This window comes from Benincasa hispida, chromosome 3, assembly GCF_027475165.1.
Source record: "Benincasa hispida cultivar pf3 chromosome 3, pf3_genome.v1.1, whole genome shotgun sequence".
In the NCBI taxonomy this organism is placed as follows: Eukaryota; Viridiplantae; Streptophyta; class Magnoliopsida; order Cucurbitales; family Cucurbitaceae; genus Benincasa; species Benincasa hispida.
The window spans coordinates 17,173,999-17,246,087 of record NC_143480.1 but is presented as its reverse complement, the minus strand read 5'-3'; the positions used below and the strand labels follow the sequence as shown (position 1 = coordinate 17,246,087).

General features: G+C 35.7%; 5 protein-coding genes across 6 annotated transcripts; 2 read left to right on the top strand and 3 right to left on the bottom strand.

Moving 5' to 3' along the window:
• Positions 1 to 233: 233 nt before the first annotated feature.
• LOC150037069 (uncharacterized) lies at positions 234 to 542 on the top strand. Its single transcript, XM_090311868.1, has one exon. It carries the CDS (start codon positions 234 to 236, stop codon positions 540 to 542), a length of 309 nt encoding a protein of 102 aa, XP_090167994.1.
• A 32,206-nt stretch (positions 543 to 32,748) lies between these two features.
• LOC150037068 (uncharacterized) lies at positions 32,749 to 33,504 on the bottom strand. Its single transcript, XM_090311867.1, has 2 exons — positions 33,254 to 33,504; positions 32,749 to 33,160 (listed from the first exon to the last, which is right to left on the bottom strand). Exons 1-2 carry the CDS (start codon positions 33,502 to 33,504, stop codon positions 32,749 to 32,751), a joined length of 663 nt encoding a protein of 220 aa, XP_090167993.1.
• A 4,800-nt stretch (positions 33,505 to 38,304) lies between these two features.
• LOC120072619 (pyridoxal-phosphate-dependent serine hydroxymethyltransferase, putative (DUF632)) lies at positions 38,305 to 41,788 on the top strand. 2 transcript variants are annotated; one of them, XM_090311551.1, is made up of 4 exons: positions 38,305 to 39,268; positions 39,402 to 39,607; positions 39,874 to 40,097; positions 40,535 to 41,788. In XM_090311551.1, exons 1-4 carry the CDS (start codon positions 38,578 to 38,580, stop codon positions 41,313 to 41,315), a joined length of 1,902 nt encoding a protein of 633 aa, XP_090167677.1. In that variant the 5' UTR covers positions 38,305 to 38,577; the 3' UTR covers positions 41,316 to 41,788. The 2 variants fall into 2 exon arrangements, with proteins under 2 accessions (XP_090167677.1, XP_090167676.1); XM_090311550.1 differs by having other exon boundaries at positions 38,310 to 39,268; positions 39,399 to 39,607.
• A 346-nt stretch (positions 41,789 to 42,134) lies between these two features.
• On the bottom strand, positions 42,135 to 47,208 carry ATRAD17 (RADIATION SENSITIVE 17). Its single transcript, XM_039024871.2, has 12 exons — positions 46,776 to 47,208; positions 46,299 to 46,356; positions 45,995 to 46,080; positions 45,882 to 45,929; positions 45,659 to 45,715; positions 44,885 to 44,987; positions 44,049 to 44,362; positions 43,596 to 43,944; positions 43,342 to 43,464; positions 43,042 to 43,240; positions 42,893 to 42,953; positions 42,135 to 42,510 (listed from the first exon to the last, which is right to left on the bottom strand). Exons 1-12 carry the CDS (start codon positions 46,974 to 46,976, stop codon positions 42,286 to 42,288), a joined length of 1,824 nt encoding a protein of 607 aa, XP_038880799.1. The 5' UTR covers positions 46,977 to 47,208; the 3' UTR covers positions 42,135 to 42,285.
• Positions 47,209 to 49,384: 2,176 nt separating this feature from the next.
• LOC120074440 (heavy metal-associated isoprenylated plant protein 27) lies at positions 49,385 to 50,565 on the bottom strand. The gene is made up of 2 exons (XM_039027559.2): positions 50,427 to 50,565; positions 49,385 to 49,880 (listed from the first exon to the last, which is right to left on the bottom strand). The coding sequence occupies exons 1-2, from the start codon at positions 50,517 to 50,519 to the stop codon at positions 49,494 to 49,496; spliced, it is 480 nt and encodes a 159-aa protein (XP_038883487.1). The 5' UTR covers positions 50,520 to 50,565; the 3' UTR covers positions 49,385 to 49,493.
• Between the last annotated feature and the right edge of the window lie 21,524 nt (positions 50,566 to 72,089).

The window sequence follows — 72,089 nt, the reverse complement described above, 5'->3', positions numbered from 1 at the left end:
TCATCAGCAGGGATTCTTATATTCTCACAGCCACTGATTACTTTTCAAGATAGCCTGAGGCCATCGCTTTAAGGGAGGCTAAGAAAGAGAATGTGGTGGACTTTATTCACACTCACATCATTTATCAGTATGGTATCCCCCACCGAATCGTGACAGATAATTGGAGACAGTTCTCCAATAGCTTGATGGACAGATTGTGTGAGAAATTCAAATTCAAGTAGTACAAGTCGTCCATGTATAACACCACCGCGAATGGGTTGGCAGAGGCATTCAACAAGACATTGTGCAACTTGCTGAAGAAAATGGTCTCTAAGTCGAAAAGAGATTGGCAAGAAAAGATTGGTGAAGCATTGTGGGCTTATTTCCCCACTCATCGTACCCCTACAGAAGTCACTCCATACTCTCTCGTTTACGGGGTAGAGGTTGTCCTTCCCTTAGAGAGAGAAATTCCATTGCTAAGAATGGCGGTACAACAAGGGTTGACTATAGAAGACAATGCTAAGCTACGTCTTCGAGAATTGGAAGCACTGAACGAGAAATGACTAGAAGCTCAACAAGCATGGGAGTGCTACCAAGCGCGAATGTCTAAAGCTTTCAGTAAGCACGTAAAGCCTCGATCTTTTCAAGTTGGAGATCTAGTGCTCGTTGTAAAAAGACCTATTATCACGACAAGACATATAGGAAATAAGTTCACACCCAAATGGGATGGGCCTTACATTGTCAAAGAAGTCTATACAAATGAAGTATACAAGATTGTTGATCAAACGGACTAAGAATCCGCCTAATCAATGGCAAGTTTCTCAAGAAATTTTACGCTTACCAAATGTAAAAAAAAAAAAAAATCAATTGAACTACGTTATGACTTGATCCCTGTCGTTATAAAAGGTACGTAGGTAGCTTAAAGCAATTTAAGTTCAGTCACGTGAAAAAAAAATGAGTTCAAGCACATAAAGAAATAGGAATTTAAAAGAAACTTCAAGCACTGAAAGTTGTCACAAGATAATAATAAAAAAAAAAAAAAAGAGAGAGAGAGAGAAATGTCTTCCATATATGAAAGTTTCAACACTACGTACGATAAATAAATCTAGCAATCAAATAAGCCTAGAGATTAAAAAAAAAAAACAGAGAGAGAGAAATGTCTTCCATATATGGGTAGCTAAGCAGGGTGTACAAGCTCGAGAATCACGCTCTAGTAGTGCATTTCTTTTAGCAAGGGCACTACTTTCGTCATACAATATCTTCTCCAAGTGAAACTTGGCCTCTTCCTGACGTTGGTTCTTATTTTCCTGGGTCAATTAAGAAGAAAATGATGATTGGAACTGATTGTACCACTCCACGTTTCGATAATAGTCATCTATGAGTTTTCTAAGTGGAGGAAGATTTACTCCACAAATGTCAGAAATTGCCACAAATATCTGGTGAGTTTTCTTTTCTAGACAAAGGACTTTCTCGAAGGGGGTAATATTATTTTCTTCTGTATAGTTTCCAACATAGCCAAGACAGCATGACGTCGAACATTAGAAACTACGTTGACAGCGTAAAATTCGGACACCCTAGAAATAACCATAGAAGTTGATTTGTTTGCATGTTTGGGGAGTTCCTAGGCCACAAAAGGATGATCCAGAGTCACCGTTGTGCCAACCAGGATCCCAGAGTCGTTCGTACACGCAAAAGTGGGCTTGTGTCCATTTGGGCTCGCCAGGGTTTTTGAAGCTTCCCCAAGTTGCAAGACTCTCTCCGCTAAAGGAATGTTGTGGAAACCAGCTTCCCTAACTTGAGAAGCAAGAGCTTCGATGCACCCTATGCCTGTTTCCTTCTCAACATGGTGAATATGTTCAGGAGTGAAAGGTTTTTCAGGTAGCGTCTCTAAAGTACTGGTACCCTCAATGACTATATCAATAGCAAATGGGCTCATTAAGGATTCTTCACTTTGTTGCCTTGTCAGCTCTTGGAGTGAAGCATTCAGAGGCAACTAAAAAAGACGCACAACATGAATTATATGGTAAAAAATAATAATAATAAATAAATAAATAAATAGAAAGAAAAAAATTGTACCAGTAGGTTAGGAGCATCGGGGACTCCAAGAATGTTTTAGTCCTCTGCTAAAAGATCATGGCCCGATGCTTTTGGCTTCTTGGAGGGCCTTTTCCAATGACGATGACTAGTGCTATTATGACTCTCCTCTTCCGTTGAGTGTGGAGCATTCTTTCGTGGGATTGAGGTCGTCTCTTCAACCAAACGAAGTTGTTTGCCTCCCTCGATGGTCTCTTTGCTTTTGGGCAGTTTGGGTTGTGTCGGAGGAGGAATGGCACTGGATACCAAATGATGCTTGTTCTCCTCAAAGTAGCTCCCATGTTTCTCCCATCACCAGGTCATGAAACGCGGGGTGGCATGATTATGCGGGTTTAGCGTGCGGGCAGGCAAGAATGCTTGGGAGGAGGTCCTACTCCTCGTACAAATCCTCTAGTGATACAGTACATTCTGGGAGTGGCGATAGGAGGGACTCCTCCTATGTTTTTAAGAAAGTCTTGGTAAATGCCAAATTTTCTACCATACCGGTAAGGGCTATACAATTCAATAATTAAGGTGCCCGCATATTAGGATGATACGTAGCGAGATTGCATTCTGGAAAAATGTGGAGACCCACTAAAGGAGAGGTACTCATTATCAATCACTTTCTCGTGTTTATTCTTGCCCCGAATATTCACATGCCACTGAATGTTTACCCCCTTGTGGATCAAATCTCGAGTTTCATATTCCCCAAAGTAGATCACTCTGCCTTCACCGAAAAAGTTAGACATCTTAGGACCCCGAACATCTACAAGAACATGATAGTGGGTGTTAAAATAATTGGCAGCCCAACCATGGACATAATGCATAGGGAAGCAGAAATCCGTGCGCCCGATTGGGTTCGAAGCTTTGGTTATCACTCCTAAGCCGTGATATTTTTGCTAGGATGGGAACGACAAGGCTGAAGATATTACTGTCAGCCAATAAGCTAGCAATTTTGAAGACGTCTGGATGAAGATAGGCTCATTTCTGGGGAAACACGAAAAGACAAAGCCAACAAGACAAAAAGACTGCTAGGTACATCTTATCCTGCAGATTGTCTTTTACCCCGAGTTCCTAAAAAAATATGCTTTCTTTAGCTGACCATGCTCGGAATGTGATCTCTGCACGACTCGGATTTTAAGTAGATTGGGAACAAGAAGCTTTCTTTTTCTTTTTGTTTGGAGACCGTCGTACTTTTGAGTACCAAGGAACCAAAACGAAATCCATGCGTTGATGGTCACCAGAGAATCGCTTTTGACGTGGGTCCCACAGTCATTTTTTGAAGACTTCGTATGATCCTTTTGATGACGAAAATTAGTGAACGCAATATGCGATGCATGTCTTAGGCTATGCGTTAATTCTCATGCGTCGGTGGTCATGCGTTAGAATGAAAGTATGTGTTACTTTTATATGCGATGACCATGTGTTCTTGTCACAAGTTTTCTTGCACTCACGCCAAGTATAACGCGAATGCAAGTTTCTCGGGTGATCCGAGGTCGAACTCAAGGACTTGTAACTAAACATATGCGGTAATGTGTTTGTGGCGGATAAATAAAAGAATGATGAGGGGTTTTAAGCTACAAACTACTCCTACTCCTGACTAACAGACAAAGCTTTGGAAGTATGAATGAGAGGAAGAGACACGACAACTATTGGCGCGTGGTAAATGCATGGAAAAATAGATAAAACGTGAGGATGTCTTCATCGCAACCCTAAGCTTAACCGCAAGGGCAACTTCAGCCAACGCAAACTATGCGATCATGCTACACACACTTGAGCCTATTTCTAGAACACATGCGATGTATATGGAAAGTGTTGAGAGGCCTTATTCCTCAGTCTCTATTCCTGCTTATGTGCTCCCACACATAAACAAGATGACCGCATACCACAGTATCTTACTTCTTGGATGCATGCAATATCCTCTCCGTAGGGTGCATACGCTGTGTAATAGCAAACGGAGCTTATTCCTAACTTTCCCATTCTTGCTTATGCGTTCCAATCCGCTCTCTCGAGTCTTAGATTTGGTTTTTAGACTACTCTCTCAAGTATGCCTAAATGATGAGTGATGCGCTCATAAAACAAGGTAACCGTATAAACTTGGCTGACGTAAAATTATTCCTATCTCTAGTGAATACTTACTTACATTGCTTAATGCGACCAACCACTTACGCTCCCGGGCAGTTAGTTGTTGCTGAATTTACTCATAGACAAGCGTTGCATTCGCCTATAAACAAGCATTGCTACAGCTTCACACTAAGCAAATAAGGTTTTCTCACAACACTCACACAACGCACACCTCCCGGTGGTTTGCTACATGCTTCATATTCCTATGCCGCATGATTAAGTATGTGATACTCTAACAATCTCACTAAATGATGCAATGAAGATTAAGGATGCTAAGTAAATGAATATGGTGATGGAATCGAAGGAAACGTAGAAATGTATTGATCACAAAATGTATTAATTCCTTAAGCCAAAATGTAATACAATACAATATAGGAAAAGAAGAGAAATGGAGAAGGCTAGTTGGAAGCAATGTCTTACTTCTAGCAGATGTGTGTCAAGGCTGCCGGTGGTACCATGGAAAGGTGGTGGAGCTGACTCTCTCGAGTTCTAACTCCGGCGAAGGCTCTAGTTGTCACTCGGAATGGATGAAAGAGATGAAGAACTCTCAAGCTTTCTTCTAACGCGTTCGTCTGGATCACAAAGATCCACCTGAAGGTAGAAACTTGGTTGAAATGAAGTTATGCTCAGATTAATGGACCTGCTCTGATTCTGACATTCGCGGCGCGTTGGTCCTTTTCTGAATCTCTGCTGCTAACGGCGTGGTAGGTGAACTGTCAAGATCATCTTTTGATTTTCCCGAAATATGCATTGATGCTCCATTCCACCAACCTTGCATTTATCTCTCTATTATGGTTATCATCGTGTAGCCACAATCTTGCAATGACCGCATTCGTTTGATTATCGCAACTTCTATACGATGACTGCAATTGCTTGACGATCGCAACACCCATGCGTTGAACGTATACGTTCGCATTTGCGATGGAGAAGTTCTCCACATATGGTTGTCTATGCGATAACTCGACTTCCGCGTCTGCGTCCACTTTTTGTGTTAACAACAAAGATAGACAATTTAACGCATAATAGTGGGTTAGTCGAGATTCTTAATGTTGAACGACGCAAACTCATTTTCTCATGAATTCCTAACATAATTGCTGCATATTCTGCTTAACAGCTTTCAAAATTCTAAATAAAAGGCCTAAGATGACGTGCATTTCTGCCCGTCATCACCTTTATTTGTGAATAAACTGTTATGTAGTATGCACGAAAAAAATGTTCGCAGGTCTTTGGCAGATATCTTCCTTTCTTTCCTGAGTCAGTTAATTCCTTGAAGCTGGGGATAACTTCCTCATAGAACCTTCCATTAATAGGAAGACCCTCGAAGGACCATAAATCCCATAAAGATATTGACAATTCACCCGTCATGGTGTGAAAGGTGTTCGTGGATGGGCACCAAGCTTCGCAAAGGGCCTGCACAACATCGCTATTTCGGTCATACATGTACAAAGAGGTCATCACTACATTGAACAAATAAATGTCATTAAGGGTTCGTTCGTTTCAACCAATGAAAAATCTAGCCATTCCCAGTAGCAATTAGTAAAGTTAAACTCTTCAGGGACCTTTGTTATGACATTCCAACGAACTTCATTTTCAATCAAATGATGCCCAAGAGTTAATAATCTATCATAGTTAGGAGCCTCGCCGTGGATGGTAGACTTTAAAGTCCACACTTTCTTATCCGAAGTCAAAGATACTTCCATCGATAGTTCAGTAACCATCGCATCGTCATTCAAACCAGGCCAAATCTCTGCAAAAGAACCATCCGATGACTCCTCCATAGGAAGGCTAAGTCCATCCTCGTTAGGATGGTCTCTACTCGCAAAGATCACGAGATACCTCTTCCAAAAAAAAACGCACTCGGTAAAGTAGACCATGACACTGCAAAAAAAAGTGGTCGAGTCTCAGCCGCATAAATTTCAAAATAATAATAATAATAATAATAACTAAATGAATGAATAAGTAAATAAATAAATAAAGAGGGGAGCCAATAAGAGGTGGAGATTAGAGCCGTTAGAGCACTGAGTTGGAAACCGACGGAATGCTCAAGTCAAAGAATGAGGTTGGGACTGATGGAATCTTCAGGTCGCGTACTAAGATCGAAGCCAATAAAGGGCGGGGATCAAAGCCTTTAAAGCACTGAGTTGGAAACCGACGGAATACTCAAGTCAAAGACTGAGGCTGGGACCGATGGAAACCTCAGGCCGCGTATTGAGATCGAAGCCAATAAGAGGCGGAGATCAGAGTTGTTAGAGCACTAAGTTGGAAACCGGCGGAATGCTCAAGTCAAAGACTGGGGCTAGGACCTACGGAATCCTCAGGCCGTGTACTAAAATCGAAGCCAATAAGGGGTGGAGATCAAAGCCGTTAGAGCATTGAGTTAGAAACCGACAGAATGTTCACGTCAAAGACTGAGGCTGGAAACGATGAAACCCTCAGGCCGTATACTAAGATCGAAGCCAATAAGGGGTAGAGATCAGAGCCGTTAGAGCATTGAGTTGGAAACCGACGGAATGCTCAAGTCAAAGATTAAGGCTGGGATCAACGAAATCCTCAGGCCGCATACTAAGATCGAAGCCAATAAGAGGCGGAGATCAGAGCCGTTTAAGCATTGAGTTGGAAACTGACGGAATGCTTAAGTCAAAGGCTGAGGCTGAGACCAACGGAACCCTCAGGCCGCGTACTAAGATTGAAGTCAACAAAGTGTCGAAGTCCTCAAGGACTTCGGGCGGAGTGTTTAGGTCACAGACTGAGATCGAGCTTGTAGAAAGAATGTTGAAATTGACCCCTCACGACACCTGCTGTTTTGTTCATAATTGCACAAAAAAAAAACCAACTCTTGCAAAAATAAAAAAGTAAGCGAGAGTATACAAAAAAAAAGGTGTTGCTCCCTCGAATTGCAAGATAAAGATGATTTAGGTTCCTGATAAACAAAAATAAGGGTGAGTTAGTAAAAAGATATTAGAATTTTAAATAATAAGGAAAAAAAGAGAGAGAAAAAAATGAAAAAAATAAATAAAATAAAATAAAAAGAAGAAAAATAATAATAGAGAGAAAAAAACAAAATCTTCTGGAAGAAAAGAAGAAAAAAAGAAAGGAAAAAAAAGGAAGGAAACAATTTCGGTTAAAAAAAACGAAGAAAAAGAAAACAAAAATTTCCTGAAAAAAGAAAGAAAAAAAAGGAAAATAGAAACTGTAAAAAGAAAAAGAAAAAGAAAAAAATTAATTAATTGACTAAAAAAGGGAAAAAAAAAGGAAACAAGAAAAAAGAGGGGGCAGACGGAAGAGGAAACCTCCCCCCTAACGATCAGCGAGGAAGGCCAATCGGCAGTAACGATTGGCCGGCGAGGAACTCGAGGCATGGCGACACGAGCGATGGACGACGACGGCACGAGCGGCAGCGCAAGCAAACGACCGGACGACGTCAAAAGGTTAAGCACACGGTGAAGAAGGGGGTGGGCTCGCGGCTAGCGGCTCGGGACCATGTCTCGGCTCGTCTAAACATAAGCAGTGTCTCGGCTCGACGACTCGAGAGGAAAAAAAAAAAAAGAAAAGGGAGGGATTTTTTTTTTCCTTTACCCTTAATTGATTAGGATGGGATTGCAGAAGACTTTGAGTCCTATTTATAGAGACTCCACTAAATCCAGAATCAAATCAAGAAATCCAAGATTTGGTTAAATCTAGATTTTATTTGGTTTAAAATTTCATTTCAAGCCCTTTATTTTATTTTTGATTACTTTCTCCCTCCTATTCTAAAATTGTTGGCCATGTACCGACTCTCTTTCATTTTTTTAAGTTTTATCCCCAAATCTAACTAAATTGGGGATAGAACTTGAATTTTCATTTTAGGTTCAAAATTTTTATGTTTTTATCTCAAAATCAAATTAAATTGGAGATGGAACTTGAATTTTCATTCAAAATTTTTTAGTTTTAGCTCCAAATCAAATTAATTTGGGATGAAACCTAAATTTTTAAAATATTAATTTCTACATTTTATCTCTTCAAATCAAATTAAGTTTGAGATAAGAGTTGAGGCTTTTCTCAAATTAAAAGTTTGGAAGTCCTCTATCACAAATTTTAGTTAAACTTGTTCACTAAATTCACAGTTTAATTAAATTAGTAGCATCAAAGTCAAGACCAAATTATTTGTGTCTCGATGCCGACTTTATCTTTTTCGAGATTCATCCACCCAAATCTGTGCACAAATCTTGAAAAGGGGGCATTTGTTGGTGGAGAAATTTCGAACCAATCGCCACGTCATTTACTAAATTAATGACGAAATTCCGAAATCATCAAATTTGTGATCAATTAAGAGTTGACAAGTATTCCAAATTGAAGTTCTAGACAAATTCTGTGTTCTCGTCACAAGCGTTGGATTGAGTAAAATCCAGTTACGCCTAAATATGGGTTTGATTTGGGTCTAAAATGCCAAAATAGGGTCCATGGGCCAACTGGGCCCAAGCCCATCAGAGAACCCTATAAATAAAGAGCTCTTCTCATTCCAAGAGGTCAGCAATTCTACGTTCAGAGAGCCCAGAGAATTCATCAACAAGCAGAAGACTCTTGAGACTCTTTAAGCTCCTTGAAGGCACAAGACTCTTGAAGACACAAAGTCTCTTCCAAGACTTCTACTTTAAGAACGTTCGGTGCTTTTCTTCTTCAAGTCAAGCACATTCATTCAATCAAGAGAGAATCAAAGGGTCAAGTACTAGAGATCGAACCACATCGCATCAAATCAACATCAACACCAACATCAACTCAAGTTCAACTCCACAAAATACGTTTCTCTGGAAACCTCGTGTGAACACACGGATATCGAGAAAATATAATATAATAATATATTTATATAATATAATATAAAATAACTAAAATTATAAAATTAGATAATATGGAAATCAATGAAATTTTGAAGTGGATTTCTCACCAAGTGCATTATATTGTGATCCACCAAATGCCACTATTTGTAGGCAAAATGGAAAATAGGATGTGGACTTACATGGATACCAATCATGAATTATTATAAGGTATATGGATAATATGAAAAATGACATATGGCTTTTAAGAAATTAAGCATTGGGCATCTATTTTTATGATATTTATAATATTCCCCATTAGATGCCCATATGAATATGAAATATTTCTCATTAAAACCTTATTAGGAAAAACTCAATGGAAAAAAACCCTAGTGAAGGAAAAAGAGTACATATTTCATATAATACATACTCCTAAAAGAATACAATATATTTACTCCCCTCACTAAAACATCACTTAAGATCTCTGAGTCGTCGCATTCTAATGTTGTGCACCAATTTTTCAAAAGTTGCAACTGGTAATGCCTTTGTAAATAAGTCTGCCAAGTTATATTTTGAACAAATTTGTTGTATAATGATGTTATCATTTTCTTCAAGATCATGAGTGTAGAAAAGCTTCGGTGAAATATGTTTTGCTCTATCTCTTTTAATATATCCTCTTTTGATTTGGGCTATGCAAGCTGTGTTGTTTTCGTATAATATTGTTCGAAGATTTTTATTAGAAGACAGGTCACACATTTCACGAATGTGCTAAGTCATTGACCTTAGCCATACACATTCTTGACTAGTCTCGTGAATTGCAACAATTTTAGCATGATTTGAGGAAGTGGCCGTTATGGTTTATTTCACCGATCGCCATGATATAGCAGTTCCTCCACATGTGAATAGATAACCTGTTTGAGATTTAGTTTTGTGTGGATCAGATAAATATCCAGAATATGCATAACCAACTAGATCAAATTTTGATTTATTTGAATAAAACAAACCATATCGATTGTTCCTTGGAGATAACAGAATATATGCTTAATCCCATTCCAATGTCTTTTTGTTGGAAAAGAACTATACCTTGCTAATAAATTTATTGAAAATACAATATCTAGTCTTGTATTATTAGTAAGATATATAAGTGCACCAATTGTACTAAGATATGGTACATCCGGACCAAGAAGTTTTTCATTATCTTCTTGAGGTCGAAATATATCTTTCTTTATATCCAATGAACGGACTTCCATTGGAATATTTAATGGATGTGCTTTGTCCATATAAATCTTTTCAAAAATTTTCCTGTATAAGTTGACTGATTGATAAATATTCTATCTGCTAAATGCTCAATTTGCAAACCAAGGCAAAATTTTGTTTTTCCAAGATCTTTCATCTCAAATTCTTTCTTAAGATATTCTATTGCCTTTGAAAGCTCTTCAAGAGTTCCAATTATATTCGAGTCATCAACATACACAATTATAATAGCAAATCCTGATTGTGATTTCTTTATAAAAATATACAAATATATTGGATTATTTTGTTATCCTTCTTTCAATAAATATCAACTCAGGCGATTGTACCACATCCATTCTGATTGTTTCAATCCATATAGTGATCTTTGTAATTTTATTGAATACCATTCCCAGGAATTTGATGTATATATTTCAGGTACCTTAAATCCTTTTAGGATTATCATATAAATATCGTTATCAAGACATCCATATAAAAATGTCGTGACTACATCCATAAGATGCATATCCACACTTTTATACACAACAAAGCTAATTAAATATTTTAGTGTAATTGCATCCACCGCCGAAGAATATGTCTCCTCATAATCAATATCAGGTCTTTATGAAAAACCTTTTGCAACTAGTCTTGCTTTGTATCTTGTGACCTCATTATTTCTATTTCTTTTTCTCACAAAAACCCATTTGTATTCCACGGGTTTCACACCTTCTAGTGTTCGAACTACTGGTCCAAAAACCTGCCATTTTGAAAGCGAGTTAAATTCTGTCTCTATTGCTTCTTTCCACTGAAGCCAATCTTTTCTATGTCGATATTCTTCAATGGATTTTGGTTCAGGATCCTCATTTCCAGATATAATATCAAGAGCAACATTATGTTAAAAAATGTTGTCAATAACTACATTAGTTTTGTAACATCCCAAGTTTTAGGAAATTTTAAGTTAATTATCGCAAATTATTAAGTTCTAGTTTTTCTCTAATCTTTGAAATTAGGGATCAAACTGTTATAATTGAAGAAGTTTTATTGGTTAATGTGGATTCTTTTGTGTAGAGATTTAAATTAATTGGAAGGGATAATTAAACTATTTGGATAAAAAAAATTGATTTTTGAGGAATATGGAGTTTTTTTTTAAGGAATTGAAATTTAAGAGGAAAAAAAGGAAAATTATGGTTTTAAAATTTTACCCTCTTTAATTTTGGAACTTGGATCCAAAATTTAAGTAAAGAATTTGAAAAAGATAATTGGTTTATTTGGAAGTAATTAAATCAAGTACTTATAAAGGATTCAAGTTAATTTGGAAAGTTAGAATTTAATTTTGGGATATAGAATTTTTGGAAAGAAGTGATTTAAAGTTGGTGAATTTATTTTTAGATTTATTTGGAAAGTTATATTCATCCAAGCTAGGAGAAAGATTAAGCCACTTAAGTGTAGTTTGAGATAAGTAATCTTACTACTGAAACCACCTTTGTGCCAGGTGATAACTTTACGACTTATTTTGAGGATTTTAAGACTAGTTACAAGGATAATTTTGACTGTTCTGAGATTTAATGGATTGTTTAGAAAAGATATATGAACATGTGATAATATGTCTGAAGCATGTTAATTTATGAGCATGGATGACCCTAAATTATGAGTTAAGTGACACTACTATTGGAATGTCTTAAAGCTATGTGAAAGTTGGAGCATTTGTTGATGTACATATTTATGTGGTATATTATGAAAGTGTGTAGGCTATATGATGTATTATGAAATTTCGAATGTTTGATTGTTTACATAAGTTAGTGCATGAAAGTGATGTACTAGAATTGATCCATTAAAACTAGATTAAACACGTACGTTGAGGTTAATTAACATGACCTTGAGGAGGAGATTTTAGAGGACTCATGATTATGTGAATGATATATGTAATATGAAGTTAGATGCAACCTCTTTTCCTTTCTAGATTATTTGACTGCATGAAAATGATGCATGTCCAAGGGCGTTAGTATATGAAAGAGATGTACTAGGGTTGGTGTGTATGAAAGTGATACATACCTAGAGGATATTGGTGTGTACATAAGAGGTGCACGCTCAGTGGGTTATGTGTAGACGAAAGATTTGTATACATAACCATGTGTACGAAAGAGGTATGCATCCCTACATTCATAGAAAGGATCTGGGGCGTACGAAAGAGGTACACACGCAGTGGGTTGTGTGTACGAAAGAGGTACACACTCAGTAGGTTATGTATATACGAAAGAGGTGTATACATAACCATGTATACGAAAGAGGTACACACTCAGTTGGTTATGCATATACGAAATAGGTGTACATAACCATGTGTACAAAAAAGGTACAGATTAAGTGGGCTATGTGTATACGAAAGAGGTGTACATAACCATGTGTACGTAAGAGGTACACATTTAGTGGGTTATGTGTATACGAAAGAGGTGTATGCATAACCATGTATACGAAAGAGGTACACATCCCTACAATCATAGAGAGGACCTGGGGTGTACATAAGAGGTGCACTCTAGGGGAAAGAAAAAAAAAAGGGAGTGAGCCATGTAAGGGAAATCTTCAGGTCCCACTAGTAGAGAGTTTCAGTTCATGTTGCATTTATTGAAAATAAATGCTTAGTCTGACCCTGGTAGTGGGGTTACTTACTGAGTATTTTATACTCACCCTTTCTCATGTTTATGTTTCAAGTAAGAGTAGGGACGCGTCGGCGAATGACAAGCGGAATCCGTGATCGAGCCACTGGGACCAGTTTTATGCTTCCGCTCATGATATTTAGATTTCTTTCATGTTTTTCTACTTTCAGCCTTCATGTTTGAAACTTATTGATTAGTATTCGTTTCCAAACTTTTACAGTTTTCTAGGCTCATTAAATTTCTAATTATGATTTATGGGTACCTTATTATTTGACTTTTATTTAGTTTTAATGAAAATATTTTATTTGACTTTATTTATTTAGAATTTATTTCGCTATGGAAAATGTATCATTTTAAATTCTATGCATTCATGTGTATAGTAATGGCTTAGCTCGAGTCCTAGGGCGTCGGGTCGTTACAAGTTTGATTCCATCTTTTTCTTGTCAGACATAGTTTATTGAAATCTCATTATTATCTTTAGGTATTTCACTTTCCTCACTAGTCATGTCAAGGATTTCTTCATGGATATTTACATCCTTAACCAATTCTATTTTACTATTAATTATTTTTCATTTTCAAGGATTTTTATCTTTGGAACCCACTAGTCTACCACGCTTCTGGCATGTTCCAGACTTATTAGCGACAACTTATTGTGTTGGGATATTAATTTTTTATGGAATATTTGCAGGTGGTATATGTGACTTAGTTACTTTCTTTGCATCTTTAAATGCATCTAGTAATTGATTTTCTATATTTTGCAAATGAATTGTTTTCTGAACTTCAAATTCATATTGATCTGTATGGGGATCTAAATGAGACAATAACGATGCATTCCATATAATTTCTTTTTTCAATCTTAATTCCTCCCCCTAATATTGAAAATTTTGTCTCATTAAAATGATAATCAGCAGATAATATATCACCCGTCAGGGGTTCAAGATATTTAATAATTGATGGGGAATCATATTTAACATATATTCCTAACCTCCTTTGAATACTCATCTTAGTGTGTTGTGGTGGAGCAATTTGAACATATACTGCACACTCGAAAATTCTCAGATAGAAAATATTTGGCTCTGACCATAAGCTAATTGTAATGGCGAGTACTTATGATAAGTTACTGGCCTAATGCGTACAAGTGACGTTGCATGCAAAATAGCATGTCCCCATACAGATGAAGGAAGCTTAGCTATCATAAGTAATGGTCTTGCAATTAATTACAAATAATTTTGATAAACCATTTTGTATATGACCGTGAGCTACAGGATGTTCAACACTTATCCCAATTGACATACATTATCAAAAGCTTGGGATGTAAATTCACCAGTATTATCAAAATGAATGGTCTTAATTGTATAATCAAGAAATTGTGCTCTTAACTTAGTTATTTGAACAAGTAATCTTGCAAATGCAAGATTTCGACTTGATAATAAGCACACGTGTGACCATCTACTTGATGCATCTATTAATACCATAAAATATCTAAATGGTCCACTTGGTGGGTTAATAGGTTCACATATATCACCATGAATTCGTTCTAAAAATGCTGGTGATTCAGTCTTCACTTTAACTGGTGATGGTCTAATTATCAATTTCTTTGAGAACAAGCATCATATGATAATTCATTAGATTGAAGGATCTTCTAGCTCTTCAATGGATGTCCATTTGAATTCTCAATAATTCTCTTCATCATTATAGATCTTGGATGACTCAATCGGTCATGCCAAATTGTAAATATGTCTGGATTCATGAACTTTAGGTTCATTGTTGCATATGTTTCAATTACTCATATATGAGTATAATATAATCCATAAGATAAAGTAGACAACTCTTCCAATATACGTTTTTCATTTGAGACAGTGGATATGATATATAGGTATTCCACATTATTCTTATTATCAGTCTCAATGTGATAACCATTGCAACGTATATCTTTAAAATTTAGAAGATTTCTCTTTGATTAACTAGAGAACAATGCATTGTCAATTATAAATTTCGTTCCTTTAGACAAAATAATATTTGCTTTTCTAAAACCTTCGATCAAGTTTGCAGAACTTGATATTGTATTTGCTTTTGCTTTCAACATTGTCAATTTGAAAAAATGTTTTTTATTTGTAAGTCTTATGTGTGTAGTTGCACTGTCTGTTAGACATAGATATTCTTTGCTCATTTTTTAAACACCCAACATATGAAAATGATCCATGTTTTTCATTAAAAGAAAATAATTACAATAAGAAAAATAACACTTAAAATATACAAAAGTTTAATAAAAAAAAAAAACATGAAGATAAATAAAAGAAAACAACAACATTAAATCTAGATATTCTTAAAGTCAAAAGAAACACTTGATATTCCACCAACTGTGCTAATCTTCTCTTTAGGAGATTCAAAGAAGTCCGTCGCATCCAAATTTGTCATGTGGAATGGGTCAAATATGTCATTATCCTGTGTTGAAATGCCTTGAATTTGTTTGCTGGCGCTTCGAACAACCTAGTACGGGGGTCTCGCTATTTAGATTTTGTATTCAGCATATTTATTTATTTGCAGTTATTTACGATTTTGACCCTAGGGTTTAGAGCACTGCGATATATAAACTCTCTAACCTAGATGCGTCGTTTTTAGATGTAATTCTGAAAACATTCTCTCGAAATAATATTGTTCTCCCTCTGGCCGTGGACGTAGCTAACACACTGTTAGTGAACCACGTATATCTGTGTGTCGATTTTTCCCTACTCTACGTACCTTTTTGTATTTTTTAATTGTCGATTTCGCAACAAACTGGTATCAAAGCCTTGTTAGGGTTTTTTCGAAATTTCGCATTTGTTTGACAAATTGAAGATGTCTAGCATGAACGTAAAGATCGAAAAATTTACCGGGAGGAACAATTTTGGTTTATGGCAGATCAAGATGCGATCCCTGCTAAAGCAGTAGAGGCTGTGGGCGCTGCTGGCGGGTAAGTCAAAGAAGGTTGCCGTGGATGACGAAGAGTGGCAGACTCTTGAGGAGAAGGCTCATTCAATGATCATACTATGTTTGGCTGATGACGTCATCATCGAGGTCGCGATGAAGAAACTGTCGCTAGTCTTTGATTGAAGTTGGAGAGTCTTTACATGACGAAATCTTTAACCAAGAAGTTGTTTATGAAGAAACGTTTGTATCGTCTACGTATGCAGGAAGGTACGTCCCTACGAGACCATCTCGATCAATTAAATAAAATTTTATTAGATCTGCGTAATGTAGAGGTTAAGGTTGATGATGAGGATGTTGCCCTAATTATGTTGACATCTTTGCCGCCGTCTTATGAGACTTTCGTTGACTCGTATATTGAAGGGAAAGAAACTCTGACCTTAGAAGATACAAATTCCATGTTGCTTATGAGAGTGGACTGTCAGAATGCAGGAAGAAAGTCAGGCATCTGGGTTAGCTGCTACAGGAAGCAAGAGACATAGGAATTCTGGTAAGCAGAAGTCGAATCAGAATAAAAGGTCTTCAAAGTCAAAGGGTTCTAGATCAGATGATATTTGTAACTACTGTAAAGAAAAGGGGCATTGGAAAACCGAATGTTCTAAGATAAAAAGGAATCAGGAAAAGAAGGAAAAAAGTGACAAAAGGGAAGCATCCACCTCTGTTGCACAAGTTGAGATTGATTTTGAAGAAGTCGAGATCGATTCTGAAGGAGATCTAGCTTTAGTTGTGAATGAACAGTCACATTCTGATGATGTGTGGGTTCTTGATTCTGGGGCATCTTATCATATGTGCTCAAATAGAGAGTGGTTCTCAACTATCAGCAAATAGATGGAGGGAATGTTCGCATGGCTAACGGTGATGTGTGCAAGATGGTTGGAATCAGCTCAGTCAAGATACGAACACATAATGGTGCCTTCTACACTTTAAAAGAGGTTAGGCATGTTCAACTAATGAAGAAGAGTTTGATATCCTTTAGTGTACTAGATAGCAAGGATTACAGTTTTGAAGGTAAAGGTAGAGCAATGTATGTCTATAAGGGTTCTGAGGTAGTTCTGAAAGGCATAAAGCATGGAACACTATATTTTCTATTAAGTTCCACAATAACAGGTTATGCTGTTGTTGCATCGTCAGTCGTTCACAAGGATGATATGACTAAGTTATGGCATATAAGACTTGGTCATATGAGTGAAAAAGTGATGCAAATTCTGTCAAAAAGAGATCTTCTTTGTGGGCATAAGGTGCAGAATCTTGAATTTTGTGAACATTGTGTATTTGGGAAGCTTCATCGTAGTAAGTTTCCAAGAGGTGTTCATCGTACAAATGGGACACTTGATTATATTCATTTAGACTGTTGGAGACCTTCCAAAGTTGAATCTATTGGAGGAAGTAGGTACTTTTTGTCTATAATTGATGATTACTCAAGAATGACTTGGGTTTTATGATGAAACATAAAAGTGAAGCCTTCAAGAATTTCAAGCAGTGGAAGATATTGATTGAAAATCAAATTGGGAAGAAGATCAAAAGGGTGCAAACTGATAATGGTTTGGAATTCTGTGGATCTGAATTTAATGAGTTCTGTAAAGCTGAGGGGATTGCTCGCCATCATACTGTTAGGAATACTCCACAGCAAAATGGGGTTGCAGAATGTATGAATCAGACGTTGTTGGAGAGAGCAAGATGCATGCTCTATAATACAGGGTTGGCTAGAAAGTTTTGGGAAGAAGCAGTGAATACATCATGTTATCTGATTAATCGTGGACCTCACACAGCTATTGATTGTAAAACACCTTACGAGGTGTGGTCTGGTAAGCCTGCAGATTATTCTTTATTAAAAGTTTTTGGTTGTACTGTCTACTATCATGTTAATGAGGGTAAATTAGAACCAAGAGCTAAAAAGGGTATATTTGTGGGTTTTAGGGATGGAGTTAAAGGATATAGAATCTGGTCACCTTCTGAGAATAGAGTCATACTTAGTAGAACTATGATATTTGATGAAAATTCCATGCTTAACTCAACTGTAAAGCCTTTGGTGACGTCTACTGATGTGGGAGAAAATAGTCATGTTGATAAACAGGTAGAGATGCAATTCACTTCAGCTGTGAATGAATTACAACATCAAGGTGGAGGAAGAGATTTATATGACCCAACTTGAACAACTAGATGTGAAGACAGCTTTCTTACATGGAGAGTTGGAGGAAGAGATTTATATGACCCAACCAGATAGGTTCCAGTGTCCAGGTAAAGAAGATTATGTTTGCAAGTTGAAGAAATCTTTGTATGGGTTAAAGCAGTCTCCAAGGCAGTGGTACAAACGATTTGACAGCTATATGATTGGACTTGGCTATAACAGAAGTCCATATGATTGTTGTGTATATCACAACAAAGTTGATGATGGTTCGATGATTTATCTACTTTTATATGTAGATGATATGCTCATAGCTGCAAAGTCTAAGTCTAATATTCTGAAATTAAAGAATCTTCTCAGTGCTGAGTTTGATATGAAGGATTTGGGTGCTGCTCAGAAAATTATGGGTATGGAGATTTATAGGGACAGAGGTAAGAATAAGCTCTTCTTGTCACAGAAAGGATATATTCAGAAAATATTGTCCAAGTTTGGTATGTCATCAGCTAATCCTATAGATACTCCTAGTGCTATAAATGCTCGTTTGTCATCTGAGTTTTCACCATAGTCTGAAGCTGAGAAGGAGTACATGTCTCGAGTTCCTTATGCTAGTGCAATGGGAAGTTTGATGTATGCTACGGTCTGTACTAGGCCTGATCTTGCCCATGCTATTAGTGTTGTCAGCAGGTTCATGGGTCAACTTGGGAAGGAGCATTGGCAAGCCGTTAAGAGGATTTTTTGTTACCTTAGAGGTACATCTGATGTTGGTCTTGTTTCTGGGAATTGCACAGAGTGTGTTGGAGATGCTATTCTGATTCTGACTATGTTGGAGATGTTGACAGTAGGAGGTCTATGACTGGCTATGTGTTCACTCTAGGTGGTTCTCTTGTTAGGTGGAAGTCAACCTTATAGCCTACAGTTACTTTGTCTACTACTGAAGCAGAGAACATGGCCTTGACAGAAGTTGCTAAAGAGGAAATATGGCTGAGGGGGTTATTGGTGATCTTGGTTTGCATCATGACCAAGCTATTGTATATTGTGATAGTTTAAGTGCAATATGTCTAGCCAAGGATCAAGTTCATCATGAGAGAACTAAGCACATAGATGTAAGATATCACTTCTTAAGAGGTGAGCAGAGAGTTAAAGTGATGAAAATTGGTACTGCTGATAACCCTGTTGATATGTTCACCAAACCGATTCCACAAGGCAAGTTCCAACATTGTTTGGACTTGCTGAATGTTTTAAATTGTTAGTGGTCCCCTTTGTGGGACACTTTGAGGCATGAAAGAGAAGTCTGGGTACGTTTGGCGATATTGATTTATGTTGCATTTGGTACATCTGTTATCTGGGAGAGAATTCAAGTCAAGGGGGAGATTTGTTGAAATGCCTTGAATCTGTTTGTTGTCGCTTCGAACAAACTAGTACGGGGGTCTCACAGATTTTGTATTCAGCATATTTATTTATTTGCAGTTATTTACGATTTTGACCCTAGGTTTTAGATATATAAACTCTCTAACCTAGAGGCATCGTTTTTAGATGTAATTCTGAAAACATTCTCTCGAAATAATATTGTTCTCCTTCCATCCGTGGACATAGCTAACACACTGTTAGTGAACCACGTATATCTGTATGTTGATTTTTCCCTACTCTACGTTTCTTTTTGTGTTTTTTGATTGTCGATTTCGCAACATCCAGGTATGCAACCACATTTTTCTCTTTTTCCTTCAGGGAGGCTTGATAGAGGTCAACTAAGTGTTTTGACGTACAACAGGCACGTGAACAATGCTCAGTCATTCTGTATTGAAAGTATTTATTTTTAACACTTTTTGAACTTTTATCTTGTGGAGCTTCTCCTTTGTGATCATTATTTTGTGTGGTTCTTTTGAAATCTAAATAATTAGAACGACGATCATGAAAATAATAATTATTTCCTCATCTATCCCGATCATGACCTCAACCACGATTATTAACATTCACAACATTTACTTCATGGCCCAATTTTCGTGCATGAACTTTCCGCCGGGCGAAACACCCGAAACGGACCCAGGGGTTTAGAACCATGAAGAAAAACCATGCCCCATATGATTTTAGGAGCAAAGCTCATTGGTGCCCTAAACGGCTCCCGGGCCCACTCAGGCAGCCCCTAGGGCCCAATTTTTTCGTGGTTCTTCATCAATAACTTGTTGTTTTGTTTGGCCACAAGAAAACATGAAATTAGTTCAGAATATTGTTTAAAATCTTTCTCTTGATATTGCTGTTGTAGGAGCATATGGTTGGCAACGGGGCAGGACGGGGCCGGGGATGTACTCTCACTCCCCGTCCCCGCGGAGATTTTTAATCTTCATCCCCACCCCATTCCCCATTTTGATGAGTCAGGGTCGGAGTCGAGGAATCCCCGTTCGGGGATTGGGTCCCAGCAGGGAAAAGTTCCCTGCCTATTAGTTTTTCTTTTTAATTTTTTTTATTAAAAATCAATAATTTTTTGTATTTCTATTGAAATAATATACTTTTTAGGTAACAAGTTAGTATTATTATTTTTTTATTTAATTTAATAATATATTATTAAAAAAAAGAAAAATTGTAGCTTAACAATATTATGAAATAAAATTTTTAAAAAATAAATAATAAATAAAAACAGTAGCTTAACAATATTATGAAATAAAATTTAAAAAAAAATAAATAATAAATAAAAACAGTAGCTTAAATTTAAAGCTATTGTTATATATATTCGGGGCGAGGTCAGGGTCGGGGACCCGTTTTGGGTAGAGATGTCTACAGGGCGAGGCGGGGCCGGGGATGCCATTCCCCATCCCCATCCCCGCTCCCCGTTTCATTCCTCATCCTTGTGAAATTCCCCACAGAGATCGGAGCGAGATTCTCCGCGGGGAATTCGTGGGGATCGGGTTCCCCGCAGGGAATTTTTTCCCGTTACTTTTTTTTAGTTTTATAAAAAGTCAATTAATTTAAATCACTAATATGAACAAATTGTAATTAAATAATTAATTTTATCACTAAATTGATTATTATGGTTACTTTTACATAACAATTTGAATTTAAAGATAAATTACTTAAATTTTGGCCTAAAAAAGCTAATTAAATTTTTTTTAGTATAAATAAATAAATAAAAATCAAATTATTCACATATATAATCTAAATTTAAATATTCAATTTAAACATATTCATTATCTTTCGCAATAAACAATCAAAATTTAAATGTAATATTTATATAATAATAATAATAACATAACATTAGATAACTATACTAAACAAATATATAGAAGCTAATCGAAGCGAGGACAGGGAACGGGGTGGGGACGGGGAATGCATTCCCCGTCCCCGTTCCCATTTAGCTCACGGAGAATTTTTCCCCCTTTCTCCGCCTCATGGAGGAATCCCCGTCCCCATGGAAAAATTAGACATCTCTAGTTTTGGGTACCCAGTTTGACCTCATCCCCGATCAAATCGGAGATTTTTCGTCCCGATCGGGATGGGTACTCGCGGGGACCCGACCCTGCGAGGATTTTTGCCAACCCTACAGGAGCATATTTGAGATATGAAATGTAAAAAATGTCTTATCTGACATATCAGCATCAATAATTTTCTCTCTGCATAACAACTTCAAATTGATTTTAAATAAAGTGGAGTTGTAATCACTTACTGATTTGAAATCTTATAGTCTCAAGTGCACCTACTCATAACGAGCTTTAGGAAGAATGACTGTTTTTTTATGATCATACCTCTCTTTCAAATTTTTCCACAAGATACATGGATCTTTTACTCTAAGATACTCCATTTTCAATCCCTCGTGGAGATGATGACAAAGGAAAATTATAGCTTTTGCTGTATCCTGACTAGATGTCGTATTGTCGTATTTCTTTCATTAATAGTCTCCCCAAAATTCATAGCATCCAGGTGGATTTCAGTATCAAATGCCCATTGTTCACCGAGGTTTCCTGAGAAACGTGTTTCGTGAAGTTGAACTTGAGCTGGTGTTGATGTTGAAGTTGATTTAATACGATGTGGTTCGATCTCTAATACTTGATCCTCTGATTCTCTCTCAGTTGGGTGAATGTGCTTGACTTAAAGAAGAAAAGCACCGAACGTTCTTGAAGTAGAAGTCTTGGAAGAGTCTTTGTGTCTTCAAGGGTCTTCTCTCTCCTAGGAGTGCAGCTTCATGAGTCTTGGGAGTCTTCTATTTGTCGATGAATTCTTTGGGCTCTCTAAATGTGAAAAATCCCCCCTGAAATGAGAAGAGTGCCTCTATTTATAGGACTCTCTGATGGGCTTCATGGGCTGATTAGCCCATGGGTTTAAGCTTGGTTGGTCATGGGCATGGCCTATGCCCATGGGCCCAATTAATTGGATTTAGGCCTGATTTGACATTTGGGTCAAACTCAACCTATTTTTGGACTTGATTGGACTTTGACCCAAATAATAATATCAAATTGAGTTAAATTAATCTTATATGATTCAACGGTCATGATAAAACCACGTAGCATCACTAAAATTTGACTTCAACTTCAATTTGGGACATATGTCAATTTTTAATTGGACCCAAATTTAATTATTTAAAATTTCATCATTAATTTAGTAAATGACGTGGCAACTTGTGATTGGTCCAAAATTTCTCATTCAACAAATGCCCCTTTCGAGATTTATGCACATATATGGGTGGATGAATCTTGAAAAAAATATAAAGTTGGAATCAAAATCCAAATATATCTGTTCTTGAATTTGATCTCAATTGATGTGTTCGTCAAACTATGAGTTTAGTACATAAGTTTAACTTGAGTTTGGGATCAAATTTGAGATATGCCAAATTTACAAACAAATTTTTGAGTTTTGTCCCAATTTAATTTGATTTGGATTTAAGATGAAATTTGGGATACGCCTAAATTTCAATAAAAGATCAATTGAGATTTTTTTCCTTATCCACAATTTATTTTAATGGAAGATAAAAACTAAACGTTGAATAACTTGAATTTGGAATAAAATTTGGAATATGGCTAAATTTTAACTTGGGATGACTTTTAGATCTTTCCCCTAACTTGATTTGGAAGTAGAGATAAGAACCTAAATTTAGATGAATTTGATCTAAAATTTGGAAGATGCCCAAATTTTAATTTGAAATTTTATTTGGCTTGAGGATAACATTCGGTGATTTGGTGATCTAGATTTGGGATAAAATTTGGAATATGTCTAAATTTTAATTTGACTTAATAATTTAGCTTCAGGATAAAAGTATGATTTGGTGATTTAGGTGGGATAAAATTTGGAATATGCCCAAATTTTAATTTGAGATTTTATCCTTAATAATTTGGCTTGAGGATAAAAGTCTCATAATTTAGATTTGGGATAAATTTTGGAATATGCCCAAATTTTAATTTGAGATTTTATTTACAATTTAATCTCAATGTTGAACAATTTTTATTTTGAATAAAATTTGGAATATGGTTCTATTTTAATTTATGATTTTATCCACAATTTAAATTTGACTTTGAATAAAATTTGGAATATGTCCAAATCTTAGTTGAAGATAAATTTGAGGACAACATCTAATAAGATTAAATTAAATAGAAAATTTGTTTAATTTAATTTGAAATTATAATAGAATCAAATTAGGAAATCTGATAAAAAAATCTAATATTTTAAATCAAATCTTTTATTTGATTTGAATTTCCTAATTTGTTATGGAACCTAGGGAATCTCTATAAATAGGATCCCAAATCCCTCCATTATCTTCATCCTCTCCTCTTCTTCTTTCTCTCTTTTTCCTTTTTTTCTTCTAGCGTTTTCTTCACAGGCAATCAAAGGTAGGAAAGAAAACTTTGCTCCTATCTTCTTTTTTTTTTCTTTTTTCTTTTTATCTTTCTTTTCTTTTCTTTTCTTTTCTTTTCTTTTCTTTTTTCCCTTTTTTTAAAGAGAATTTCTTTCTTTTCTTTTATTTATTTTTTTTTTTAAACTTGCCCCCTTACTCTTTTTTTTTCTTGCACAGGTTTACTAATTTGTTCTCCTACTCTTTTGTAGGAGTTAAAGCGCAACTCAAGAGAATACAACAATTTTTTTTTTTTTGCTAACCCACCCGTCAATAATCTCGAATGGTGGGTTTCTCCTCTCATAAGCTTGGTTTTGTAACAACAATTCTTTTTTTTTTCTTTTTTTTTTGTTGCAGAAATATCCGGTTGCGTGAATTTTTGGCACACATAAGGATGATCTTGGTATGGTCTATCTACTACATGCCTGTTCGTGCTTCCTGATCGTCATGGTGGACTCGCAAAGGCTTATGACCCCCTCATTCGATCACCGACTATCTTGCAGTGTCGTTTGTGCATCCTGATCGTCATGGGAGGGGCCCTGCAAGACTTATAACTCTCCCATGCTTTCACCCTAGGAAGGATCCTGATAAGGTTCATCTTGTAGCACTGTTCGCATATCCTGATTGTCATGGGAGGGGCCCTGCAAGGTTTACAACTCTCCCATGCTTTCATCCTAGGGTAGATCCATGCTTTCACCCTAGGGAAGATCCCAATAAGGTTTACCTTGTAGCATCGTTCTCATATCCTGATCGTCATGGGAGGGGCCCTGCAAGGCTTACAACTTTCTCATGCTTTCACCCTAGGGAGGATCCCGATAAGGTCTACCTTGTAGCACCGTTCGCATATCCTGATCGTCATGGAAGGGGCCCTGCAAGGCTTATAACTCTCTCATGCTTTCACCCTAGGGAGGATCCCCATAAGGTCTACCTTGTAGTACCGTTCACATATCCTGATCGTCATGTGAGGGGCCCTAACAAGGCTTACAACTCTCCCATGCTTTCACCCTAGAGAGGATCCCGATAAGGTCTACCTTGTACCACCATTCGCATATCCTGATAGTCATGGGAGGGGCCCTGCAAGGCTTATAACTCTCCCATGCCCTCACCCTAAGGAGGATCCAGATAAGGTCTACATTGTAGCATCGTTCGCATATCCTGATCGTCGTGGGAGGGGCCCTGCAAGGCTTACAACTCTTTCATGCTTTCACCCTAGGGGAGGATCCCGATAAGATCTACCTTGCAGCACCGTCCTGATTGTCATAGGAGGGGCCCTGCAAGGCTTACAACTCTCTCATGCTTTCACCCTAGGGAGGATCCCGATAAGGTATACCTTGTAGCACCGTTCACATATTCTGATCGTCATGGGAGGGGCCGTGCAAGGCTTACAACTCTCTCGTGCTTTCACCCTAGGGAGGATCCCGATAAGGTCTACCTTGTAGCACCGTTCGCATATCCTAATTGCATGGGAGGGGCCCTGCAAGGCTTACAACTCTCCCATGCTTTCACCCTAGGGAGGATCCCGATAAGGTCTACCTTGTAGCACCGTTCGCATATTCTGATCGTCATGGGAGGGACCCTGCAAGGCTTACAACTCTCCCATGCTTTCACCCTAGGGAAGATCTCGATAAGGTCTACCTTGTAGCATCGTCCTGGTCGTCATGGGAAGGGCCCTACAAGGCTTACAACTCTCCCATGCTTTTACCCTAGGGAGGATCCCGATAAGGTCTACCCTGTAGCACCGTTCGCATATCCTGATCGTCATGGGAAGGACCCTGCAAGGCTTACAAACTCTTTCATGCTTTCACCCTAGGGAGGATCCCGATAAGGTCTACCTTGTAGCACCGTTCGCATATCCTCATCGTCATGGGAGGGGCCCTGCAAGGCCTACAACTCCCTCATGCTTTCACCCTAGGGAGGATCCTGATAAGGTCTACTTGTAGCACCATTCGCATATCCTGATCGTCATGGGAGGGACCCTGCAAGGCTTACAACTCTCCCATGCTTTTACCCTAGGGAGGATCCCGATAAGGTCTACCTTGTAGCACTGTTTGCATATCCTGATCGTCATGGGAGGGGCCCTACAAGGCTTACAACTCTCTCATGCTTTCACCCTAGGGAGGATCCCAATAAGGTCTACCTTGTAGCATCGTACGCATATCCTGATCATCATGAGAGGGGCCCTGCAAGGCTTACAACTCTCTCATGCTTTCACCTTAGGGAGATCCCGATAAGGTCTATCTCGTAGCACTGTTAGCATATCCTGGTCATCATGGGAGCATCCCAATCGCCCTAGGAATAATCTAATTTTTTTTCTTTGTTTTTTTTTAACCCTATGGTTGAAGCTCATTCCCCTATGACCTTTTTTTTTTTTTTTTTTTGCAAAAACAATGGTTTACTTCGCTGAGCACGTCTCATATGATGAGAGGAACCTCATGATTCTAAAAAATTGGAGTCAGCCTATGAAGGAAAGACTCAACATTCCTGTGGAAAAATCGTTAGCCGGTCCTTTCACTGATCGCTAGCCAAGTTTAAATGACAACATAATCCTTTCCAAATTATTGACGGAAGTACCCATGATCCGAGGAGAGCGTGCATGGATCCTGCGATCTTCTATCCATGAGGAAACCTCTAACCCATATCGAGTTCTAACTCTCGAACGTTGCATAATTGAGGGTCAGGTCCGTTGGAGCGTTGTGACAAAAGTCCCTGGAGAATTCGTCTTCGTTGATTGTTATTGGGAGTGGCTTGAGATTATAGTAGGTCGAAACGACCGATTCCTTCGTGACATTAATTTGCTTGATGCAATGATGGCCTCCATGTACACATATAATCGCAATGGTGACATAGTTCGAGCTTTCTGTGAAGCCTGGTGCCCTTCAACCAACACTCTTCATACTGCGGCGGGCGAAGTGTCAATTTCCTTATGAGACCTTTGTTTTTTCGGGGACCTTCTGATCAAAGGAAGCTTTTACGAAGAAGTGATTCCCTCCCTCAAAGAGTTAACTGGTCACCGTGACAAAGAGAAGTACTTGACGAAAATGTGCGAACACCTTTTTCAGGCATATTTTTTGATAGTGTGCTCGCAAAGAGAAAATCACATGACTCCCATGAAACATGATTCCTCAGTGTCTATCAGCTCATGGATCTCTTTTTAGTTTCTAGGGGCTCGCAAATATAACAAACCCGTTATACGGAAGCAAAAGAAAGCCTCTCGGTCCCGGTCCAAGCAAAATCCTGACGGTACGCAGATCGCATTTCGAGATTGGTCGAGCATGGAGAACATGCTATTCGTGGAGCTAGAGGTAGGAGACGAGTTGAAGGACAAGACCTATTTGGCCGCCTTTCTATCTTGTTGGTTATGTCCTTTTGTATTTCCCCAGAAGGGAGGTTATCTTTGCCTCGGGGTCTTTAGAATGGCTTGCCTGATGGCTCACGGAACTGTTTATAGTCTCACTATTCTAGTCCTGGCCAACATCTATCATGGCCTAGGGTTGATAGCAGAGCTTTGAACCCCATCGGGCATATGGACTTTCACTTCCCCATGCATTATGCCCATGGTTAGCTGGCCCATTACTTCAACACACATTACCCCATTCCTGCAGATGTTCGAGGCCCCAAGATGGCCCATTTTTCTAGGAAGGTGGCTCAATTTACTTCGACAAGTACGAGGCACGGGAATTGATCCATAGCGGCGCAAGTATTCAGTGGCATGCAAGCATTCACAACAGGAGTAGGCATGAACGCCTAACTGATAGTAGAGACCTACCTCTCCCGAAGTCCAGTTATTTTTCCAGCATGAGATCAGGTTACTTATCCTCCAAGTGTGGGGATGTCCGAATTATAGAGTCGTATAGTCCATTTCGCTTCGGTCGACAATTTGGCTTCCATCAGGACATTCCGAATGATATAGGGGGAATACCTCCCACCCTTATGCCGAAAAACATTTTATATTACTGGAGAGTGTGTATGAGATGCAAGCCCTCATCTCAGGTATTCCTGTCGGCCAATACATTGGATCCGCACACCTATGCTACCCTGCGATTCAAGGATTGGTGGTTAACGAAGCATGGGAACTACTTCGAAGAGAATCGTCATCTGTTAGTGACCAGTGTTATCCCTCCCCCAACGCCACCAAGACTACCCAAAGGTAAAGGAACCAACCATGGAGGGAAGCAGCTTCGCCTGACTGAAGGGGCAGCAGCGATCGCACAAAAAAATGCTTCCAAACTGATTGAGGAGAACAGTCGAAGTAGTACCGACGACCACTATTGGAAGAGATGCTAGAAAAAACACAGGGCATCAAATGCCAATTTTTTTTTAGCGGGCTCAGAATGATCTGGTGGCTCTTAACGCTCTCAACTCCCTGGTACGCTGTTTATTATTATTATTATGATTATTTTGCACGGTTTACATTCAGTCTCCCTCCCCCCCCCCCTTTTTTTGTAGTCGCCTCTGAACCTCTCTTTCCAAGGACTTGAAGTATCACGAAGTAAAGAATCTTTAATGGGCCCTTTTGTCGTTGACTCAGTCATTGAGGGAGTTGGTACCTCTGAAGCGCTGCCAGTGGATCCCATGCCCAAGTCATGTCAACCGCGTGCTATCCCCGGAGACGTCCCTCGTGCCAATGAGGCAGTGGTTTTTGGGAACATTGAAACGTCAGATTTAGTAGCCAAGGAAGCTAGTTGCCCCTTGGCGCCTGTGGCAGGAAGGGTTCTCCAACCTGGAGAAGCGTCGAGGGTCTTGGCAAGTCCAAGCGATAGTGAGCTCCCGAGGCGAGCAAATAGGGCACCACCTCCGACTGTTCTCGAGATTTTCGAATTATGTGCTGCCACTGTGGTTTTTGACGTCCGACGCCACACAGCCTCAGCCATGTGGGAGACTATGCACAAGAAGATCATGTGTACTCCTTTCGAGAAGGTTCTTAGTCTGGAGCCATTTCCGATATTTGTGGTGTCAACCTCCCTCCTCTTAGAAAACTTGTAGATGAGTACTTCCGAAATGTGGAGAAATATAATCAGTTCCAGTTATCCTATTCCTCTCAGTTGACTTAGACAGGTAAGAAGCAACGTTTGGAGGAGGCCAAGTCTGATCTGGAGAAGATACTGTACGATGAGAGTTATGCTTTAGCTAAACGAAAGGCGCTCCTTGAACGCGACTCTCAGGCCTTACAAGAAGAAGAGAAACTGTTAGCCAAGTTGGAGGTCATCAGGGCTAAAGGGCTGAAATATCGCAGCTGATTTTCGAGAGTGAAGGCCTTTTGACTCGGCATAAGCTTGAGGCCTCAGAGATGCAAGGGGTGATAAACGAGCTCGAGACCACCCCAATCCTTTCTGACAAGGACGTCAAAGCTTTGGATGCCCTACGTCATATGTTAAAAGCTATGCAACAGGAGCTGGGGAGCTACAACTGGGTACCCTGACTTGACGTTGTTTTTCCTATTGGACTAGGCGTTCCTCAATAGGCAGTGGCCTTGGAGTTTTTTCTTAAAAAACTATTGGAGTCGACTATTGTAACACCGAAGTCTCTTATATGAAAGTGTTTTTTTTTATTTCCTCCTTTAAATTTCTGCTTCTCCTATTTGCTTATCTCTCATTAGACTCATGTACATGCATATATATATATATATATATCACGTGACTGAACTTAAATTATTTTAAGCTACCCACGTACCCTTTATAATGATAGGGATCAAGTCATAACGTAGTTTGTACAAAGGTTTTTTTGTTTTTTTTTTTTATGCGCGACTGAACTTAAATTTCTTTAAGTTGCCTACGTACCCTTTATAATGACAGGGATCAAGTCGTAACGTAGTTTGTACAATTTATTTATTTATTTATTTTACATTTGTTAAGTGTAAAAACTTCTTGAGAAACTTGCCGTTCATTAGGCCAATTCTTAGACCATCTTGATAAACTATCTTGTATGCTCTGTTTGTGTAGACTTCTTTGACGACGTAGGGCCCATCCCATTTAGGTGTAAACTTATTCCCTGTATGTCATGTCATGATAATTGGCCTCCTTACGGCGAGCACTAGATCACCAATTTGAAAGGACCGAGGCTTTACATGCTTATCGAAGGCTTTAAACATTCCCACCTGGTAACATTCCAATGCTTGTTAAGCTTCCAATCGTTTTTCATCCAGTGATTCCAACTCTTGGAGCCGTAGTTTAGCTTTGTCCTCTGTAGTCAGCCCTTCTTGTACCGCCATTCTTAGCGATGGAATTTCTCTTTCCAAAGGAAGGACAGCTTCTACCCCATAAACGAGAGAGTACGGGGTGACTCCAGTAGAGGTACGGTGAGTGGTGCGATCAGCCCACAACGCTTCACCGATCTTTTCCTACCAATCTCTCTTCGACTTGGAAACAATTTTCTTCAGCAGGTTGCACAATGTCTTGTCAAATGCCTCAGCCAACCTATTTGCGGTGGCGTTATACATGGATGACTTGTACTGCTTGAGTTTGAATTTTTCACACAATCTGTCCATCAAACTATTGGAGAATTGTCTCTCGTTATCTGTCATGATCCGATGGGGAATACCGTACTGATAAATGATATGAGTACGGATAAAATCCACCACGTTTTCTTCTTAGCTTCCCTTAGTACGACAGCCTCAGCCCATCTTGAAAAGTAGTCAGTGGCTGCGAGAATGTAGGAGTGCCCTGCCGATGACTTAGGTGTTATAGGGCCGACCAGATCAAGCCCCCACGCTTCGAAAGGCCATGGGGCTGTGGTCGGATGTAGAGGCTCGGGCGGTTGATAAATGAAATTGTCAACATAAAATTTATCTTATGTCACACAACGCATGGATGATTATAATGCAAGTTTATGATCCCTGGCAACGACGCCATAAACTTGTCAACATAAAATTTATGCGATGATATGTGATACTACTTCTAGATATGCGTTATTAACGAATGTTCTTGTAGTATGTTGTGCATTGTCACAAGTTTCCTTGTATTGAAACCAAGGATAATTTCACCGCAAGTTTCTTGGTATGATCCGAGGTCGAACACAGGGACTGTTTGAGGTTATTGCGTTATGTTTGTGATATATGCGACCAGGGATTTTTCAAATTAATAAAGGTTGTTTGTACAAGTATTTAAACATGCGATAAAGTAAAGTAAAGCTGTAAAAATGTGATAATAAAATAAATTGTGATAAAGTAAATTGCAATAAAGTAAATCTAAGCTAAGATGATACAAGATACATGTTTCATGATACAAGATACTGAGGTCAAGGCTGGCTATGACGATTATGCAAAGATCGTGTAATGCGGTGACAAGTCTTATGTGCGAATCAGAAAGAGAAAAGATAATTAATACAAACAGCGCAAGTTCCTTAATTGCGTTAAAGATATAAGTACTGTTCCGCTTTTCCCTTGGCGTATACCTCTCGATGATCGATCGCGTTCCCACATCTCTATGGTGAATCAGGGACGAACATAATGAACGCAAGGTTGCTTCCATCTCTGGAAGTACTACTTGCTTTAGTTAACGCATTCTTTTAACATTCTCTCGACAGATCAGAATGACATCTTCACTTCTGCTTTCACAGGTGAAGATGTCATCTAGCATGCCTTAGTTAAACGCATTTTTCTCTTTAACACAGATTAAGTTACTCGTTTAATCCATATTAATTACCAAGATATTAAGAAAACTTCATGGAGAAAACGATTAATGGAGGAATGGAAATAGACAGAAAAGTTGAAATGAAAGTGATCCATTCAATAAAACTATTTAACGTCTGATATATGATTTGTAAATGAAGAGATTAAGAGAATGAAATACAATTAATGAATAGAGTTAGAAACAAATACAAATAAACACCAACGTCTTGGCACCGATCTGGATGGAGATTTGCTTGCCGGCATGGATGGATCGTGCGGAAGGATGAGCTTCCCTCTCAGGCTTACTCAACCGGTAACAGGGATCTAAGCACAGAGCTTCACAGTGAGGATCTGGCAGAATTGCACTGAGACTCACCTCTCGGCCTTGTCTCTTCTCTTCCCAGATTTCTTCCGATCAGTACTTAACTCAGCCTTTCTCTCAATCTAACATCAATTAGCCCTCGTATCAATTATCCCCCTATCAAGTATATCTTCTCTGAATTCTATGGGGGTATTTATAGGTGAAAAGCTTTGACTTTTGGCTTGTGGACCCCACTTCTTATTATGAAAATTTCGAAGATGGAGGAATAAATATTCCTTCTATTATGCAATCAGACTGTCAAATCTGCACAACGGTTAGTTATACACGTGTCGCAATCCTCCGCGTTTGTGTTGCTCAGCTGTATCTTTCGATCGGTTGCTCACATGCGGTGTTGTTTTTATTACCGCATGCGGTTGACATTCAGCTCGGGATCGATTGTCGCATTGTGCCGTCATTGCGTTAATTGTCTCTTCATTGTTGATTGACGGGTGCAATGTGACAGAGATGCGTTGTTCTGTCTCTCGTTGAGCCTTGATCGCTAGCGGTGACTTAGTTTCCTGCAAAACAGTAGTAGAAATATCCTCTTCTACCATCTTAATGATGTTAGTGGGTGTAATTGTGATAACTTATATTTATTGTATTTCTGAGCTAATTTTCATACAATCGACGCATATTTACTCTCTTTTAGCCGCAATATCTGAATAAGGCAACATAAATAACTTGTATTTCTACAAGTTATCAGAAATTCGTGTGATATTGACAGGCTTCACATTTCTTTGCATAATTCATTGAGTCCTGGATCATTCCCGACCAATTGTAACCCATTCTTTTCAGCTGAAATTGTAGCTTTAGTCCAGCTTGATACGCGTTGCATACGCCTGAGTGTGCTTCCTCCAAAGCCTTCGCTGATTCTTCTTTACTGAGGCATCGAAGGAAAAGTCCTTCAAGGGATCGATGGTATAGGACCCCTTTGTAGTAAATGAAATGCGCGGCCCTCCTACGAACCTCGATTACGACGGGGGTCATCTGGGAGCCTTCCATGCTCAATGTAATCTATGATGGGCTGCTGTCAGTCTTCCTCGTCGGTTAGGTAGACTGATATCGCATTCGTTTCCCCATATGTAGTCCCAACCGGAGGTACAACCCATTTCCGCCAAAGCGATATATTAAAGGGCATATTATCCAGGTCCGTTAAGGCAGTGGCTAGGTTTAACAAGGCATCCGCTTTCTTGTTCTCCGACCTCGGGACATGTTCCAACGCCACGCTTTCGAACTTCTCCATCAACCGGCAAGCGTAAGTGAAGTAGGGTTTCAAGTCGTCTTGTTTCACCTCATACTGGCATAAGAGTTGATTGATTATCGACTTTGAGTCACCGAAGATTTCTATACAAGTTACTCCAATCTCTAAGGCCATTTGGAGACCAATTATCAAGGCTTGGTATTCAGCAACATTGTTTGAGCATAACTCGACAAGTGCGAAGCTATAAGGCAGTATGTGCTTTTCTGGTGAAATGAGGATGATACCTACCTCCGCCCCACTTTTTCATGTCGCACCGTCAAAGAACATGACCCACAGCCCTGAGGTTTCTGTGAAGAGAACTTCGTCATCGTGCAAGTCTTCACTTAACTCCCAATACGATAGAACTGGGTGATCTGCCAGGAAATCAGCCAATGTATGCCCTTTAACTGCCCTTTGCGGTACATAAACAATGTCGTACTGTTGAAGCATGATTGCCCACTTGGTTAAACGTCCCGAGATGATCGGCCTGGATAGGATGTACTTGATGGGATCGGCTTTCCTCATACAGTTAATTTTTCTTTCCATTTATGCCATGGTCGCTTCTGCCGTCACATCTGCCACCATGATAGAGATCACATCTAGCGGTGAATCTCTTTTAAGTTTTGCTAGAGGCAAAAATAGAGTTGTCAAACAGGGGGTTTTCCTTAATGACAACCCTGCCTTGTGGCGATTCCGTCATTTGCCTCAAGATGTTGTGGGCGATGAGGAAGCTCTATTCCTGCTCCTACATGACTTCTCTTGAGCGGCTGGGGGTGACAGGTCCCATGTATGAGTCGTTTGTAGAGGAAGCCTTGGATGCCATCTTCTTAGGTGCCATTTTCCTTGTTTGGATGTTGAGAGAGAGATGAAAGGTAGAGAGGTCTCACTGGGCGTACCAATTTGTTTACCGAGGTTTCCTAAGAAACATATTTCGTGGAGTTGAACTTGAGTTAGTGTTGATTTGATGTAATGTGATTCGATCTCTAATACTTAATCCTCTGATTCTCTCTCAATTGGGTGAATGTGCTTGACTTGAAGAAGAAAAGCACCGAACGTTCTTGAAGTAGAAGTCTTGAAAGAGTCTTTGTGTCTTCAAGGGTCTTCTGTCTTCTAGGAGAGCAGCTTCAAGAGTCTTGGAAGTCTTCTGTTTGTCGATGAATTCTTTGGACTCTCTGAATGTAAAAAAATCCCCTTGAAATGAGAAGAGTGCCTCTATTTATAGGGCTCTCTGATGGGATTCATGGACTGGTTAACCCATGGGTTGGGCTTGGTTGGTCCATGGGCATGGCCTTTGGGCCCAATTAATTAGATTTAGGCATGATTTGACATTTGGGTTAAACTCAACCTATTTTTGGGCTTTTGAACTTTGACCCAAATAATAATATCAAATTGGGTCAAATTAATCTTATCTGATTCAACGGTCATGATAAAACCACGTGGTGTCACCGAAATTTGTCTTCAACTTCAATTTGGGACATATGTCAATTTTTAATTGGACCCAAAATTAATGATTTAAAATTTCGTCATTAATTTAGTAAATGACGTGGCAACTTGTGATTAGTCCAAAATTTCTCATTCAACACCCATGATAAATAATTATTGTCATTAATATTAAGGGCGAAAAATTCTAATTTTGTAAGATTTTTCATGGCAGCACTATCATAAAATATTGTATTTATGTTAGAAATTTAATAAATATTGAATATGCAAAATAAATTAAATTTATTAATTATAACAAAGAGGGAAAAACAGGTATACCTTTAGGACCTACCTTTAGCAGAGAAACGACATGAGCTCATGCTGATAATTTGTTGTGAAAATGAGGAGCACGACGAGAACAGGAGAAAATATAATATGATAATATATTTATATAATAATAAATATAATATAATATAAAATAAAATAACTAAAATTATAAAATTGGATAATATGAAGATTAATAGAATTTTGAAGTGGATTTCTCACCAATGTACATTATATTGAGATACACCAAATACTACTATTTATAGCAAAGTGACAAGTAGAATATGGACTTGCATGGACATCAAGCATAAACTATTATAAGACACATGGACACTATGAAAAATGACATATGACTTTTAAGACACCAAGTATTGGACATCTATTTTTATGATATTTATAATAAACTTAATATAGATATTTTTTTTTATTAAGTTGAGATAGAATATAGTAGATGATTGAACAAAATTAACATTTTTAACATTATAAAGCTTTTTTTTTATAACCAATTAGTTTTTGTCTTTCTTGTTGTTTTTTAAGTTGGATGGTTTTCATACTAAGGGTGTGTTTTGAATACATTTTCAAGTGTTTAAAAAAAAAAGAAGATTAAAATACACTTGAAAAACTATTTTAAGTGGTTGTCAAATACTCAAATCTTTTTCAAAATGACTAGTCACAAAAATGAGCTTTTCGAAGAAAAAAAAATCAAGTCAATCCAAACGGATCCTAAATCATCTTTAAAATGATTTTTGTCCTTCCTAAACAAACATATGAAATCTTACTAAATTTCAAATAGTTTTCAAAGAATTTTGTTTCTTTTAGCTTTCAAAACCTAGTTTGATTTTTTAAACACTTACAAAAAATTTTTTTAAAAAAGTATATTACATAACAAAGAATCTCTTAGGTACAATTTTGTTCTTTTAATGCATCAATGCACGAGAAAAAATAAAGCTTATGACAAATATCATTTATACCCCTGAACTTTGAATGTTGTATCAATTTAAACCCTAAATTAATAATTATATCAATTTAAACTCTGAAATTTGGGATTGTATTAATTTAAATCTCAATAATTGTATCAATTTAAACTATGAAATTTTATAAATATATCAATTTAAACCCTGAACTTTCATAATGATATCAACTTGAACCCTCCATTATGTTTTATCTGAATATATTTAGAAATGTTCAGAGTTTAAATTAATATATCTATAAAAGTTCAGGATTTAAATCGACACACTTATGAAAGTTCAAGATTTAAATTGATATAATTATTAGTGTGGAGTTTAAAGTGATACAAATCTCAAAATTCAGGATTTAAATTTATACAATCTCCAACGTTCAAGGTTTAAATTAATACAATTCTTAGTTTAGGATTTACATTGATATAATCTCCAAAATTCAGGGATATAAATTCATATTTACCCTAAAACTTAATATAACAAAGTTCTTAAAAAAAATTTAAGAAAAAACAAGGAGTGCTAAATTATCAAATAAAAAAAAAACTGAAAAGAAAAGAAAAATGGAAAAAGGAATTGTGATTAAATTGAAAGATTTAGGGATAAATTAATTTGTATGACTACTGGACAAGAGTCAACTGCATGCTTCTTCAGTCGGAAGAGTTTCTCTGCAGCTCTCTCACTCTTTCTAATCTCCACTAACAAGGGGGGAAAAATAGTTTGATGTATTTTGATCCTTCAACTCTCAATCTGGTTCTATTTTAATTCTTAAATTTTAAAAAAATTTCATTCTAATTCCTAAATTTTAAAAAAGTGCTTACTTTGTTCTTGTTATCAAGATTTTGTTGATTCTTGAACATAATGATGAGAGGACTTTGTATTTTGGATGACTATATTGTCGAATAAGTTAGCCATGCATGCTAAAAAATCTAAGATTTCAACTTTGAATTAGGTGGTAAAACGATTTCCCAAAGGAGATATCAAAAACATTTACGCCCGTGATTTTAGCTGTTCACTATCTTGACACATTGATTGTTGATGTTATATACTTTACCTTCATCTTGTTCAACCCATACTATATGCAATTTTATCCCTAAACAGATTTCATCTTTAGAATGTTAACATAATCTTAGTAGGGACCAAAATAAACATCTTTTAAAAGTTTAGAGATTAAAACGAACATTTTTAAAAGTTTAGGGACAAAAACAGAACAAGATTTAAAGTTTAGGAACTAAAATAAGATTTAAACAATATATATATATATAATACAGATATTTATATGAATAAGTGATGGTTCATTTGTTTTTATACATGTTTGGCTTATTTATCTTTTATTTGTTTTTTTTTAAAAAAAAATTTGTGGTCCACATAGTAGAATTTTGAATGACAATATTTGAATGTTCTTGCATATAGGGTTTGTTACAAAATGCTACAAAAAGAAAAAAAAAAGTATATTCTCAATATGAGTATTAAAAATCAAATTTTTCCTTTTCTTTTTTTTTTTTTCCCTCCCACCATTGGAGTTTGTGTTCTTGTAATCCGGAAAATTAGAAAAACATCAACTTAGACTCAACGAATATGGTTCGATGTTATTAGATTCTAAAATTACAAAGAAAAAAAAAGTAATTCAAAGCTAATTTTCTCGCTTCGTATCATTGTTTAAAAGGAAGAAAAAACCCAACAGAAAATATTAGATAAATGAAAATTTAAAATAGTTATAACAAAATTCCAAAATTTTAGAAATTTTTAGTTAAGTTTGCCTGTAGATTTATTTCAAGGTAAAGAGCTCAGAGATTTGAGTTTAACAAGTTAGATTTATAGAATCTATAAAATTGTGAAGTATTGTCATTTTTATTTATTTATTTTGAATTTATATTTGTGCGTGTGCGTGTATATATATATATATCTTTAATTAGAGTATTTATTTTACCTATTTGAAGTATAAAATGTTAAGAGTGCGAACAAAATCTCACATTGGTTAGATAAAAAGTGATCATGAATATATAAATTAGGACAATTATCTGTTGGTATGAGACATTTTGGAGTTAAAAGCAAAATTATTTCAATTTATTTATAAAGTAAATAAAATCATACCATTGTAGAGATATAAAAACACTTATAAGAGCAAGTGTGATTCGTGTAAAGTAAACGTACATACAGTGGATAAACCATTGGGTTTAATTGGAAATCACATACAAGTTCTCATTTTGTGTAATGAGATTATTAGGGCAAAAATGACCTGGCAATGCAGTCATGGCCTACACACAGCTCAATGACCCCTTTGGTAAAAGAGAAAAAAAAAGAAGGTAAAGGTGGAATGCCACGTGGAGCTACCATTTTGGAGGTGAGATTATACTAATAGAACCATTATTAGAAGTGTTACGTTACACCACTCGCAGTAATTTGATAGGAACAGGTAGGACGATTTCGTCTTTTCGATACGGTTATATTTATTATAAAATAATAAAATAATGACAGGCTCTCTGCCCAATGTCCCTATTGTCTCTCTGGGCTGCATCTTTAAACCTGACCAAAGTATATACTTCTAACTCCCCAACCCTTTTTCTCTTTCCTCAAACCATTTTTCTTTTTCTTTATTTTTACCATTTTTATTTATTTATTTATCTGTGAAGTGGCCAAAGCTCCAAGGTTGAAATGGGTCAATTCCGAGTCTACGAGACTCAGAAAAAAGGCACCGGCTTTGCCAGCGAGTAACAAGGAAGAAAGAGAGTAGCTTTTTTAAGCACGAGTTTGACAGTGTCCTGAACCACCACCACCACCACCAGTGGAAGATCTCCCATTTTAGCCACCGTCACGGAATGTGGAGATCGTCGGAAGATCGGAAGTAGAAAGCCGCCCGAGTTTGTTCTATTCTTGGAAAGCTGCTTTCTCATTGAGATTTTGGCCAAAGGAGCTCAAAATGGGTTGCTGTTACTCAAGATTAGAGAGAGAAGAAACTGTTTCGAGGTGCAAAGCGAGAAAGAGGTACATGAAACAGTTGGTGAAGGCAAGGCAAGCTTTTTCTGCTTCTCACAGCTTGTACATTCGTTCTCTTCGTGGCACTGGCGCCGCTCTCCGGCAGTTTTCCAATGCAGAGACCTACATTCGCCGCCCTCAGCAGCAGCAGCAGAACTACCACCACCACCTCCCGCCGGTACTTCCATCTCCGACCCCACGAACGCCGCCGCCGCCTCCACCTCCACATATCCCCATGAGTCCTAGTTCAGACACCTGGACATCGATCACGGCCTCCCCGGCACTACCTCCGCCGCCGCCGCCGCCACCATCATCCACTTGGGATTTCTGGGACCCTTTTGTGCCGTCGACATCTCGCACTGTGACCGAGGAAGAATGGGAGGCCACCACCATTGCATCGGAGGCTATGGTCACTGTAACAGGGGCAGCGAGCTCAGCACCACCGCCGTCAGTGGTGAGTGGTTTTTCAAAGGACACTTCAAGCACTGAGCTTGCTATGGTAGTGTCGAGGAACACCAAAGATCTGGTGGAGATTATTAAGGAGCTTGATGAGTACTTTCTCAAAGCTGCTGATGCTGGTGCTCAGCTCTCTTTGCTTTTGGAAGTCCCCACTTTTTCTTCTCAGAATAAAGGAGGTAAATCTAAAATACCAAAGTAGTAGAAAATCAATCAAATAACAGTTTTCTCTTCCCATTCTTCTTTATCATTCAACTCACATTCCTCAAATCATAAGCTACCTTAATAAGTTCCATATCATGTTGCTAGCAGGGCAGGGTTACAATAACGGGTGGAGCTTGAGCCCTTCGTTATGGGTGTGGGGTTCAAACACAAAATCAAATGATGCATTTGGTAAGTTAAACGGAGAAATAACACCAACAAATATGGGAAATGGATGTGCTGGGAATAGCAGCAGCCACTGCTCGACAGTGGAGAAGCTGTACGCTTGGGAGAAAAAACTGTACCAAGAAGTCAAGGTAATGCTTTCACTTTCGCATATCTCAATCAAATCTCTAGTCACATTGGTGGAATAATATGACATTTTGGTACTTTAAATAAAGTCTTCAATTTGAAATGATTCTTTTCACCTTTTTTCTTCCCTTTCTTTTACCCAATGGGGTCCAACATAACCAAACAAAGATGAAACTTTAGCATTTATCAATGTATTTGAAGGCATTGAAGAACCGAGTAGTGGAATTCTATGTACTAAAGTTTGTGAAATTATGATGAGTGGCTTTTTTAGACGGCCGAGGCTACAAGGATAGAGCATGAGAAGAAGGTGGAACAGCTGAGGAAGCTAGAGCTGAAGAGGGCTGACTATGTAAAGACTGAGAAAACTAAGAAAGAGGTTGAAAAGCTGGAGTCACAGATGATGGTTGCTTCTCAGGCCATTGAAACTACATCTGCTGAAATCGTCAAGCTAAGAGAAATCGAGCTCTATCCACAACTCCTTGAGTTTGTCAAAGGGTTAGTATCTTTCATGCTTCTGCTTTAGCCTCAACAGAAATAAGAAATCACTACTGACTGTTTTCTGATGCTTGCTTGATATTTAAGCTTTAAAGTCAGTTTCTGTGTTTGCCAGCCTTTTGTCTTCTCAGTACTGAGTAGTTCAAAAAGCCATTATTTTCCATTTCACTACTTAATTGGGATATGATTGACATTAATTGGTTGACCCAGACAACCAGTGAGAGGTCCATTTTATTCATGGTTTCATCACCTTCAACCATTGGTATTTTATCTTGTAGAGATTTCCACTGTTCATTTGTACAGTGTTGCTACCTTCTCGTATTTCAGGAAGCCTAAATGGAAAATACTAAGCATATTTTGGATGTCTTCATGGACATAAATAGTAACGTTGTCTTAACTTCTATTCTAGACACTAAGATTTGCCCTGGATTCTACAGATTGATGTGCATGTGGAGAAGTATGTACGAGTCTCATCAGGTCCAAACACACATTGTTGAACAGCTCAAATATCTAAACATCATACCATCTGCTGAGCCAACATCCGAGATTCACCGCCAATCAACTCTCCAGCTTGAGCTTGAAGTCCAGCAATGGCATGCCTCTTTTTGCAATCTAGTGAAAGCTCAACGGGATTATGTCCAATCTCTTACAGGCTGGCTCCGGCTTTGCCTTTTCCAGATAAGTGGGAACCCATTATTAAGAACAGGTCAAGATTCTAGAATTTACTCACTTTGCGAAGAATGGAATCTCGCAGTTGATAGGATTCCAGACAAAGTGGCTTCTGAAGGAATCAAGAGCTTCTTAACCGTAGTTCATGCCATTGTTGTTCAACAAGCTGAGGAATATAGGCAAAAGAAGAAGGCAGATTCTGCCTCAAAAGAGCTTGAAAAGAGAGCAATTGAGCTAAGATCACTAGAAAGCAAATATGTTTCCCATTCAATGCGAGAATGCTCGGCATCGACGAGAGGAAGAGACCCAGTTCAAGAGAAGCAAAACAAGGTGGATAATTTGAGAACAAAAGCTCGAGATGAGAAACAAAAGCATGAAAACTTAGTCAGTGTGACAAGGTCAATGACGATAAATAACTTGCAGATGAGTTTTCCCCATGTTTTCCAGGCAATGGTTGGGTTTTCCAGTGTATGTATGCACGCATACGAGGCAGTTTACAATCAAACTAAAAATCCTGACCAGCATGAAGTGAAGAGATTACTACCTTAAAAGAGATCTGATTCGAGAGGGAGCTATTCCAGCCAATTCCTGTGCATAGTGAATTCAACAAGGGGGAGTTTACTGGTAAAAAAAAAATGTGGAATCTAGGCATCGACTTCATTTATTCTGATAGAAGATTTCATATGGATAATGGAAAAGAGGATGCAAGTGGGATATTTTGCTCGCTTTTATGAAAGGGGCAGGAATTGCCGCGCCAGCTCCTCTGAAATGGTGTGGAAGTTAAAATACAGGCCTGGAGTTTTGTAGAGTTCATAGTTTTTAGACCATTATGGTCAGTATGTTGTTCTTGTAAATAGATATTTCATCACATTTTCGGAAGTTTTATTTGCTTAACGAATCATCTCATTATTATTATTGCTATATGGTCCACAGCACAGTTGGAATTCCTGTGGCATTCAAGAGGAAAGGACCCCTTGTACGGACCCGCAAAATTTTCATGCAATTCATATATTTTTAGTCAATATTTCTTGAAAAGTAAACATATAGAAAATTTTATGTTAAATTTTCGTACTCCTTTTGTTAATTGTTTGTCACGTTAACATACTTTTAAAAATAAAATAAAACCTACTTACATTAATGTAGTGTCAACTAATGTTTATAAAGATAAAATTTCTATTATGAACAAAGAGTATGGTAATCACCTATTATTAAAAGTTTTCCCGTGTATCAACAAATTTGAGTAATATGTGACCGTACCTACTCAGAAGTCAGAATGCGAAGTTTGAATAACGTCTCTGCGGAACAACTGGTGGAAGCTAATTCCCAAGGGTCAATTTTAACACCGTCTTAAATGGAAAGACAACAAGATTTTTGTAACAAAGACATAATTTGTACTCAATTTCATATTAATATTTGAATAATAAAGAGAGTTCATTACATTTTACAAAACCACATGAGGTGTGGAGCAAGACATCCAATCGTCTTGGGATTTTGCTTACAAAACGGGGGCCTATCTAATTTACCAATCTTCAATTTCCTCGTCAGAAGTATGACTTTCTCGATCTCCTGAATTCACCAAATCAAAACTTGTATTTTCTTCTGTCAATACCTGTAAATTTTCATGATCTCCGGATGCACTACTACCAAGCCACTTCAATGCAGATACGTACTCGGTGGCGACTACTGAAAAATTAGCTAAACTGATCCCACCATAAGCGATAAATCTTTGTTTTACCATCTCCTTCTGTAAAACATTGGAGAAATAAACAAAATAATGTATAACATCGGCTAAGAAAAATTCTTGGCTATTACTATAACAAGTTAAAAGTATTGTATAAAACATCTTCCCCTTCATGGCAGAATAACATGACTTAATCCATGAGAGAGGCTACCTAAGACTACGTACCTATTATCAATGCACCAGTCAGAACACTAGCTCATTGTAACATTTTTCAGTTGCTCCTCTCGAGTCTAGCGGTTAAAAACTTAAAATATAAGCTTTAAAATATTTTCTTTTATCCCATACACTTACTATAGGCCAAGCAGTGGAAATGAAAATACCCTCGAATATGCTAGCCCGGCACCTAAGTTTAATAGTAAAAGTGAAATAAAAGGTCTCAATTCACCTTATTGAACAATGAGGATCCCTCGATTTGCCAAAGCTTTGGTCTACGAATAGTATGCCACCTGCATATTCGGGACTCGAAAGAGTTGGAATTTATAAATATGTAATTATTGTTGTTTTTAAATATTCAATTAAGTTCCTAAGAACCACCTGGAAGACAACGGATGAGAATTGCCAAATAATACCCCACGGACTGCAACTGAAGCAGCAGCCAGGTGTAGAATATTTTCTGCATCATTATGTCTGGCTAGCATCCCCTCGTAAGAAGAAAGGAGCATGTCAGCATCACCTAAATACGAAGCCACAACCCATGCATCATCTACAGCTTCCTCATTCATGAAGTCGAGAACTGCAAGAAATGGGTGATAAAGTTGAAAACAGATTCAATGTTGTTTAGAAGAAGCACAACAAACTTCTACTACAGTTTTCTTTTTGAGGACAACAACATACCATTTTCATGCAGAAAATCAGCAATAGGCCTGGCTTGCCCATGTGTTTGACATAGAACCTTTTCTGGAGGATCCATATTAAGTGGCCGTCTTAATAAACTTTCTTGAACGGAAAACTCACTGTCTGCAACATAAACAAGTGACATACCATAAGAATTGATTCCTACCCAAAGCTTCACACTGATTTTTTTCTTTAGTCAAATTCCAAATTACAAGCCCTTCCATCTCAGCAAAGTATGCATTGATGAAACAGACCTAATACCAATTCGTTTATACTCTGTCGTTTGTTGTGCAAAAATTTTCCCAGGGCATGAAATAGAGAGAGAGTCTCATCACGGCCAAATTGGAAAGAGAATTGATCATCCACCACAGTAGGAGGCAGCTCTTCATCTTTTGAAGATTCTGGAGCGCTGAATGATGATGAACATATCTGACTAGGTTTCAGGCAGAATAATTGTAAAGACATGACTGCTTGTCTCACATCACCACCACTTGATTTGGCTATTGCATCAATTTGTTCAACTGCCAAATTGTACTGTTCTTGAGAGCATATTCTAGAAATTATCTTTTTAATGGAGTTATTTGTTATAGGATTGAATGCAACCTGAAAAAAATGGTAAGAATAATAACCCAATGTCAACCAGCATCATAGGTATATACTTTACTCCCAAAAGCATGATAAGCCAACAAACTTTATCAGAAAGTAACCTTACAAGCCCCAGCATTCTCAAGACAGAGCTCAATCTCTTCCAAGTACCGTGCAGTGAGGTCTGTTGTTTCAGCTTTGGCACAATCTGTTGTAATCACGATGGCTGTCGGAACTTGAGTTGATTGCACATAAAGATGCAAACAGTTCTGAAGTCTTCTAAGAGCAGCCTTCCCATTGGTCAAAGGAAGGTCATCTATTAAGAGTATGACCGGTTGTTTTGAGTCTATGGGAAAGCATGAAGGTATTACTCCATACTTCCTCATTCTCCCAATAAAGTTTTCAAACTCATCCAGTTTAGATGTGTATTGTATCCCTGATTGAAGATAAGACAGCGCCAGAAATATTTTTGCAACAATTAGAAGGAAAAAGCCTCTCATTAATAATAGAAAATTTTGTTAGATTACTCAGCATTTCGGGGCATCCCAAAACTAACTTTACCTTGCAGAAGCACTTCAGAGTAAAATACACGTGAATGTGTGTTTTATTTGTTGGATTAATTAACTACCACACATATGAAAACTAATTAGATGTTGAAAAAGAAAAAAAAAAAATCACGACTCGTTATGTTCATTAATTATAAATTTTAAAATAAAAATGATGGCACGTTTTCAAGTCATTCCAAGTGAATGTAAGAGCTTCACATGGCTTAATAGTTAAAAGGAAAAATAACATGAGAGATTTTCTTTATCTCAGAGCTATCTGTCTGTCAGTAAGTCACCAAGACATAATACAACAAGCTATCAATCTTCAAATAATTATTGGAGAGCATGTTGGACCAGTATGATATTGTATTTGATCTACTCCATAACCAAGATATATCGAGTCATTAGAATACCTGCACTCGAGTTATGCAGATGTTCTTGCCAAATCACAGGAGTAGGTGTGTCCCATTCACATAATCTGGCTCCAAGATGAGATGCTATTACATGAACAGTTGCCTACAAAAGAAGCACGTGTTATTTTAAAATTTTAAAATAAATCCTATGGCATGAACTCTGAGAGTATAGTGAGAAGAAACATTATGAATGAGGACCATGCATGCACTGACTACTTTTGCCTCATGAAAAAATGATCAAAACAACACGATGGCAGCAAGCTTATCAGTCACAATGCAACTAATATATTATTAAATTTACTTAGACTAAGAGTGTTGAAGTTAGAAGCAAAAGATTGCATACAGATATACATTATTAACCAATTAAACTTGTACCCTGTAAGATATATAATGTTTATTGAATAGATTATAGTAAGGCACGAGTGACACATAACAGCATAAATAGGCTGATCAAATACCTAGCCTACACAAGTCAGATATGGTTATCCATAAACAAAGAACTATAGTTGTTCTCATGGAATCTCAAGAACATTTTCAGGCTCAACATAATACGTTGCCCATCATAAAAAACTGGATTACCCCTTATTCAGTTACATATTTGGTAAAAAAAAGTCAGAGTTAGCCAAGATCACATGACCAAGGACATGCTATTGACATTGAATATCAGTTAGATGACAATACTAAGTTTTGAAACACAATTGGGTACGTATGCTACAAAAGAGAATTGTAAATATTAAGAGCACAAATCCAAGAAAGATCGACACAGCCACATACAGATTTCCCAACTCCAGCAGGACCAGTGATGACAAGAACATTGTTTCCATTAGCATCCTGTAAATCGAGTAAAATGATATCATCACACCCAGTAATTGAATTCAAACTATAAAAATAAGAAGAAAAAAACGTGCATATATAAAGGTGATAAAGAGAAATCATAGTTATGAATTTGTGATTTGAGAGAGAGAGAGAATAAAAGCATTCATAATAAAAGAAGTACCTTAGGCGTCCTCAACCTTTCTTCAAACCATACCTTAACTTCTTCTACCTACCATCAGATAGAAAAAACGTCAATATACATTTGAAATGGAAAAGGAAGAAAACCATAATAACCTTCTTTTTGTGTACAGCAAGCTCTTCCAATGAATGTGGCCTGTATTTATCAATCCATAATTCATTTCTGCAAATGTTTCCAGAACCTGATGCACATCAAACAATAAGCTAAACAGAGCTAGCCTAAATTAAACTCCCAGCGCTTCTAACTTAAAATATACAATCCAACGTTCAATTTCAGCTTATTCCAAGTAATTCAGTCCACGTAGAAAATATATTAACATCAGATTCTTCCATTGAAGCACACGCTTGAGTAATTTACAGAAAGAGTAAGAGAAGCTACAGCGACACAGTAATGGCATACCAGCAGATACCTTGAAGGTAGAAAATACTTGATCAAAATCTTCACAAAATAAGTTGAACTGCATTAACAAAATAAAATATCAAAATGTATAACAGCAAAGAATAGTAAACTCAACTGAAAAGCCCTATGAAAAGAGTATTTTCAGTAAGGAGACAGGGTATAAATGAGATATTTGTAGTTCAAGAAACACTGCCGAGATGAAATAGGAACATATAATAACACTGAAACAGACGAAATTTACATTGAAAAAATCAAAATCCCTCCTCAATATCAACATCTCGCTCCACATACTAACCGAGGTCGAGATAACAAGACGAAAATGCGGGTCCAACACAAATTTTTCTACAGAACAAGTGAACAACCACACACCAGATGAATTCATTTCCATCATGCGCCCATACACACTCCAGAATCTAAGACAGAAACAAGAGAGTAATGTAAAGCATGGATAAACAACGAAAGGAATTTCGCATATACCTCGTCAACATTGCGGGAATCCTTATGCAAGCAAGACCGAGAACCTAAGAGTCGAGCCTTCTTCGCTTGACGAGTGCTCTTCCGAGGAAATGGTGATTGCGACTTCGTCTTTCGATATCTGCGTCTGGAACTAGATGATCGACCACCACAGTATTCTTCATCCGACGATAGTAAAACCAAATTGTTCTCCTTCTTCGTCATCCTCCGATAGAGAATCTGAAATTTAGAAAACCATACAGAGCAGCCAAGGTAGTATCAACTCCATTGTCGAGTTCGAACTCGCGAATTGACCTTCACTGAACCGAAGTAGAGTGCGTCTAAACAAAAATTTCCGTCTTCAGGTGAAAGAATGAGGATGTTTGGTGGACCGTGCCAGAGGTTTACAAATTTACCGAGCCGATTTCGCGGGTTCGAGAAGAACGCGGGAGTTTTTATAGGGGAAATTCGAAGAACGGCGTCGCTAGGAAGCTAACGACAACACCTTGGGCTGACAAATCTTAAAGGGCCAGCCATTTCATAAGGTTTATTGGGCCTAGGCCCAACTGAGAAAAGGATAACTGAATTATAAATATAATTTGAATTTAAAAAGAGAAAATAAAAAAAGAAGGAAATATTAGTAAGAATGGAACTGCAGTGATATGTTCTGTAACAAATTCCTCTTTTGTTCTTTTTTTTCTTTTTTTTCTTTTTTGTTGGGAAATACTATAGCTTTTCTTTACTCAATAATCTAGTTTCTTTCTTTCTTTTTATTTGTTTCTTTATTTTTTAAAGAGTTTACCAAATTACAATTTAATTTTTTTTTTTTTACCGATTCTACTTCTAAAGTGTGCAACATGAACAATAGTCCAATTCGCATGGTCCTCTTATAGGTAATAATAAATTAAATTTTTAGTCACGCATTTGTTGAGTTAGAATTTTTTAAAAACAAATTCAATTGTGATGCAGATCGATTTGTAATTTGAATTGCAATGTATTTTAAAAGTAAACTCCAGAATTATTGCCATAAGATCAATATAGATTGAATTGTAATTTGAATTACAATGTATTTTAGAAGTCAACTGCAAAGTTATTGCCATAAGATCAACCAAATCAAATTAGGTTTTACAACTTTAAAGTTTACTACAAAAATATATCAAAGATATAGAATGATCCTAATAAAAGTACTAAACATAATTTAAAGTTTTGCATTTTTTTAAGAATTTGAGAGGCATCTATCCGTTTCAAGTTTGATAATATGTTTTTTGTAATTATATTAAAACAATGATAGTAATGGGCCAAATTTATATGCATTTAACTCAACTAACATGAAAAATGTATTAACAATCAATAAATTTATAATTTGGATCTTATACTAAACAATAATATAACAAGGTACATCTCATAAATGGTAAAAGATATTATTAGGAGACCATCCCAAGCCCAACAACAAATCAAGACAATAAAAGAAAATGCAAGAAGAAAGGACCAACATCACCCAATCCAAAAGAGAATAATTTCTGTTGCTGATTGGTGGTATAAAATCTTAATTAGCACAATCACTAATTGTCATCCGTAAAATACATATACAGATATTCTTTATTATATCTATGCATAAAATTACTAAGGCCATATCTGCTGTCAATATGTGAAATATATCAATTCCTCTCCTCATTGTCTCAACTTCTAAGCTTTCCTCTTTCTCATTTGCTAAGAAATGATTTTTGCAACTATACCGACATTTGTTTAAATAAATATTTTTTAAAAAAATATTGAACTAATTTGAGATAGTAGATTTCCTTTAAAAAAATATATTAAGCTAATAGATTTACAATAAAAAGTCAGATCTTACGTAGTTCAAGAGTACAATTTAATTTTTAAAAACAATTAAAATAATAGTAATTAGCATTGTTTGTAAGCTAGAACATTCTATAATTATTATATAGTTAATCATTTCATTCTACAAGGTAGAAACTATAAATATTTTTCAATTACTTGACTAAATCCTGTTTAAATAATTTTTATAATTTATTGGATGAAAGGTGGAACCTCCATACTTTTAAATATCCATTTATCGAATATTGAGATTTATTGAAATAGTTAATAAAATAATTAAGGTTAAAAATTAAGAGTAACAATTTCATCCTTAAACCTTGATTAATCAATATTCAATTTTATTTTAATCGCTATTTTATTCAATTTTATTTTAATCGCTATTTTAGAAAATTAACATTCCGATTTAATGAGATTTTTTAAATAAACAAAATGATAAATTAAATAAAAATTCAATATTTTTATAAAATATAAAATCTACATCATAAAATAATAAAAATTAACATATAATTTTGATAAATTTATTTATATTGAAGATTAAATAGTTCACATTTAAAAAATATAAAGAAGTTCACTCACATCCTGTTCATTTTAAAAGAATTTGAAACTCTATTATTTAGAACCACCATAATTAAGAGAGAACTATTTCCTCTCAAGAAAGAGAAGAACACCTTATTTAAAAATAAAGACTTAAATTATTACAAAATTAAAGATATAAGAATTAAATCATTGGAAATCAAAGTTGAAAAACTAAATGGTTAGTCTTGAGAAATTTAAAAGAGAAAAAATGATTTTGAAATTTTCCTCGAGCAATATATTACAAGTTTTTTTTCTTCTTTGGAATAATCAAATATATTACAAGTTAGAACCTTGGGGAGCAACAGTTTATTTACATGAGGTGACACTAGGTTACATTAGGGAGCAAGCATTGGGATTTTCATCGCTGAAGGCGGTGGTGTATTTAACCTCGAAGGATCCGGCACGTGCAAGCGGCGCCACGTCCGGGTTTGCCGCGACATTGCGCACGTACCCAGGTGGCGCCTTCTTGTCGTAGGCTCCAGGCGCGTAAGGGTGTTCAACGACGTCGTAGGGCACATAGGGCCAGAGCTCCGCCGTCTTCCCGGTCCGATGGCGGACACGGTGCAGAACCTTGTTGGGATCAACGTAACCCACCACCGTCAGCTTGCTCCGCTTGGGGTCCACCTCCACCTCCGTCACCCCTTTCATTCCCTCCACCGATTTCTTCACCTTCTTCTCGCACCCCTCGCAGTCCATCTTCACTTTTATCTCCACCCTCTTCAACACAATTTTTTTTTAAAAAAAAATTACTAATTAATCCAAAAATTTCAAATAAATTAGATAGATTTAGGATTAAAATTCTATTTTTTCTTCAATATTTTAATCCATATATTTTTAATAAATCTTAAATTTAAAAATCACATTTGATATATGATACAATTATATCATCAAACTTTTCATTGTAAAAATTAAGCCCAATCAAAACATTCAATGAATTTTTATCATTGTTAAAATTGGGGACCAAATTTGATTTTTAAATATTGAACTTTTAATTAGGTTACAAATTTGTTAAAATTGATTGGGACCTTATCGTATCATCCAATTTCAACTTCCACGAAACGATCAAGCGGAATTCACATAAACCAATCAAAACCAATAAATAAATAAATAAAAACTCTACCATACACACAGAAGCCTAGCAAAATTCTTTTGTATCTATCGTGTTAGTTGCTGGAGATAATTCTTTTAGATTTTTGTGTTCTGGTTTTTCTACAAGTTAGTAATCTTTACTTTTAAAACAAAGAAAAGCGTTAAAATGTATACCTGAAGTTGCTGGTTTTTCTTGAGCTTCTTACTGTCATGGCTGTGACCGTGAGAGAAGTTGCAGATGTCGGCGCAACGATCCAAGAAACCCATTACAGCAGGAACAACGAAGAGAATTATATATAATTTTTATATATCCTGTTTTTGGCTTCGAACGATATAATATTATCTGTGTCGAAACTGTAACTAAGCTAATAAACCAATATCTAATTGATTACGTGGCACAGCTGATCACACGTCATTTTCCACTTGATGGACACGTGGGTTTCTTCTTACACGTGGACAAGTTAGTGGATGACTTGTCATCAGGCACTTTGACTTTGGGGTTGTTGGTTCGAAAGTTCTGTTCTTACTGTGGGTTTGCGTTTTTAGCTTCGCTTGGGGTTCAACATAGGAGTGGAAACGGTTCGATTCGGTTCGGTTTGGTTTGGTGGTCAAATCGAATCGAATCGATTTATTGGTTCAAATTGAATGTGGTTCGGTTCGGTTTTGATATTTTTAAAAAATCCATGTTATATTCTTTTTTAATTAAAAATGGTTCGGTTCGGTTCGATTTTAAATTCGGTTTTGTTCTTTAAATTAAAAGCGGTTTGGTTTTAAATTCAATTTTACTCTTTTTTTTAATATATATATATATTAGTTAAAAACGGTTCGGTTCGATTTCAAATTCGGTTTTTGAAAGTGAAACCGAACTGAACCGAATTTTTCGGTTTCACTGGGTTTTCGATTCAGTTCAGTTCGATTTCTGCGGTTTGAATGACCACCCCTAGTTCAGCGAATTGATCAAAGATCGGCACCGAATCAAGAAAACCGTCATCTTTTTCAATTTTTTCGAATTTATATTTTCAATCATTATTAAGAGTAGTATTTAAAATGTTGATATTGATAAGAATGTTGAGGTGAAAATATCAATTGAAATATCAATAAAATATTGATATAGTATTTTTTTTTAAAAAAAAAAAAAGTCTTAAAAACAAACAAAAACTAAATTAACATCTAAATTATATGTTAGGTTTTTAAATTAGTTAGTGATATTTTGTTGTTTTGTTTTTATGTTTCGTGATCTTTTACGAAATGATTAAAATGTCGATTCACACCTTATTGTCGAATATAAATATAAATTGAAATTGCGATATATCAATATAGAATTTTAAACTAAGAGGCACATATAGATTTTAGAATTTAAATCCAAGATGATTATCAAAAAACAACCACATTAATGGGTCATTGAATAATATTTAAGGAGATAGGAGAACGATTTAAAAATAGATTCCATGTGTTTATCGATTACCATTGTAATCTTAGTATCTAAAAAGTTGTACGTAATCTATATGGAAAAGATAATATATCTCTTTTTAGTATAATAGAAATGAAAAAATACGAACCACATATGTCTTGATATTCAATACATTGTATGTAATATTTGAATTATGCTTACTTTGAGAAATTAATTTTTAAGAAATATAAGGGTAAGGATTGAATCTATGAAACGAAGAGAGTTATATGGTGGAGGTACACAACAAGTATTTGTGTATTTGTGTTGCGGTATCGACCTTGTATGTGTAGCTATACTACGGATGTACTTATTATTCGTATATATTATATATGTATATTAAATGAAGTTTATTTTTTGTTTTCAAATTGAATTTTAATATACTACAAGAAATAATTGATACAATAGCTAACGAAAAAAATTATAAAAGACCTTTCGTAGCCTTTTTCCAAGATCCTGACAGCCCATATTATTAAAAGTATAAAACTTTTTATAACCTTTTTGTAAAGCTATAATGGATCCTATAATAGAATATGGAGATATAGCATGTATATATGACTATGAAAACATTCAATAACATTAGTGATTAAAGATATCTTTAACATATAATAGTTTGCTCTCAATACTATCTTTATTATATAATAGCCTTTTCTTAATGCTTTATTTGACATGTGATAAGCTTTTTTTAAGGCTATTATATCACACACACACATATATATAGCTTTAATCTTATGTTATAACAAACAACATTAAAATTATGTCCATTTACATTACAAACACTTGTTTTAAGTTAAATAGACATATGAAATAATTCACAATGTGTTAAATACAATGACTTCCTTTCATTATTGAAATTTAGTAATCAATTTACATTAGAAACTAAAAAAAATTATTCAATAATATAAAAAATACATTAAATGTAATTTTTAACCATACAAGGTTCACAAAATACAAAATTCATCAAGTTTTGAGAATTATAGCATCATGAAATTGAGCTTTTATCACCAACATGAGCGTAGCTCAACTGACATAGTTCTTGTACCATCAACCTCGAAGTTAGATTTCTCTATATTTATTTGCAGACAGTGTATTTATGCACACAATTATTTTGACAGTGGCTACCTTTTACTTTTATACCATATTTATTTATTGTTGTATAATATAATGACTTTAAGTAACTCATTATTTTTCTTCATTAAATCTTCTTTTATTTTTCGACTATTTTGAATTTTTAGGGTAGATTTTGTATTTAAATGTTATATAATCTTTTTTGATGATCAGAGAGGGTATCTCCATAGTTTCATATAATTATCGTACATTTTAATTTAATATTTTACGTGTAGACTTTTTGGGATCAAAACTATGTTTAGACTTTTTCCAAAATTTTATTTTAAAACTACTAGACATTTATCGAGTCGAAAATCTTATGTTTGGAGTGGTTAATCGTCCAACCCCATGCCCTTCTTCTTAGGTGAAGTGAGGTTTTCAATTTCTTACTCACGGGAACCTGTTCCTATACTTGTTTATGAATACTCTACCTACTTTTATTTGTATTTTTAGGTACTCCCATTTCGCTCGCCGCTAAAAATGAAAATCGCTTTTGCTTTCTTTTCCTCGGATTATAAAGATGTTTCACCAGGTTGTCTCTTGCCTGTCCATGACTTAAGTAGCAGTTCGAAAAGGTTGACCTATTCGAGAATCTCTATATCTTCACTGATTTTCAACTACCTGAAGCATTTCGTCACGCCCTTTCTCGTCTCCGGGCCCCTATTTTTAAGAGAATCAATAAACTAATATGTTGGGCCTAACCCATATTGATCTTTGGGCCATTATTGGTAAGAACAGTACGGTCAACCCATTGGCCAAAACCACATAACCAGTTGAATTGGATGTCAAACAAAACATACATTATCTTAAATTACTAGTTCAATTGTTGAGTTTTTAGTATGGCTTTCAATCTATTCAACAAGTCTTTAAATTTCAAAAGGTATTTGAAAATATTCTTAAAACTTTTACTTTTATGTTGATTGATTTTTAAACTTTAAAAATTATCTTATAGATTTTAAAATTTTTACTTTTGATTTCTATGTATCCTCAATTTTTTTTCAATTTTATATTTAATAGATTATTGACCATATATTTTTTTAAATACTCATGTATCTACTAAACATCAAATTTTAATCTTATATCTAATAAATCAATTTTCAATTACTTTTTTGAGAAAATTTTGAATGATAAAACCTATCAAATAAAATTTGGAACTTTAAAAGCCTATTAGATACAATTTTTAAGTCTAGAGACTTATTAGTATTCGATAACTTGAAGTTTCATCTCAAAACTAGTTGATAATAAAAAAAAAATAACTCATGCATCTTAGAGATATTGTGAGGTCCTATGATCTTTTTTTTAGTTGGGAGATTCTCAACACTCAACACAAAATTAAAATATAAAAAAACTATTATACTTTTAAGAGTTTAGGGATCAATAGACACAATTATGAAAGTTAACTTAAAAATTATTGGGAAAAATATATTTTTGTACCTAGTTTCCATTTGGCCTTCAGGTTTCAAAATGTAACACTTTCAAATATTGAATTTTGAGTTTGACTTCAATTTAATCTATAGGTTTAAGATTTACACTTTTAATTTTGATTTTTCATTAAATAATAACTTACTATTTTTGGTGTTAATATATATTATCTATTAATTAATTTTAAATTAAAAGAATAATTAAGTTTTACCATTTTTCATATCTATTAAAAAATTTTGGAAAATTCTTATAAATAGAAAAATCCCAAAAATATTTACATTTTATAGTAAAGTGATTTGTATTTTTAGAACTTTTTGCTATAAATTGTAAATATTTTTAAATATTTTTTTATATTTAAAAAGACTCCAAAATTTTATTTTAAAACTTACTTCATAATTATTTTAAATTAATTAGTAGATATTGCCAAAAACTGGAATGTGTATTTAGTGAAAGTTCGAGGTTAAAAATGTAAGTCTTTAAAGCTAAGGACCAAATTAAAGTAAAACTCAAATCTCAAGGAAAAAATTGTAACATTTTTAAAATTTATGGAATAAATTGAAATTAAATTCAAAATTTAAATACTAATAATTTGTTTAGATGGATAAGAGAAAATATTTAGAAAAGTTGTTTTCATTTAAACTCCTTTTATAAAAATGTTTAAAATAATACACTTTAAAATTGTTTTAAAAGTTATTAGAACAATTCTCAAACAATTCTATTTTTTTTTTCAAAATGACTTATTTTTTAAAATTAAACACTTCAATAGATAAACTGAACCCACCTCAAAACTATAACATTATAAAATCTATAAAAATAAAATAGAAATAAGCCCAAAATCTAGAGGAAAAAAAAGTTTTTTTTTTCCTTTTAAAATGGGTATTTTTAGAACTAAATTAATATTTGATAATAATGAGAGGAAAAAACTGCTTGACGCCCCCTCAAAGCTAATTGCAATGAGCGGCAGCACTTATTAATTTAAGTATGTTTGACAAAGTGATTTTGATATCTTCGCCAAGGAATGTGAGAAAAATACATTTCTCCCCAAATTTTGGGTATAGTTTTGATTTGATCTCTAAATTTTAAAATATTACATGTCTAATCTTTATATTTTCAGTTTGGTTTCAATTTAGTTTTAAAATTTTAAAATGTTACAATTTTATTCTTAATATTTGAGTTTTATTCCAATTAGGTCTCCATATATTGAGATTTATACTTTTAACCACAAATTTTTCACTAAATACTTATTTTACCATCTTGAATGTTAATTTATGTCAATAAATTAAAAAAAATAAAAGAGTTATAATTTAAGTTTCGTTATTTTACATGTTTTTAAAATTAAAATTAAAATTTCATTTCATAATTATTTTTAATTAATTAATAGAAACTGTCCAAGATTGAAAGTGAGTATTAATGAAAAATTGAGGTTAAAAATGTAAAATCTTCAAATCTACCTACCAAATTGAAACAAAACTTAAATCTTAAGAGTAAAATTGTAACATTTTGAAACTTAGGGGTTAAATTTAAATCAAAGTCAAAACGTAAAGATTAAATGTATAACATTTTGAAATTTAAGAACTAAATAGAAACTATGTTCAAAATTTAGGAACTAAAAAAATACTTTTTAATATATATACATACATATATATATACATATATATATATATATACATACATATACATATATATATATAAGTCAATTATGAAATAGGCAGTTGAATGAATGGGCAATATCTGAAGTAGGATTTTCTTGGGGTTGGTTGGGAGTTAGTAGATTAGTGTGCCGTCCGTTTTATAGTGTCATTTTCACTTTTGTGACTCGAATCATAAATTAGCTACTGGTTTTAATGCTCCCTAAGCTTATGTGGCACCCCCTCCCTTCATCTTTCCTGGATGCCCATGTATTTCTTTTTTTTTTTTTTTTTTTTTCTTTTTTTTTTTTATTGGTTGAGGTAGTTCTACTTTAAATTTTTAGGCTAATTTATCTTTTCTTTTTCTAAAAACAAAAAAATTAATATAAGCATCACTATTTCCCCCATTTTTAGTAAAATAGATGGTAAAATTACAAAAGTTTATAGAATATAAAAATTACAAACAATAGCATCATCTACTTATAGGACCACGAGAGATGTCTTTCGAGTTAAATCATCGATTATGGATAGATAAATGGTGAGAAATTGAATTATATTTGGGAAAAATCTTTGGACTACACCACAACGTAGTGAAGATTTAATAATGTTGGTTAAAAGTTCTTAAAAAGGTGGAGTTTTGTATCAAATGTAATATTCTAATCAAAGCAAACTTAATTTAGTGGTAATTGTCTTGCACTCATTTTTTAAAAAAGTTGAAAGTTCGATCCTTATTTCCATGATTGTTATACTATTAAAGATATTGCATGTGGCGAGGAAATGAATGTCTTATCATTATGTTCTAATATTTTTTTTTCTCTTTTTTATTGATATTATTAAAAAACGTTGAAAGCCAACTCTCAATCTTCTCTTTCTTTAGTACAATTTGGGATAGGGAATTCAAACCATGGGCCTTGTAGTTTCTAGCACACTCGGATGTCAATTGAGTTATGCTCGGTTTAACTCCAACTCTCAATCTTAAAAGAAGTTAACATATGTATTATTATTATTATTATTACCTATCCCTATAATTATTATTATTATTTGTACAAGTGTTTATTAAGTTATGCTCTATTATTGACAACTACTATAATGAGAATAATTCAATTGACATAAGGTTTACACTATAAACCTCTAAATAAGAGGTTCAATTTTCCTACCCTCTATATCCTAATTAAGTTGAAAGCAAACTCTCATTCTAATTTAAAAAACTATAACAACTACATAAAATAATTAAATCGTCTTTTCTTTTTTATTATTATTTTTTTAAAAAAAAAACTCTATTCCTACATGATACACTCGAAATGTGTTGAGAAAAAAAAATCCTAAATGACTCCCGTAAATATGTAAATAAAAGGGAAAATGGGAATTCAAACATAATTCTTACTACTTGTTAGAAAATTTCAAATACTTATGTCATTTAGAAAAATCAAAATAAATTTTAAAAACATAAAAACTACGTTTAAAATATAAAATAAAAAACTAAATCAATTCTAAATTATTTAAAACATGTTTATTTTTTAGTAGAATGAAAAATGAAAAGATTTGAACTAAAGGTTTTTCGGTTGCTAAGACTAATCTGTAAAACTATGTTCATATTTGAGTCAAATATGCATCAATTTAAAAATTTTCCAAAACGAGCACCATTAATTAACCCTACACATCCAAAATGGCCTCCATTTAAAAGGCCCACACATCCACAAACCTTAATATGCCTACCAAACAACACACCCATAAATATGGAGAAAAACACAATATAATTACCTTCCTACCTTTTTCTAAAAAAGGATATGCACGTAAATTAATATGGGAAAAAGTGGGAAATTTTATATTGATGATCTAAAATGGAGTAAAAAATGTCAAATAACCCAGTTTTTGGAAAAGAATGTCGAATGACCCTTTAGCTGACGTCAAATTTGGACAAAATTATCAAAATATACTCGTGTGCACGCAAAAAAATATTGCTCTCCCTCTCGCCGATGATCCATTTTTTAAATTCATAGAACAATTGGTCGTCTTCTTCTCCCCTCTCTCCGGTCTCGCTCACGTTGGTTTCACTCATCCTTTCCTCACTCATAAAATCACTCCTCTCTCTTGCTCTCGTTCTTGTTCATCGGAGTTGGTTGCATTCGGAGTTGCTCGTGTAAACTCATCGAGTCGGAAAAGAAGAAGAAGATGTGTAGAGGAGAAGAAGTCAGAGAAGAAGAAGACACATCAAAAGAATAAAAGAGGGGGGAAAAGAAGAGGAAAAAGAAAGAGAAAAGAAAAAAAGAAAAAAATCATCAACGTGGAGAACAAAAGAAAAAGAAAAAAAAAATCATGAAAGCAAGGGTAATATTATATTTTCATGTGACCATGACATCAACAGAAAAGAGTCATTGACATTTTTTTTTTCAAAATTTGGGTCATTTAGGCCTTTAGAATATGTTTTTTGTGCAATTTTTTTTCTAAAAAATATGTATATTGTAATAGAAAATACTTAGTTATTGTCTAGTCTACACTTATTTTTGTGCAGTTTATACAGCTATCCAATAAAAAATTGACATTAATAATTTTTTAATATATATATATATTAAAAAAAATTGTGTGGGTAAAGACATAGTAGGCATGTTACACCTAATTATTACTCTATTATAATTGTCTGCAAACCTTCCTACTATTATATAGCATTGAATCACTTTTTGAATTAAATAAATACGTGATTTCATTTTCTCACATCTTCGTCATGAATGAGGATATTTTTCTTGGTCAAGCCAATGTCATTTTCAAGATAAAGCCAACTTAGATTCCTAGATTTTGTTCGCTTCTATTTCTAGAATTAAGTTTCATTTTAAAAAAGTTCATTAGAATAAAGATTTCAAAGTTGAGTAACAATTAAAATATATATATCAATCAAATAAGTTCATTTAGATTTCTTAATACAAAATTTAAGATGAAACACGTATCTCTTGAATAAAAAAAATATTTATCATAACAAGAAATCTTCCTAGAAATCAAGTTAAAATCAATCCGTACAAAATTTAAAAACTCGCAACAGCTTTACTATTTAAATCAAGTCCAAATTACAAAAAGAGAACATATAAGGGTTAAAAGACCAATCTAGATTATTTTAGCTGTTAGGATGTGGAGAAAAAAAACTTACCTCAGCCAATAACACAAAATCTGATTTTGGTGAAGAATTACTCATAATGGACCCATTTGAATTACAAAGCCCATTTCCATTTTTACTTTACATATAAGAAAGCTTGTAATTGGTTAATTGTGGAAGTGTTTTTTCGTTAAAGTAAAATTGGAGTTGAATAAAATTGGATTTTTGATTGGTTATTTATGGAGGTGGATTTATCAAACAAAAAAAGAAGTGGCGGTAAAAACTCTTTAAAAAGACAATTTGTTGAGAAAAAAATGAAGTGTGTCGTGAGTCTGATTTTGCCAAAATGAGTAGAAAAGTCGAGAGCTTTTGGAGTAATTGATGGGTGAAAAATGGAGTAAATAAATATGCGTTCATTGTTCGTTCTTCATGCATCGCTGGTCATGCATTGGACTAAGGGATATGCAATATGCGTTGATGACCATGCGTTCCTGCCACAAGTTTTCTTGCTCTCTCGTCAAGTATAACGAGATTGCAAGTTTTTCGGGTGATCCGAGGTCAAACTCAAGGACTTGTAGCTAAATGTTATGAAGTAAAGTGTTTGCGACAAAGAATAAAAGAATTTGAAGGTTATGGGCTATGCACTACTCCTACTCCTAACTAACAAATTAAGCCGTGGAAGTATGACTGTGAGAGATAGAGACACGACAATTGCTAACGCGTAATAAAATGCACGAAAAAATAGATAGAATGACGGGGATGACTTCACCGCATCCCTAAGCTTGATCACAAAGGTAACCCCAGCCAACGCAAGCTATGTGATTATGCTACACACACTTGACAAAGACACATGCGATGTATATGCGATAGTGTCGAGAGGTCTTATATCTAAGTTTTTATTCTTGCTCACGTACTCCCACACATAAAAAAGATGCATACCACCGTATCCTACTCTTGGATGTATGCGATGTGACCGCATACTTTCATATCCTATCTGTAGGGTGCATACGCTGTGTAATAACAAACAGAGCTTAACTCTAAGCTCTATTCTTGCCTATGCGATCCAATCTGACTCTCTCAAGCCTAGATTTGGTTTTTAGACTACTCTCTCAAGTATGCCTAAATGATGAATGATGCGCTCATAAGACAAGGTAATCACATAAACATGGTTGACATAAGATTATTTCTATCTCTAGGAACACTGCTTATTTTGCTTAATGCGTTCCACCACTTACCCTCCTGGGCAGTTAGCTACCACTGATCAGCTCATAGACAAGCATTGCTACAGCATCACACTATGCAAATAGGATTTTCTCACAACACTCGCACAACACATACCTCTCGGTGGTTTGCTACATGCTTCATATGTCTATGCTGTATGGTTAAGTATGCGATACTCTAGCAATCTTACTTAGTCTTTGCGATGAAAGTAAAGGATGATAAGAAAATGAAGATGGAATCGAGGAAATAGAGAAATGCATTGATCACAAAATGTATTAATCTCTTAAGCCACGATGTAATACAATACAGAGGTAGAAGTGATATGGAGGGCCAGATGGGCAATGTCTTGCATCCATCAGATGTGTGTCAAGGCTGCCGGTGGTGCCGTGGATGGACGGTGGAGTAGTCTCTCTCGAGATCTATCTCCAGTGGAGCTTCGGTCGTCACTCGGAATGGTTGAAGGAATGAAGAACTCTCAAGAATATCTTCTCATGCTTTCGTCTGGATCACAAGGATCTGCCCTAAGGCAGCAGCTCAAATGATTTCACGTTGTGCTCTAAGGCTTCTATTTATAGAGCTTGATCACCAATAACAATAATGGTCCTTCTCTGAAATTCTGCAACTAACGGCGTGATGGACCTGCTCTGAATCTCTGTTACTAACAGCGTGGTAGGTGAAATGTCAACATCGCCTTTTGATACTCCTGATGTATGCGTTCATGCTTGGTTTTCGAAGTACCAACACATTCCACTACCCTTGCGCTATCCCTCTATTATAGTTATTACTCTTAAGGGTGTTCAAAAAACCTGGTAACCTAACCAACTTGGATTACCCAACCCAAACCGCAAGGGTTGGGTTGGGTTAAAAATTTTAGAAAATATTAAATTCGGGTCGGGTCTCGGGTTACCCCATTTCAGGGTCGACCCGACCCGACCCGAATATATATATATATAAAACATAAAAGGGAGGCGAGGGGAGCGTTACGCTAATTACGTAGTCGCACGGTGCACGCCATCCAGAGGTGGAGATAACGTTTTGTTTTTTATTATATATATATATATTAAAAAAAAACAAAATTGGAATGAAACCCTCAGTCCCTCTCCGCACCGCTCAAGAAGACTCAAGTTTAAATTTTCTTTTGTCCAATCCATCCACACAGATGCAGACCGAAACCCTCCTCTCGCCAGTCGACTACCATCGAATTGCCGAACGCCGCCCCTCAGCCGCTTATCTCGCCTACTACCCCAACTCCAAGCTTCGCGAACTCCAAGCTTCACCCTCGCAAATTTTCTTTTATTCAGTCCGGTCTCCGCCTCGCCTACTGCTCAAACTCCAAGGAAGTTTCACGAACGACTCATCATTAGGGGTATTTTCTTCAATAAAGCAAGTAGATAACATTTGTTACATTTTGTTGTAGGGATAGGGAATGCTCTACTGCTCTTTTTGGCCCTTTACTACAATTATCCTATTTATTTTTTTAAAATTAATTAACAAAAATTAAGCCAATACACTAAAAGGGAACATTATATATTAATATGATAAGGTAAATGTAATGTTGATAAGATAATTGTAATGTTGAAAAGCAGTTATATTCTATATAAGAAGAAAAAAACAAAGAAAATGGTAGTGTGTATTACATTTTGTATGCATTTTGTTCAAATATCATTTTGTTGACATTTGAAAAGATAACATTTTAACCGTGATTGATTAATACATTAATTTTTGTTCAATCTCGCAGTGTCCTGAGAACAGTTAGATAGATTCTTCAAAGTCGTCACAATGGATACGAAATCAGACACTGCTGAATCACCATCTCAAACTTCCCCATGAGTAAACTAATTTAATTTTTATTCTGTAGTGTGTACATATACCATTTATTGAAAAGCTAGATAGTGTTTGTTTGTTATGAGTTAATTTTTATACAGTTAGATAGTATTTGTTTGTTTGTTTTTAATTGTATAGGTAGGTGTAATAAGTTGTTTACTAGTTTCATTTATTTTATAGATGGATAGTAGTAGTGGTAATACGAGTGGAACCGATAATAATGAAATGTCTCCTCCTCCCCCTCTTAATGTTAGCCAAACTCCTAAAAATATACCACCTCTACCTCCCAAGTCCAATCGAAAGAGACCTAATAAACCAACCTCGTTTGTGTGGGATCATTTCACAAAAATGGAAGCAAGTGGTCATGATGGAGCTAGGTGCAAGTGTAACTATTGTGGTAAAGATTACGTATGTGATAGTAATACTTGTGGAACTAGTATTTATGGAAGCACTTAAGAAATCAATGTAAAAAGTACCCATATAAAGAAGAAGAAAAAGGACAAACCACCCTAACTCTCGTACCTTCAAATGATGGAAAAGAAGTCAGTGCTAGTAACTTTGTGATGACATTGTTTAGCCAACAAGCGTGTAGACTAGCATGCGCTAAAATGATAATTATGAATGAGTTATCGTTCAAATTTGTTGAGACAGAGGGTTTTAGACACTTTTATAGTGTTTTTGTCCTAATTTTGATGTTCTATCGAGAGTCACAATCGCTAGAGATGTATATCAACTTTATCTTGAGGAGAAAAAAAAGTTGAAATCATTTCTAGTTAAAAGCTCTCAAAGAGTTTGTCTTACTACCGACACATGGACTTCGCTACAAAATGTGCACTACATGGTCATCACTGCACATTTTATTGATTCTGAATGGGTTTTGTATAAGAAGATTTTGAGCTTTTGTCAAGTTGCTAATCATAAGGGGGAGACTATTGGGAAGATGATTGAGAGGTGTTTTTTTGGAATGGGGGATTGAATTTTTTTTTTCCATCACCGTTGATAATGCAAGTTCTAATGATGTGGCTATCTCTTATGTTAAGAGAAGACTTAAAAGTTAGAAATCGGTTGTTTTAGATGGAGAACTATTACACGTGAGGTGTTGTGCCCACATTATTAATCTTATTGTGAATGATAGACTGAAAGATATGCATGATTCTATTGCTAGTGTTCGTAATGCTGTGAGATATGTTCGATCATCACCTAGGAGAATGGAAAAGTTTAAAGCTTGCGTGAAACAAGAAAAAATTCAGTGTAAGGCTTTTGTTTGTTTAGATGTGGCAACTAGGTGGAATTCTACTTGAACATGCAATTAAATTTGAGAAAGCTTTTAGAACTTTAGAGGAGGAGAAAGAAGACTCAGATTTTGTTGATTACTTCGAGGAAGATGATCGTGGAAATAAAAGATTGGGGCCCCCAAGTACATCTGATTGGTTGACTGTAGGTGTATTTATTAAGTTTTTAAAGAGGTTTTATGATACCACCACAACGATAAGTGGATCTTCATATGTGACTTCTAATGTTGGTTATAAGGAAATTAATAAAATTCAATTTGCTTTAAACAAATGGAGAAATAATACCAACTCTGTTCTAAGTATGATGGCTATGAATATGAAGACCAAGTTTGATAAGTATTGGGGTTCGCTTAAAAAAATGAATAAATTAATATTTCTGGCTATGGTCATCGATCCTCGGTACAAGTTAAAGTATTTGAATTATTGTCTTTCCAATGTTTATGACAGTGATGTGGTTAAAGATATGGTTGAGAGTGTGAAATTATAATTGTATCGTCTATATGACTTTTATAAATCACATAACACTCACTTCATGGTAGTCATAGTACTAATGATTCTCAACAATAAAAAACTGTCAATATAAATGAAGATGATCATGAGGTGGACGAAGATATAGATGATCCGTGGATAATTTTTAAGAGGTTGAAAAAAGAAGAAAGTTATTTGGAAGTGTAGAATGATTTGTCTTCTTATTTGTCTGACAAGGTTATAGAAGATAAAGATGATTTTGAGATATTGTATTGGTGGAAGATGAATGTCTACAATTATCCCATTTTATCAAAAATTGTTCGAGATGTTTTGGCAGTTCCGATATCTACAGTCGCTTCTGAATCTACATTTAGTACAGGAGGGAAGATTCTTAGATTCCTTTCGAAGTTCTTTGACTCCAAAAACAGTGGAGGCCTTGATATGTACACAAAATTGGATTCGTGGTGGCTGAGTGTTACTAGATCTCTATCCACAACTTGAAGAGTTAGAGACTTGAGAAAATATTGAATCAGGTAATTAAATGAATTTTTTATTGTACATATCTAACCTGTTTAATGCTCATAATTAATATATTTAATTTTGCATGATTTTTTTTGTAGAGAGTCCATCCTCCTCTAGTGTTTTGAAATAAGGGATTGAATTTGGAGCAAAATGATGATTTTAGTGGTAAGTTTTACTACCATAAGATCAAATATTATTATTACTTATAAATTATTCTCTTGGTTTAATGTATTTCTAATTTTTTCAGGAATTGAGAAGTGAAGAGACCAAAGAATCAAAGATGAAGAAGAAAACTCAATGGAAAAGTCATTTTTCATGTTCACGGTGCTTTTGAATGACTTGGAATTTTATGTAACAAACCAATAGTTATTATTAAACTTGGACTTTTTATTGAACTTGGAATGATTATTATTGAAGTTTGTGTCTTTGAGTAGAGATTTTGAACTTAAACATTTGAATTGAATTATTTGAGGAAGTTTCTTTTGAAGTTTATATTGAATTTATTATGGTTTTATTTTAATGTCAATGCTAAAATTTCACAAAGATTACATGTTTTTTATTATTAAATTTTTATTAATTGGTTTGATATAATATATTTAGAATTAGTTCAATTTTTTATATATGAAGGTTTATTGATCCACAAAAATCAAATCTTTCAATAGAGAATGAGAAGAGAATGATTAAGGAAGTAACGAAAAAAACAGTCAAATTAAAAAATAAAAAAAAAGAACCGGTGACCCACCCCGCCCAACCCGAAAATTTTGGGTTGGGTTGGGTTGGGTTGACCCTCCAAAAAAGAACTCATAGGGTTCATTATTAGCCAACCTGAATTTTTGGGTTGGTTCACAAAAATCTTCCAATCCGGCCTAACCCGGACTATGTACACCCCTAATTACTCTATAGCCGCAACCTCTATGGAGTGGACGAATGCGGTTAATGGCCGCAACATCCATGTGTCGAATGTATGCAATCACCTCTGCGATGGCGAGAATCATCACATGCGATCATTCCTGCGTTAGCTACAAAAATAGACAAATGGACGCAAAATAACGCATGATAGTGGGTTAGTCGAGATTTTCATTGTTGACCGATGCAAGCTCACTTTCTCATGAATTTTTAGTACAATCACCGCATATTCTACTTAACATCCCTCATAATTCTAAATAAAAGGCCTATAATAACGTACATTTATGCCCGTCATCAGTAATTCTTCGAACACTTTTGGTGTGCGACAGTGAGTAAAATTTGAGAGAATAAAATGTATTCTCTTTTCTTGGGTCGTGTGTTTCTTTTATTGTTTATTCCAAGTTACTGAGTTGTGGTACTGATTTCAAATAGAGCCTATAAAAGAGAGTTAAGGGTTGGGGGAGCTTTCAACTGATTGCCTTGTATGAGTCTTAAACTAACGCTCCGAGATTGTTGTATGAGTCTTAAACTGTAAAAAATAACGCTCCTTGTAGAAAAGTATTGGAGTTGGTTTGATGTCAGACTGAAGTAAAAAATAATAGTAATAATAATTTTAAAAGCTAAAGTACAACTTTAATTGAATTCAAATGGGTTTAAGGAGTGTTATTACTCGTGGACTTCACTAAACGAGCTTAAACACTTGTTGTTCGAACAAGCTTAAACCTGTAGATTTGGAGCTATTGAAGGCGATCAAAGCTAATCTAAGGTTAATTGGGACCGGGTGTTGGTGTTGGGATCGAATGTCGATCATTGTATCGTGGATAAACCCACTACCTTGAAAGCAAGATCGGCGCAACCTCAGTGCTAAATCGCCAAAACCGATTGCTCCCCAAGGTAGTTAACACAACTTTCGATCTTTGGCATGCAACTCATTGGAGACCAGGTTGGAATCGATGAAGAATTGCTCAGAATGTAGTAGAGAGAAAAAGTAAATGTTGGAAATCTTGAAAAAAAAAATTCTACCTTGACCTTGCAAAAATTTCTTCTTTATAAAGAAAATGAGGAAGAAGAAAAGGACAGAACACGGCTAGTTCTCAACGGCTATAAACGGCTAGTTTTCAACAGTTATAAACGGCCAGTTTCCAACGACTATAAATGGCTAGTTTCCAATGTACAAATGGCTAATTTTTTCACTTTTGTATTTGCTATAGGTCTTGGCCCAAATTCATTTCCAACAATCTCCCACAAATGACTAGTATAACAAAGCAACAAGAGAAAAAAACTTAAAAAACCTTGAAAACTTTAAAACTTTAAACTTGGAAAATGTTTCTGAGCAAAGATAGGAGTACAAACTTAACAATCAATATCTTACGATTTGAATTGATGCATAGTGAAGTCGAGCAATAACTTTATTAGAAAAAATGAGTTACCTCTTGAACTTTCAATAACTACGGTTGAGACCCCCACAACACATTTTACTCCTTAATTTTCCATTGATTTCACGATAAAAGCATTCTATTTAAGGGCATGCACATAGAACCTCAGATCAACGTGAAAGCTCTAGAAAAAGACCCTTAAACTTTTCCACAGAAGGTGACCACACCTTCATAATCACATTACTTGCTACATCAAGTCCATCACAATAGACCACTCAAAAAAATTGAGCTATGAAGACTTCATATCTAGTCCATATCAGGACCAACTTCATCAAGTTTGTCAAAGACAAACCACTCAAAACTGAGCTATGAAGATTTTAAAATTATCCATGAAGTCCATACTAGAACCACTCAAAGGAAGGGCTATGGAATTTTTAAAGGTTTTAGTTCTGTCTATCAAGTGCATATGAGGACCACCCAAATGAAAGGCTATAAAGTCTATCGTAATAGACCATCCGGATAAAGGGCTATGGACCACTATACTGGTTTAAGTCCCATACTTGTTGAAAATTCCAGAATTACTCTCCTTGTTAGGCCTTTAGTGAGAGGATCTGCAATATTCTTCTCAAACCTTACAATGAAATAATCCTTCTTTCAGTAATTGTTTCACAGCTCCATGCCTGAGGCGTATATGACTCCTCTTGCCATTATACACACTATTCTTGGGAATTTCTATGGTAGTCTGTGTGAACCCTGAGCCCTAATTTCTCTACTTGTGTATGTTTCCTACTGAGACTAGTGTGGTGAGTAGGTTGATGTGAGAATTAATGTGTAATTATAGAGAAAATGGTAAAAAGTTAAAAGAAAAGTTTGAGTTTGAAAGCTTGACTCTTGGGTAAAGCTTGAAAAATTGGCTAAGTATAACCCATGCGTTGGAGGCTAGAAAATTGGCTAAGCGTTGTGCCATGCGTTAGCTTTGCTCATTTGAAAGGTTATTTGGGCATAGAAGGAAACTAAGATATGGCCAAGAGAAAAGCTATGCGTGGGAAAGCATGCGGCAGCCAAAGTCTTGAGAGGTTAGCAAGCATGCGATAGCCTCAAATGTGCGCGAGCGTGGGCACTGGGCGTTGGAGTTGTGTGCGCTGGACGATCATGTAACAATGAGCGGTGCTACGCGATGAGGTAGGCGATCGTGTAGCAATGAGTGATGTTATGCGATGAGGTAAGCGATTGTTTAGTAAAGAGCGGTACTCAGCAATTCGGTAGGCGATCGTGCGACAAGGTGTGGTGCTAGACGATGTGAGGAGTCACGTTAAACGATAGCACTATGCAATGGACGGGGGCGTTGGCACTCCAAGATCGACATTAGTGCTAGGCAATGGCACTGAGCGATGGAGCTACGTGATGGGTATGGGCGCTAGATGATAGTCGTGCTGCGTTAGACGATGGGCGTTAGCGAGGTTGACGAATTCTTCCTGCTGCATTTTGAGTTGAGAATTTTCGTCACGCTTTTTGATACACGATGAGCATCAACGAGATCTGCACGATGAACGAGAGCTGTGTGGTATGTTGTATGCTATGCATTGGACGAGAGTGAGATCGTCGGGTGACAAGCATCAACGTGAGGTCACTGAATGATGAGCTAAACGATGGGGCAGTGAGCTAAACGATTGGTTGTGTTGATCGATATTAATCACTGATTAAACATCAGATGTTCTTAGCACCAGATTTAACTCCATGAAAACTAAAGGTGTCATGCTATGCTTTAATGAGAAGCGACGGAAAGCAGTATAAAAAGGGGAGGTCGAACTTCAAACGATCAGTTTGGTCATTTCCTCCGTGCAAATTTAGAATTCTTGGTGTTGTTGGAAATATTTGAGAGTCTACTTTTGGAGGTGACACTGTTGAAGAAATCCTCATCGGGATAAGGCTGAAGAAGGAGAAAAAGGACTAGAGGTTCTGTTCTCAAGTGAATCTGGGCCATCGTTAAAGAATTGAGTCTCTAGGATAGATCATGAGAATTCTGAAGCCAAACTTTTTAGGCAAGCTTCCTGAGACAATTCTTAACAAGTTTGTAGAAGAAAATTTCTTGACATGAGCTCTAAAATTCGAGTTATTAATTTCGAAAATTGAATATGAAATTTAATGAACAAGCAGGCAGCTGCTTGAGTTGAGTAAGCTGACAGCTCGAAGGAAACGCTTGGACAGACTAAGAGTTAAGCTTCTCCATGCGTTGAACCTATTGTGTAGGCTAAGAAGAGCTTGCAGTGGAGTCTTGGATGCATAAGTAGCCTTGAGGATGACCATGTGCAGCTGTAAGAACACTTAGAGAAAAGTGTTGGTTGCATAAGTGGTGTTGCGTTTGTGAAGAACGGTTGGAAGCTTTGCATGAGCCAAATCTCAAAGAAATTCCTAAGTGTTAAGACATACAGCAAGGTGCGTTGAGTGAAAGTCTTCAAAAGGGAAGGTTTAAAGAAACCATGTTTTAAAGAAAGATTATTCTCATGCTAGCTAGTTTTACAAAGTAAATTCGAAGCAACCCATGAGTTATGTTTTAAACGCAAGCCATGTATGAAAGTTTATTGAAAAACTATTTATGTGTGTTTGATTACACAAAGCATGCATTACCATCTTTAAAGACATGTTTTCTATGCGTTACGTTTTACATGCTTTAAAGAGAAAGTCATTGTATAACTAGTTTTACTTGAAACTCGATACCGAGGGACATTTGAGAAGGTATCCAAGTAGCTCGATACTGAGGGACATTTTGAGAAGGTATCTGAGCAAAAGTACCTAAGGCATGATGGTACTTAGTTATGGCCACGTGCATGTAGGTAGTTAAAGTCAGAGATTGAGCAAAAGGGTTCTCTTTTGACTAAGCAGTTGACGTTGGGATTAAACCACAACAAGGTTATTCTCAACTAAGGAACAGTTAATGTTTTATGGTGAATACAACTTTATATGCTTTATGCTTGGGAACTGTTTATATTGCAGTACAAGATTACTGTAGAAATTTATATTTCAGTTTAATCTCTTTATTGAGACTATTGTATGAGAATCAGTTTTCTTTCGTAAATCACTCACTGGGCTAGCAAGCTCACCTAGTTTTTAAATGTTTTTCTTTCCCCCAGGTAGCGGTTAAATCCTCAGGAGGTAATTCTGCATATGCTCTGCCACTCAAGGACAAAAGTTATCGTAACCCGTCTGTTAGGTGGTTACTGTAAATATTGTAAACATGTTATAGTTGTTCATGTAGGGACTAAGGTTTTGGGTATTAGGACTTATGAAACTAGTAATGTAATCTCTCTAAATATTTTGTGTGTAAACTTAATGTTGTTTAGTCGTAGAGACATCCAATGTGTATGAGATTGCATGTTGGTATCAGAGTTATTAGGCAATAAGTGTTAGCAAAAGGATTGATAATTGCTGCAATCATATCCTTTCCTAGGCTCAGAGAGCAGACTGGGAGGAGGTGTGACAACCTGTGAATCACAATGAAAAAAAATGTACTAATGCGCCACCCCCCCTCCCCCCCCTACAAACAATGGTACATCTCCTAGTAGATGTTTAATACTGATGTCCCTCACAATGGTGTATCTCTCAATAGGCTTTTAAGCCACTCAGCCTCTTTTCCTGCTAATTCTAGAGCAATAAATTCATACTCCAAGGTGGACCTTACTACATAAGTCTATTTTGCATACTTCCATGAAATAGGTCCTCTATCCAATAAGAACACACACACTAGTAAAGTTTACTTCATCATTTTAAGTTACCCAGTTTGCATACACTACCCTTCTAGTATGGTAGAAAAGTATTAAAATGCAAATAATAATCTATTATACCATTAAGATACCTTAATAAACGATGAAGAGCAATCAAATGATCTTTAATCATAGGTCTATTATAGTTCATAAAAACATAACACTTCCTATAATCTTTGAATATTCAGATTGAGAAACACTATCTTCCTTATTTTTCTTTAGATTCATACTAGTATCATAAGGTGTTCTTACAGGAGCATCATCAAAGGATTCAAATCTCAATTTTCAATGTATGATTCAGATAAAGAAAATTAATTCTCAGTTTTTCTTATCTTAACACCAAGTGTCACATCATCCTCACATAAATCTTTTATTTCAAATTATGAAGACATAAATAACTTAGCATTATTACTTACATCTATGTTTGTATCAAATATCAATATACCATCAACATACAAATAGATAATACACAATTAGCTTAAATAAATTTGTGTAAATGCATGTATCAAAGGATATTAACAAATATTCGCATAATCAACTCAAACAACTTGAGTAAATACTTCTTTACATCCATGTGATGTATTATACAAATAATTCTTTAATAAACTCTAACAAAGGACCAACCGAGCCTCCCTTGAAGTAGCCATCCATCCATCCATCTTTTATCTAGGCTAACTCCTTTTCACCAGAGCATACTGCCTATCAGATATAGTTCAACCATGGATCACACCAACATACTTCTTTCAAGGTTCCATTACATCTTTGTTTGACGCTTAAGGATTATAACAACATGATTAAACTAGGGAAACGACTCTGATACCACTTATAGGGATAAAAACTCTCTTAATATTTTTACAATAGTATAATATTCAATCTACTTTGAACATAAGCCCTCATGGCTTTGCTTTTGGGTTCGACCCAAAAAAGTCTCATACAAACGAAGATAGTTGTTATAACTTATATATGCATGAAAAGTCCTTATAAAATATCAACATAGTTGATATTTTATAGCTTAGACAATACCTCAAATTACCATCAATTCTATAAGCTTTTGCGTAAAATTGATGGAATTTACATACTTTCATACTACAAGCAAGTTAGGTGATAGTCAAAATAATGTTATAGGACCAAACTCAATTTAAAAGTAATAATAATACTTTTCAACTTCATGAAACCTAATGGCCAAATGTAGCAATTTAACCATGCATAAACTTTTGTCAAATATAACACACATGGAATGTTATTTCCATTCATAATAACACCATAATTAAACTTGCTCAAGCATATCATAGTAATATCCTATTTAGGATATGAAAAGCAATACAATAACAACAACAAGACTATTTTCTTATTGCACTTGTCATGAGACGATTAACTAATTACTAAATATTCAAATCTATATTGAATATCATGCTCAAATATAGCAATTAAATAAAATTTTCAAATTCTCATCCCTTATATAAAAATTTGAAATATATATCGTTGAGATTAAAATATAGAAAATTCAACATGTATTAAAGTTTATTCAAAATCAACCAGAGAAAATACAATGATTTTGGATTTGAATCAAGATTTTAATCAAATCAAGAAAATCTTACTACCATCATCATTCAAAGTGACAATAATTTAAAATTTAAAAATTGGATGTGATCGAAATGTCTTCACCTTGAAACTATCATACTTAATGATCAACAACTACTAGACCCACACTATAGATTTTACGTAGTGTTGCAAAACCTACATTTCCCAAAAACACAAGCATGTCTAGCAACCAACGT

What these genes read in the sequence shown, in the direction of transcription:
- LOC150037069 (XM_090311868.1), top strand. Translation starts at nt 234, where the DNA reads ATGTATAACACCACCGCGAATGGGTTGGCAGAGGCATTCAACAAGACA.
- LOC150037068 (XM_090311867.1), bottom strand. Translation starts at nt 33,504, where the DNA reads ATGGAAAGAAAAATTAACTGTATGAGGAAAGCCGATCCCATCAAGTAC. An exon ending in TTCACAGAAACCTCAGGGCT is followed by an intron (nt 33,161 to 33,253) that starts GTGGGTCATGTT and finishes ACTGCCTTATAG; the next exon opens with CTTCGCACTTGTCGAGTTAT.
- LOC120072619 (XM_090311550.1), top strand. Translation starts at nt 38,578, where the DNA reads ATGGGTTGCTGTTACTCAAGATTAGAGAGAGAAGAAACTGTTTCGAGG. An exon ending in TTCTTCTCAGAATAAAGGAG is followed by an intron (nt 39,269 to 39,398) that starts GTAAATCTAAAA and finishes TCATGTTGCTAG; the next exon opens with CAGGGCAGGGTTACAATAAC. An exon ending in CTCCTTGAGTTTGTCAAAGG is followed by an intron (nt 40,098 to 40,534) that starts GTTAGTATCTTT and finishes TGGATTCTACAG; the next exon opens with ATTGATGTGCATGTGGAGAA.
- ATRAD17 (XM_039024871.2), bottom strand. Translation starts at nt 46,976, where the DNA reads ATGACGAAGAAGGAGAACAATTTGGTTTTACTATCGTCGGATGAAGAA. An exon ending in AAAGGTTGAGGACGCCTAAG is followed by an intron (nt 45,716 to 45,881) that starts GTACTTCTTTTA and finishes CTCGATTTACAG; the next exon opens with GATGCTAATGGAAACAATGT. An exon ending in TCTCATCCGTTGTCTTCCAG is followed by an intron (nt 42,954 to 43,041) that starts GTGGTTCTTAGG and finishes CCGAATATGCAG; the next exon opens with GTGGCATACTATTCGTAGAC.
- LOC120074440 (XM_039027559.2), bottom strand. Translation starts at nt 50,519, where the DNA reads ATGGGTTTCTTGGATCGTTGCGCCGACATCTGCAACTTCTCTCACGGT. An exon ending in AGAAAAACCAGCAACTTCAG is followed by an intron (nt 49,881 to 50,426) that starts GTATACATTTTA and finishes ATTGTGTTGAAG; the next exon opens with AGGGTGGAGATAAAAGTGAA.